This window comes from Eucalyptus grandis, chromosome 11 (assembly GCF_016545825.1).
Source record: "Eucalyptus grandis isolate ANBG69807.140 chromosome 11, ASM1654582v1, whole genome shotgun sequence".
NCBI lineage: Eukaryota > Viridiplantae > Streptophyta > Magnoliopsida > Myrtales > Myrtaceae > Eucalyptus > Eucalyptus grandis.
The window spans coordinates 41,002,863-41,068,897 of NC_052622.1; the positions used below are offsets into that span (position 1 = coordinate 41,002,863).

The 66,035-nt window shown below is 40.3% G+C and overlaps 6 protein-coding genes across 12 annotated transcripts; 2 read left to right on the forward strand and 4 right to left on the reverse strand.

The window, feature by feature from the left end:
- Nucleotides 1-3,961: 3,961 nt before the first annotated feature.
- On the reverse strand, nt 3,962-9,882 carry LOC104426472 (dol-P-Glc:Glc(2)Man(9)GlcNAc(2)-PP-Dol alpha-1,2-glucosyltransferase). Of its 5 annotated transcripts, XM_039304877.1 has the most exons (10): nt 9,678-9,881; nt 9,464-9,552; nt 8,502-8,835; nt 7,459-7,726; nt 7,222-7,359; nt 6,906-7,110; nt 6,543-6,685; nt 5,008-6,430; nt 4,794-4,863; nt 3,962-4,130 (listed from the first exon to the last, which is right to left on the reverse strand). In XM_039304877.1, the coding sequence occupies exons 1-8, from the start codon at nt 9,765-9,767 to the stop codon at nt 6,171-6,173; spliced, it is 1,527 nt and encodes a 508-aa protein (XP_039160811.1). In that variant the 5' UTR covers nt 9,768-9,881; the 3' UTR covers nt 3,962-4,130; nt 4,794-4,863; nt 5,008-6,170. The 5 variants fall into 5 exon arrangements, with proteins under 5 accessions (XP_039160811.1, XP_010037838.2, XP_018721061.2 ...); XM_010039536.3 differs by having other exon boundaries at nt 3,962-4,863; XM_018865516.2 differs by lacking the exon at nt 9,678-9,881 and having other exon boundaries at nt 3,962-4,863; nt 8,502-8,794.
- Nucleotides 9,883-11,815: 1,933 nt separating this feature from the next.
- LOC104426475 lies at nt 11,816-20,353 on the forward strand. 3 transcript variants are annotated; one of them, XM_010039541.3, is made up of 9 exons: nt 11,816-12,561; nt 14,230-14,287; nt 14,357-14,474; nt 14,588-14,705; nt 16,773-17,029; nt 17,125-17,234; nt 18,274-18,429; nt 18,536-18,676; nt 19,759-20,353. In XM_010039541.3, exons 1-5 carry the CDS (start codon nt 11,977-11,979, stop codon nt 16,821-16,823), a joined length of 930 nt encoding a protein of 309 aa, XP_010037843.2. In that variant the 5' UTR covers nt 11,816-11,976; the 3' UTR covers nt 16,824-17,029; nt 17,125-17,234; nt 18,274-18,429; nt 18,536-18,676; nt 19,759-20,353. The 3 variants fall into 3 exon arrangements, with proteins under 3 accessions (XP_010037843.2, XP_010037842.2, XP_039160196.1); XM_010039540.3 differs by having other exon boundaries at nt 16,773-17,234; XM_039304262.1 differs by having other exon boundaries at nt 16,773-17,234; nt 18,540-18,676.
- On the forward strand, nt 18,418-20,418 carry LOC104426473 (uncharacterized protein At3g17950). Its single transcript, XM_018864977.2, has 4 exons — nt 18,418-18,429; nt 18,536-18,676; nt 19,759-20,157; nt 20,401-20,418. The coding sequence occupies exons 1-4, from the start codon at nt 18,418-18,420 to the stop codon at nt 20,416-20,418; spliced, it is 570 nt and encodes a 189-aa protein (XP_018720522.1).
- Nucleotides 20,419-33,788: 13,370 nt separating this feature from the next.
- LOC104426476 (dof zinc finger protein DOF2.4) lies at nt 33,789-35,680 on the reverse strand. Its single transcript, XM_010039542.3, has 2 exons — nt 35,420-35,680; nt 33,789-35,265 (listed from the first exon to the last, which is right to left on the reverse strand). The coding sequence occupies exons 1-2, from the start codon at nt 35,468-35,470 to the stop codon at nt 34,225-34,227; spliced, it is 1,092 nt and encodes a 363-aa protein (XP_010037844.1). The 5' UTR covers nt 35,471-35,680; the 3' UTR covers nt 33,789-34,224.
- A 3,652-nt stretch (nt 35,681-39,332) lies between these two features.
- Nucleotides 39,333-39,893, reverse strand: LOC104427899 (RING-H2 finger protein ATL52). Its single transcript, XM_010040910.2, has one exon. It carries the CDS (start codon nt 39,891-39,893, stop codon nt 39,333-39,335), a length of 561 nt encoding a protein of 186 aa, XP_010039212.2.
- A 2,233-nt stretch (nt 39,894-42,126) lies between these two features.
- On the reverse strand, nt 42,127-44,989 carry LOC120289944. Its single transcript, XM_039305347.1, has 4 exons — nt 44,425-44,989; nt 43,434-44,183; nt 42,448-42,647; nt 42,127-42,342 (listed from the first exon to the last, which is right to left on the reverse strand). Exons 1-4 carry the CDS (start codon nt 44,987-44,989, stop codon nt 42,127-42,129), a joined length of 1,731 nt encoding a protein of 576 aa, XP_039161281.1.
- Between the last annotated feature and the right edge of the window lie 21,046 nt (nt 44,990-66,035).

A 66,035-nucleotide genomic window follows, 5' to 3' on the forward strand; every position in this document is an offset into this window, starting at 1 on the left:
TAGGGCTTCCACACCACGTTCATCACGCATTGTTAAAGAGATTATTGTGTTTTGCTGAGTGACCATTGAATGAAAAAGTCAAACTGGATTTTAATAAATTTGAATGAGGATCAAACTGGGTACCGCTAAGTGCCAGCGCTCACCGCATCCCCTTTCTTTTCGTTTAGTTTTGGCCCTTTTTTTTCCCTTGATTCACATTGAAAGAGGCCGTTTGTTTAAATGAAAACTATTTTCAAAATATGAAAAACTAATCAATCTACAAAGACATTTCTATGAGTTTAAAATAAGTTTGATTGGGGAAAAATAACTTCCCCTTTGTCATTTTCTTTAAATTACCAAATAAATGAAAACTATTTCTCCTAGAAAATGATTTTCTTGAAAAAAAAAATGAAAGTCGATGCCTTACTGCTTTATGCAAAGAAGAAGAAGAAAGCCCAGAGCTTTCATGTAGTGATCTTACGGAATAGTTCAAGTTTTTAGGAGACACTGAGGGCGTCTATGCTATTTTATTTTACGTTTGCATTTGAGCATAGAACAGAAATGGCAAAGACAAGCCGGATGAAAGTGAAGGCGGCCAGTTTCTGTGTAAGCAAAAATGATGGTGTTCTAGACAATGACATTCGAGGAAGATCCGATCCACTATGCGATGGGAATCCAACAAGAGTGTGGACAGGATATGATTTTCACAACGATAGGCTCCATTATCAAGGGGAAAAGCCCTCATGAATCATATGAAAACAGTCAATATTGGTGCATATCGAGCGTGACAAAAAGGCAGAAAATTTTAAGTGTGAAATCCATGTTGTAGCAAGGGGAACAACATGGATAAGCATAGTCTAAAATTACCCAAAATAGTCCTAAAGCAATTGCGATTGTGTCAAGTTAGTGCTCAATTTTTTATACTTGTGCCAATTCAATTTCTTCGACCAATTTTGGCTGGTTAAATTTTTTTTATCGATTTTGACGGCTGGCTAGAGTAAGAAGGAAAGGAAAGACAAAACAAAAAAGTTAAAAAAAAAAAAAAAAAAAAAAAAATATATTAAAAAAAGTCGAAAAAAAGTAAAATTTAAAAATTGCCATACTAGCGTCATTTGAATGGCTTGCCTAAATTGACCAAATAAACTAAATTGACATAAATGCAAAATATTTAAGACTATTTTGATAATTTTGCTGTCATATGCTTGAAAGAGGTGCACAGATGCAACTAATCCACCGAAAATGAGTGATAGGATTGGCCGGAAATAGCAAGCATCAAATCAATCTCAAACCATGGCATCCAACCTCGTTACTTACTATGTGCAAACGAACTATGGACAGCTATATCTTGCAGGAACGTCATGCAGGAGAAGGCATTGATCCATCAGCACAGGCTTGAGCGCTGTCTTGTTTGCCAACGTTGTCTTCCGAGAAAGAAATAAACTTAACCAACTCCAACTTGTTCAGGTGGAAATTTTTACCCAAGAAAATCGAAGTAGATCATGCACATTTGACAAGAAATAAACGTCGTGCTCTACAAGGCGTGTATAAGTAAAAAAAAAAAAAATCAATGAGAGGCGTGTACCAGATGACCAGGAAATGTTGAATCTGGAAATCATTCTAGTCATGTTACACATGCTTCATCAGAAAGTTTAGATTTTACAATTGAAATTTTTATAGAAAAATATGCAATAATTAAAAAACTAAGACTTTTCTGTACACCCTGGCAGCAACCGCATAAAAGGCAGCGGAGCCATCATCACCTAGCATGTTTGAACTTTAAGAGGAAGATACATAACGTTGGTAATACGGTCATCTCACTTTTCTCCGTAACTATTGGGCCATCTGAATCTAACAATCTGAAAAGGGGAAAAGAACCACGAGCAACAGAAGTCCTACTGAAACATTTTGAACCACTAATCTGAAGCAGCAGTTGTCTGTCAGAGAACTGTACTAACCATACGACAAAAAGAAGGCTGTAATAGTCACAAAACCAATAGTGTCTCTTGACCTGTTTAGAATGATCCGAAACTTCACTTGACAAAGTCAGATTCTTATGGCCAGATAGGTGTGCGAGAAATACTAGATTGTGCTTGTAATAAATGTTATGTGCACCATTCTCGACTTAACTAATTTGCATGGTTTAAGATTGCATTTTCTCAAGCATGACTTGAAACAACAATGAGATAGAAAGACCTCTCGGGTCATTCCTGCTGATATCTTTCCCGATACAACAAAGGATGACTTTCATAAATCAAAACCAAACGATAACATAACGACCAAGTGAGAAAAAAAAGAAGAAGAAAAAAGCAAGCTAGACATATACGTGTGATATCTAAGGCAGAATTGACGTAGTTTAAGAACCAATGGGATTCCACTGAATGACCTTTTCCAAATCAAGGCGCATTACATGAGGTCAATACTTAACAAAAGGGGTTCACCATGTTTCGTCAGTTCACTATGCTTCATCCCTTCTTCTACATCGTGAATTTCAACTTACATAACTGTTCTTCTGAATTATGAAATCTTATTGAATGTTCAATTCACATATGCATGAACACTAAAATATCTGAAAGGTAATTGCGGTCATTTATGGCAAAGTTTCTCTTCATTTTTTTCAGAATAAACTGCAATCTTGTTCGTTGTAACCATGCCGTGAGACAGAAATAGGGGACAGAATTAAACACATAACTAGCCAAAATTAATCCCCTTAAAGAACCAAAGATCAACTTCTACGTACTCACCTAACCATCCAATGCACGCGAAGAGAAGCTACTCCACAGTATGCGTGACTAGGGGACTAATCAAATGCTTCAAGTAACATAGGGGAAAATTTTAATCCGCTTTGGAAAAGTTCAGGGAAAAAACAGAGACCTGGAATGGAGAGCCCTTTCCTTTGCAGGGAGAGTGACACTTATGTCATCTGCCCTACAATCAATTCCCACCCACATATTTTCCACTGACTCGAAACCCTAAAAAACTGTAAGAGATGGATGGAATCATGAGAAAATTCTGGTGGGGAAATAAGCAAAGATCAAAATCACAATCTTAACCTAAGGGCTTGGGTTAGTTATAGCTCATGCCAACCAAAGAACTATGGGGATCTTGGTATCAGGAAAGTGGATGATGTCAATAAAGCTTTCATATCAAAACTAGTTTGGAAAGTAGCGATGGATGAGGAAAAACCATCGGCCAGTTTGTTCTGACAAAACTACTGTCAGTGATACTCATTTTTGCATGTTGAACAATGGCCAACGACTCCGAAATATGGAAGGACATCATTCAATTAGTGGAGGAATTTGCTTTAGGGTTGAAGATGGGATAAACATAAACATTAGACAGACACCTGGGCACCAAACTTAGAGGGATTCCGAGTCCAACCAAAAATTGGTCTCCCTCCTAGACCTCGAAAGGTGAATGATATAATATGAGAAGGGGAAGAAGGATGGAATGTGGAGCTATTATCACATAATTAAAGCAGAAGTATCCTGAGAATCCCCTTAAGTTGCACTAAACTTGAAAATACAGTAATTTGGCTACCGAAACATAGATGGAGATTACACTAATGAATCTGGAATTGTAACAGCTACTTCTCACTGGTTTGGACAGGTTAGTGGTGTGCAAACAAAACATGTGGAAACTAATTGGGAAAATCAAATCTCAAGAAAGGTTGCAGATGCAATAGCCGGAGTTCTACCATTGCCAGAAAAGTTTCACTTTGGTCAACAAGCAAACACAAACTAAAGTCTCCTCTGTAATGTTCTCTCTGAAAGCAGCAAATGTGTACTTTTTTATTGTCATGTGGCTAGACAGGTATGGTTGTTAAGGCATTAGAACTGATAACCTTCAAAATTGACAAACAATGGAATGGGTCGAGACAATTCTAGGTCCAAGTAAGATTGGTCTAGCTTATGATGAGATAGAGAGCCTTATAAAATCTCTGGACTCCTAATTATAGATTATTTGTGAATGTGGAGGAATCTCGCAAACATGGAAAGGCTGCTTTTAGATTAGATAAATGCATTTAAGGACAAGAACAACCTCAACAAAATTCCATATTGGATATTTCACAGAGAAGTACACTAAATGCTCAATCGCACTTGCAGGAAATGACATCAAGAAGGATTTTACTTGGAGCAGACCACCCCGAGGAACTGCATTTATACAAGAAACATGTTCAGTGTCAGCAATAGAAAGAGATCATTTTAGAGAGGTGCTGATGTTGGTTGGATCTTGGAGATAAACTCACAACAGAACAAGAAGAAGCATGGACAACAAAAATTAAATCTCTACTCGCAAGATCAGGAAGCTGGCAACACATCATTTTAGAGGGAGATAACCTAAATGCAATCAAAGTATATCTTCTTCAGAGTCTCCTTGGTCAATGGAAGCCATCATAAATGATGTTAAGACATTGTGACAGAGAAGTCCTCCGTAACAGCAAGTTGGAATCCAAGCTCAGCAAACATGACAGCCCATGAACTAGCTAGAAGGAACCTTACTTTAAATATTAAAAATGCCCAATCCTCCTTTCGTTCTTCCAGTTAAAGCCACTGATACTCTCACTTTTGGTTTTGTAATTTCGGGACAGCTCTTGTGATTATCTTGTACACTCCTCTCTTTTCTATATAATATTGCTTAGTTGACTAGTGAAAGAAACAAAAATATCGTGATTCTGTATCCATAGCCTAAAACAAAATTTTCATAACCAAAGCATCCGAGGCAATACACCAACACCCAAACTTTAACCCTAAGTTTAAGAAAAAACTTATTTCTCAACGATTTAAAGAAATAATCAAATATGATCAAAAGAGAACCTCAATGTGGATGAGCCAACTTTGGAGCCAGATCTGAAAAACTTCCAGGAATGGTACGTGCACAAACACACTGCAACCCAAGCAAAGCACACACAGTTTCAGCTGAGGCTCAAACCCAGATCAGTTTCTCTTTTTTGGCACATCCACTTAAAGTAACACATAATTCATGAAATGAAATTATGCAGAGCTTGGACAAATTGCCTGTGCTTTTTACCCCAGCATCATGAACAAGATCAAGTTGACTAAAGCCTGCCACATTGAGATCATCAGCCAGTGATCAAGCCCTGGGGCCCTTGGAGTTGGAGTAGAGGAGAGTTGGAAGACAGCGACGGCGATGGGGGCACCAGGTCTCTCTTGGTCCACCCCCTCTACCGCATCAAAGGGCAAAGCAGGGTAGTGTTGGCCATCATTTGCCACCCCACTTGGCAGCAAAGTTGAACTGCTCGATCTTGACACATACTAAACATCCAAAGTCAACGACACAGTAGTAGAGATGGAGACATTGAGTATCCATCAATTTAGATAATGTTAATCATCACGATTTCTTTTTTCATTTTCCTTAGAAAATTGATATGCATTGTGTATTGGCAAAGATAATAATATACTTTCATCTGAAGAAACTATCAAGAAAAAATTAAAGGAATTCAAAGTTATAAATTATAATCTATAATTTCATTTCAAACTATAATTAGATTTTGACTAGCAATTTTTACCTTTTGCCTTTCTTAGAAATTTAGACTCATGCACACTTTATCCCTTAACTTGCAACACGTGAAACTTTCACAACACACAAATTTTACATGTATTAGCCAATCCACGACACTCTAACGTTAAATTATATTTTGATCATCAATTGGTAAAACCTTAAGCCACTTTCACTTATCAGCAAAGCACAAGTAATGAAAGTCCTGACTTGTCCCAGGGAAACACAGGATCAAAAGGGAAGAGCTAACAAGCAGCTCTCTTTCAGTTCAAGGCACCCTACATGTTGCCAAGATATACACAAAAAGGTTCGGTCTAACAAATATTAAAAATGTAAATGTGATTGTAACTGACAATACATTTCGAGTCCACGCACGTAGTTAAAAACCAGAAGACAATACACTGGGCGAAAAAAGTGCTGTGCTTAGTGCTTGGCGCTCATTTGAAAGTTAAAAGTAGAACAGGGGTTCGCTCATCATCGGCTGCGGTAAATAAGGTCGTGCAATACGCCATTTGAGGAATATAGTCATCATTTCCATTTGAAGCAATTCATGGACGCCCCCACAACATAATGGGCTGAGAAGATTCTTGCATCAGTTTTTGGTGCAAGGACAAGCCTAAATATCTATAATCAAGAGGTGCACCCATACTGTAGACCTTTTCTATTTCTAGAGGCTACCATATAAATCTCTGAATCCCAGGCTCATGATCCCAATGGAACGGTCGAAATAAAAACATTGACATTGTGAAAATATTTGTCACTACATAGAGGAAGCCCATCAGGAACCAATTTTGATTATCAGTAACATTAGAATGCAGCATCAAAAGATAGAACGGCACAGTGTAATATCTGAACTCGATCAATGGAGCAGGAACAAGAACTGCGGCGGTAGCTAGAAAATAAGCTACAATCCAGATCCTTTTTTGAGACCTTCCTGCCATTAAAAAAAATAAAAACCACCTTTTGCTTCACTATATGAGTTCAGATAAAGTTGAGTCAAAAGAGATGTGTACTGATCAAAACTAGCATGTTGGCAGTGGACTCACCCAAAACACTGAAAATTGAAAGCCATGAGTATGTGTAAAGCGGAACCAGAAGATATTTCATGGACCAGTGTGCATTGATGACCTTCCGCCATAGATAGAACGGATAGTGCCGATTATCAGCAAGGAGGTAGGGATGGGCCATGCTGCATGGTCAAATTTCCAGAGTGATGAATCAGGGGTAAGAACCAAATGCAGATGCAAACTTTCACAGATTTGTTTCTAAATTGTGAGATGAATTGCCAATTGTGAAATCATATAGTTCTCTATATTGAAACATTTATGCATGTCCATTAGCAAAAGTTACTTGTTTTTTACTTCAAGCACAGTTAATTTTTAATAAGCACAATGGTTAACTAATCTGACCTGAAAAAATGAACTGAGAGGAAACTGGCACAAATAGCCAAAAGAACTTGAAGAAAACTTAGAGGTCTATTTCTCCACAAAGACTCGAAGATTCTTGTAGCTTGACCCCACGAGAAATGCACAGGAGCCATGGCAAGTGTAGAAACCAGACCAAAGTACATTACCTGTGCAAAATGAGGAGAAACAGCGTGTGCATCTTTCGCACCTATAGCATAAGGATGTAAGGTGAGAACTAAACCCAAAACAACCTAAAACAGGAACGAAAAACAGGAGAGACAGAGACAGTCATATAAAGAATAATGAAAATGAATTTTACCAAGCACTATGCCTCCGTTCCACCTGATGAATGCAATAAAGGCCATGAGGATCATGACAAAGGGTACAAATTGCACTGAAATGTCCCACTTCATATGCCAAGAAGTTAACAAAATGGCCTTAATCTCATCTAGCAAACCTGATAAAAACGGAAGAAGAAAAAACAGTTCAACTAATGTGCATAGTCTTTCATGAGCTGATGTGCATCAGCAGATTGATAACAATTGTTTCAGGAAACCTGGCATCTCAGATGAAAGGATATTTGCAGTAGGTCTAACAATTTCATCAGTATCCACTGCACCATTGTTCTTTCGCCTTCTCAAATTTGAGCTGATATTACTATTCTTCTGAATTGGCTGACTTGGGTCATTGATTGAACCATCAATATCAGCTACTTTTACATGACACTTTCCAGAAAGAAGAGTAACGTCTATAATTCCAGCACAGGCAGCAAAAAGCATCCATACAATATTTGTTTGCCTTACAATTACAGACAAGGCACCTAGCTGCAAAAGACATTTATGAGAAAAGTTACTCAAAACTAGACAAATGACTAAATATCATTAAACTTCACTTCCGTATTAATCACTAGAGAGTACTTTTAATCATCAAGACTGAAGGAGTCAGTTCAATGCAATATTTTTTTCCTTCAAACTCATGACAAAGAACTCTATTCATCTCAATATGGATTGAAATGATTCAATAATGTCATCCAAAATCGCAAAAGAAAGTAAGATGTAAAATCTTCCAGCGCCTAGAAACAACTAAATACATAAGAAATCTACTTAATGACAAAAGCACAAAAAGAATGCATATAGAAATATAGAAAGGAGTTGGTAGATCAATTAAAGAATGAATACATCATCCGAACAAATGAAATTCTTCACAGATAAATATGATAGACGGCATGCAATAATTCTGCATCCTGCACATATATAATTGGGACCAGAAATAGGCAAATATGATTGGACAACATGACGAGATTGATTAAAAAAAAAGGTCGACCTTCTAGGCATCATTCAAGAAATATTCAAACTAGAAATATTTATTTTTCTAGAACTAGACTCTTCTTCAACTTTATGTCTCCATCTGATCTCTAGATGACTGAAGCTCGTCCAGCACATACAATTAGTTCATCAATTCTATCAATCTTTTCATTTTGCTCTTCTCCACACTCTACACTTCCTTCTGACACTCAAACCATTTCCAACAAGAGCCTTACTGCAATGTGAAAATTAAAAGTATCTTACTGAAAAGCTTAGCTAAGGAAAGCATACTCACTAGTGCACTTATCCAGTATCTCTTCTTCAAGCAAGCGAGATACATGGCCAGAACCATAGTAAGGGATGCAGCATCAGTGTAATACAGGAAAGTGAAGAACCATTGTAGAGGATACAATGCTAAAACCACTGCACATGCTGTAGCATTCCTATCGTTGACCCTGGGTCTCAATAGTGTCATTATCTCGTATACAAGAACACTGCATATCACGGCCAAGACACCATTCACGGAACGAAGAATTGCTGGTGAGCAAATATCCAGAAAAGATGAGATTGCTCGAGTAAAGATCATCCCTGGGTACAAAATCCCAACATAGGCAAGTGAGAGATAGTACCTGAAAAAAAAATTACCAGTCAACTTCTATAACTCAATCTCTCCCCTAAAACAGTACCTAAGTAATAATTCGATGGTTTTTTCCCCTTGGCTGCAATCTTGTCAAAAGTGAGAAAATGGCAAACATTGCAGGCCTTGGCAAACTACACCAAAATCAAGCACCGCAAAACTTATTGCCCTTCTCCTATAGAAGGGGGAAAAGAAAAGAAAAACTGATCACAACATACAATTACTCGAAAAGGACCAGAATTGGCTCGATGAGAACTCCATTGAGTTAGTCAATTCATGATTTGGTTTCAGTCACGAGGTTTACATAAAGAAAAGGTAAACGCGCTCTCCTTGCAGCCCCTCAAATATCTGCATACATCTAACAAAGTCTTCTCTTCACTTCCAATTGCCTCGCAATACAGCTTTGAGCTCAATAATCGTCATAAACGTTAATAAAAGAGAACCCTCTTCCATGCACGACCGGTACGAAATGCTGTCCATCCTAATTCCTACACCCAGTCCACTACCGATCAAATCTAGCACAACCATCATCCTTGTCTCTTGATAAAGCAGAGAACTTTAAAAAAGAAAAAAGAAAAGACAGTAAGATGCCTAAAAGGGAAGTGAACAAGAGCAAATACAAGCCAGGAGGGGTGGTGATCATGGGATCCCAACTTCTGAAATCGCCTCTGCAGTACTGCTGCGCCTGAGGAACATGAAAGATCTCGTCCTGCACGCCAATTCGGACAACAAGCGAGAGCCATCAGCAGAAAGATTCGACCCACAAAGAGATTGCCCCCAACTCCGAAGAATCGGAAGAAAGTTTTCTCCATCACCACTCCCCAATCCACTCACCATGTAAGGCTCGGGAACGACGCGGTTCACGAGCACGGACACGGGCACGACCCATAAGGTCACGATCGCCGCGACCGCGACTCTGCCCATCGATCTCGCTCCACCTCGGCCCTCGCGGAATCGGACAATGCCGGACGACCGAACTGAACCAAAACACGGCAAACCTTTTCGCTACTTCTTCCGCGTCGGACCGTTCCGCGCTCTGCAGAGCAGCAAAGATGGAGAGGATGTCGGGTCGAGAAGAGCTCCGACCCGAGTCCATTCGATTGGGCCGGTCTGGACGGGCCGAGCTCACGCCCCGTGGCGTTTAGCGGGAATAAGAACGAAATGGAGATATTATATTTGATTTTGCCGAAATTACATGGGGAATAAAATTAGAAATGATAGAAGTATCAAAATTAGAAATGATAGAAGTATCTCCACTATGACCTGGAGGGAGGTCCCTGTCCTCTCCTAGCATACTAGGCGGATAAACCCCGATGAAAGGACATAAAATAAAAGGTCCTGAGCATGACCTAAAACTGTTAAGTCAAATCTTACAGAAATACCCTGCTTGTAAGACGCGACTTAAAAACCATACGAAATAGTCCAAAAGTGGGAAGACAAAGGAGGAATTCCTAGAGTTACCTTCTGCGTCTATAAAATTGATCCTGGATAAAGGTAGCTTCTACGCCTCGATAAATATAGTGGCTAGGCTAATAGCCCGTAAGACTAGGTCCTAAGCATGACCTTAAACTGCTTCACCTTGAGTAGGGCATCCCAAGGTGCCTTATCCCCTATAGGTGGATAAGGAAAAAAGGGATAATGCCCCCACTCTAGCCACGGCACCTCTGGCGCCGGAATCCCACATGGAGGGAGGCCATTGTCATCTCCTAACTTACTAGGCTGATAAACCCCCGATGAAAGGATCGTGAGGCTGCTCCCTCCCGGGTGGCTGGCTGACGGGCCGAGCTCACGCCCCGTGGCATTTAGTGGGAATAAGAACGAAATGGAGATATTATATTTGATTTTGCCGAAATTACATGGGGAATAAAATTAGAAATGATAGAAGTATCTCCACTATGCTCTTTGCTGTTGTGGTCGAATAATAAAAAAACCTAGTCTCCACCGTCACCGGAAGTGGCCGTGGTCGTGGGGGGAGGGTCAGAGGTCAGGCTCAAAGGGGGAGAGCACGAAAAAAAAAAAAAGTGTCAGTCAAGATTTGGTCGAATTTGAATCGAGTGTTGTGAGGACAAGAAATGAGTGGACACGTGCCGTGATCTCAAAATAAGGTACCAAATAAATGCACGGTTAGGGACATTAGATGTGTGTTTGCAAAAGTCCTTCAAGATCGTAGTAATTGCCATCTGTGAATTTTTTAGGGAATATTATTAAATTGGTCATAAACATATTACACGGACACTAATTCGATTATTCTAAACTTTTGAAAATTATCAATGTTATCTTAAACTTTTATTCATAAATTCCAATGTAGTTCTTTAGCCAATTGCCACCATGAAATTGGAATCACTGAGGATGTCATTTCAAGTAAAGTTATTCATGCTAATATACCACGTTAGACGCATAGTAATAGTAAAACGATATGTTAGTAATTCTCGTCATTATTGATTGAAAAGGGCTACAATTGTTTTTTTATAAATAGTTGTAGAATTCCATTAACAAAATTAAAATATTTATAATTGAATCGATATTCATATAATAATTTTAAAATTGATCTGGCAATTATCTCAAGTCTTCTACATCTCCAATGGGGCTAGAGACCTTATGCTGAAAGTCGGAGAGGTCCCTCACGGTCACCCTTTGCATCTCTTGGTTTTACTAAAATTTTGATTTTATTATCGTGACGTGGGATACGGTCTCTTTGCAGATTTTTTTTAGCTGGAAGATTGCAAGCACTTTCGTTTAATCCAAGTGCATTAACTTCGAAATACACATTTCAAGGACTTGATTGCACATCATTGGCAGAAGTCAACGCCAGGGTGGTCATTGCAAAAGGTGAAGCATTAGGGGCAGAATTGCTATAACCCCAAAATTCAGGGGGGCGTGGTGTAATTCTTCTAACAAGAACGGGGGTCGTACCTCCGAGAACAGATACGACGCCGTTTCTTCAAAACCAGTTCAAATTCGGAACGGCGCGACTTCTCGCACGTCCTCCGCCTCCCTCCCGAGCCAAAAGGCCATCGCCGGAACGAGAGCGGCGATCGATGCCGGACACCGACGATCTCTTCTCGAAACCCTAGCCTGCCTTCACCATCCCATCTTCTCCTCCTTCTCCTTCGCCTCCATTGCGATCTCCGTGATGACCTCGCATGTCGCTCCTTGCTCCATCGACGACAAGGACCTCGACGACGCCGCGCTGTGGGCGTTGATGGACTCCGCCGCCGCCTCCTCCCTCTCCTCCAAGCCTCGCAAGCTGCTCCCGACCAAGCACTCCGCTCACCAATCCCCGACTCCCGTCTCCTACCACTCTCCTCCGGCCCTCGCCTTCCCCGCCAAGTGCGGCAAGCGAGCTCACCACTCGCCGCGCGCGGACTCGGATTCCGGGTTCCTCAGGGACGGGGAGGTCGTGCAGGAGCCGGTGGACAGCGGTTACAGGCCGCCGCAGCCGCCGCCGCCGCCGCCGCCGCAGAAGGTCGCCAGGTATTGCGGCTACGAAGCGAGCGAGACCAGTCCCCTGCCGCTGGTGCGGAGCGTGCAGCGGACGCCGACGGCGCAGGCTCGTCCGTCGCCGGAGGCGTACTTGTCGCCGGAGATCTCGAGGTCGGCAATGAGCTCGCCGGGGTACTATGTGCAGAGCGAGGAGAAGGAGGCCATGAGGCACTGCTTGAACGGGAAGTTTCCTACGGTTTCGCTGTTCAAGGAGTATCAGAATGCTGCCATGGCGGTATGTTTGATGCATTTAGCTTCGGATTCCGATTTTATTGTGCTCTGTACCGTAGGAAACGTGCATGTGCAAAGTGTTTGCGTTATTATGCGATAGGAATTTAATTAACTGAATACTCCCGTGAACTCGCGTGTTCCTTCATGCTAGCTGTCCTGTTGCTTTGGATTCTATGAATAACTATCACCGTCATGTTTTGCAGTTTTGGGATGAGAACTGTATTCTGGGTAGTAGAAGTAGTAGAAGATTATACATTCACGAAATACTGAGGACGTGTTCATTCTTCGTATGCTCTGTTACTAGATAATAAGTTAATAACCTGGACGAGAAATAAGTAGAGTTTGGAGAAAACTTTCCATTAAGGACAATTGTCATGGAGGTGCTGCAGCGGCCATGGTCCAACAACAGCTGCCACTGCTGGGTTGCTGGCAGTGATCATTTTATTCCGTTTTTCTGTTTTTTTTTCCCCAAAGAGCTTGATTTTGTCTTGCCAAATTTATTTTCTTTAGTAGTCTAGTCTTATTCAATGCAAACCAAACACTCACTGCGTCAGTATATGCCTGTACAGGATCTTGGATTCTGTCATTTCCTAGACAAGGTGTTAGGTAAAATCGGGTGGTTTTTTTACGATATCCTATCTGGAAGTACAGTATACCGTATGTGTTGTCTAAGTAAGTAAAGCAATTTTAGTGAGGGAAGAGGTTAGGACGAACCAACCGTAAAATTGGAGACCAATAGATACCAAAGATTCAGCAGCTTTGGGAAACAATATACTGAAGGATGGAAAACTTGATGGGAATGTACCTCACAGGACACGAGTAGGAGATATGGATGGAGAGGTACATCTGGCAAATTTTGAGATTGCAAATATCAGTTAAGCTTGAGGATGAAATTTTATTGGATAGCAGTGAGGCTGGCGATGCTTTACATTGCACTTAGCAGGAAAAGGCTTTCCTAATATTGATTTTAATGGTGGTGTTGTCGTCGTTGCTGCTGTCCAGCTAAAACCCATGCATCATTACCTCTTAGAAGATTCTGGCCTTATGTTTGTACTTTTGTTATACGCAGGAAATAGTATCTAGAGAGGAAGAAAACTATTTTCTATTACTTATAGAAAGAGTCCAGTATTGTTTGGCCCAAGCATAGGAACTATGCTGCAGAAAGGTGCATTGTGGTCATGATGAAATGATAAAGATTTTTCAAAGGAAAAAAAGTCATCGAATTTCTCTAGAAGATAAATATTGATTAAAATTGAGAGAATTACCAGTTGATGAGAAAGTACCTAGTCGGAATTTATGAAAAAGGCTGTATAGGTTGCTCAAAGCATTTCTTTTCCAGCATCTTCCCATTAGCCATCATGAGTAAGGCTAGTTGTTTTCTTTTTTCTCCTTTAGGGTCCACCTTCTAAAGCATGATGCCTAAACTGGCCAACTTGCAGAGTTTAAATATAGTCACTGTCTTCACTTTTATTAGGTTTCTTAGATGCATCACAGAAAGATGAGATGATGAATGAGTACTTAGCTCAGGGTGCACATGCATACAATCTCCCCTTCATCTGTGATCCAAGGATGTCGGCTGTTGCTTCTTGACTGCTCGATCTGTGTTATTTTTGCAAGTAAACAGGTCTGCCTTCACTTTTTAACACACGATTCTTTTTGTTTAACTGGACAGATTCTGGAGAAGACTGACTACACAATGATTTCTGGCAACCCATTTATAAAGAAGTCAGGTACTTTTATCACATATTATAGTTTTAAGATGGTATGGTAGATGTGACGAGAAGCATTTCGTGTTACAGGTTGGAGAAAAATATCATTCTACTTCAATCTTTCTTATGAAATCAGAGATAAGACGATTGAATTTGACGAGAACAGGAATGTACAGCGTGCTGAATTTGTCATCCGAGCATACATGCAGTATGTTCTGTCTTTTGGCTTCTGTCATGAATGCATGATTTAGTCAACTATTTAAGGCTACTTCACTACTCTTACAAATCTCACCTGCCGTTACATATGATCCTTTTGACTAGGGGTGGTCGGTTTTCTGATGGATGGGGCTCATGTGAGCGGCGAGAGAAGAGATTTTCAAAACCAAATCATGATATTCCTAGCACAGCCGAAACTAGAGCCAAAAATAGAGCCTCCCAGGTAATCTCCATCGATGTCCAAACTTCATTGCTTGGCTCGTATTTGCATAATTCAGTAAGATACTTTCAATTGCAAAAGTGGCAAGCTTTTAATGCTCTTTATTGGCAAAAACAATACATGCAAATAGGCAACTATTGGAGCTAATCAACAAGTTATAATTTTACAGCCTTTTGGCATCCATATGTTGTATAAGGAGCTCTCATGATTGACTTGTTTCACAGATTCCCCAACTCGCAGCATTTGTTTCTCTACTTTTGTGATGGGTTGGTTTTTGGGTGGGCCCTTCAGGTATTCGAGTTTTGGCTAGGTTGTTCTGGTTTTAGCCACCGCTGAGTATGTCATCCAAAGCATAAGATCTAGTTACCGATTATGACATCTAGTACTTCTTGTTATAATAACCTCAGCAGTTATTCTAAATTTAAGTATGCATATACTTCAAATCGAGTATGTTATCATGCTGTGGTCAAGCTCATCAATGCTTAGGCTTGATAGACATCATCCTATCCTAATTGAACTTTTATTTTTAGTTCACAATATATAAACTTTATTGTAAAGATAGATATAGAAAAATTATCCATTTATCTAACATATATCAATATGTGAAAAAATAATCAAGCTCCGTTAACATTTAAATTGAGCAAACATAAGTTCTACTCCTTGAAAAACCCTACATTAAATAACAACTGTGATGAAATGAGGATTTTGTCGTCTTAGGCCTGTTTTTGTCTAATCAATGGTGGCCAAAAACTCATTTGGTTGTGTTTGGTTAGACCAAAGATGACAAAAGACATTTCATTGCCTTTGCTTGGATCAAAGGCGACAAAAATTGCTGTGTCTCACCTTCGTGTAATTTCAATCTTACAGAAGGTAACGAAAATAAAAACATTGTCACAACAGCAGTGGATCACTGCTTTTGTTGCAAAAGGACTGGTTTGGTCTATTTTAGTGCTATAAAACACAGGTTTTGTCGCGTTTGTTAGGAGCAATGGTGATGAAATGATAGTTCTGTCGCCTTTGTTGAGTTGTTGATCTTATAAAAGGAGAGAATAAAACTTTGTCATTGTTGCTCAGACCAAATGTGATGAGATTCAATTTCGTTGCCATACAAATAATCTATGGCGATGAATCACCACTTTTGTCACCAAAGGACTGGTCTCGTCTACTCTAACGTGATGAAAATAACGAGTTTCTTCAAGCTTGGTGGGAGCCGTGGGGACGAAATGTGTTAGTTTGTCGCATTTGATGAGTTCTCAGTCTTATGAAAGGCGAAAAAAAAATAGGACTGTCTTGCTCTTTCACAACACACAGGCGATGGAATGCATAATTTGTCTCCATTGTTCTGTCCTAGTGAGATGAATTCTTAGTTTTATTGCTGAAGTTTGGATTTGGTTAGCTTGGACACAATGAAACTACTTTATCGTCGTACTAGGGTGGAGCAATGGCAACAAATTTTTTAATTTTGTTGTGGTTTGTCTTGCAATGGTGACAAATTGATTGGCCTACAGTGACTTAGTCCATCTATAGTGATAGAGCTATTTTTGTCGCTAGATAATTTCATTGCCATAGCTCTGTTTTCTCGTTTTGTGGAACAAAGTCTCTTTCAATTCACTGGTAACATTTGAAACAAATTGGGATTGCTCTGACAAAGTTCAATTGGAGGATCTGCAGAATGTCTCTCGGGGGGTTTTCTTTACCTTGGGAGGGGCTAGCGGGAGACTTCGTGCATCCTTTGAGTCAATATTCTCTAAGAAAGGATCTCTTGCTACTGAGGCGGCTCGTATTTTTCTTATATTGTCTTGCCAGTGAAGGAAGTCCTTTAGCTTATTACTGTTCTAAGCAGGAAATGTGAAATATATCGCTTATGTTCACCTGCAAACGCATAACAAAGGGAAAACGGCAAATTTGGTATATGAGATACGCTGCGTCTGCCTCACAAATCTCCAAGAATGTTATGATATGTTAGAACTGATAATTTGGTCTAAGTCACTGGTAGAAAAATTGGTTCTACTCTCTTCAGATGCATGTCCTAGTTTTCCTCCTGAAGATGTCTCATCCTGTATCATGCAGGACTTGCTGGGTATTGGGGAGTATCGTCCTGGCGCAAGCCGTGCTCCGTGAAGAGTAACTCTTCTCTTTCTGGCACAGACTCTTTAGCTCTTACGATTCTCCATGACCTGTGTTGTATGTTTGTGTAACAAAAACGGTTGTTTTTAGCCACCGATAGCAATAATCAATTCTTGGAGTGGGAAGCAGAAGAAATTCGGGAAACCATACAGAATGTCCCGGCATCCCAATCTCTCATTGTTATACCTGAATTTACTCATGTAATTGCTCATTACAGAGTAAACTTGTGACTCGTATTTCCGAAGCTTTTTGCTGACGATCTTATCAGTTTGTTGGATTTCGTGGCCTGATGTAGGCTGGTGACAAACCGAACAGAGACCTGGCCCTTGATTCGGAACTGTGAAACTGTTTCTTCCTTCCTCTTGGAACATTCAACCAGTCCCGCGCGGTATGCAATTCCCAAAGGTATCCATAAATCCAGGAGGTTGATCCCATGGAATGTCCATGTTTGAACTTAATGTAGTATATGAAGATGGTCGCTTGTATGGTTTTTGTTATTGTTGTCATGGTAGAAAAAAAAGAAAAATTAATTGCCATTTATTAAAGGAGCATGTGCGGTTCGTGTGCGGATCCCACCTTCCACGTTATCTTTACAATAGTAATTCTCCCACAATGTTTACTCAATAAAAAAATTTCTTCTGTCCCATTATTCTTTTTATATAAGAAATTGGTGGTGACACGAGTAATAATGACTCAAATTCAATATGAAATTAAGATTTTTATGATAAAATCAAAAGATGATCAGGATGGAGCCCTCAATGTGTCATCCCACCGTTTCAATTCAGCCAAAATTGGTGCATTCAGGTCTTAACGAGGGCCATTCCAGACCGTTTAGCTCTGTCATGTTGTTCTTTCAGGCTAAATAAACACTTCGATTTCGAAAAATGGGGGGTCCAATTTAGAAAGGGAAAGGTCATGAGCAGGAAGCAGCGGTGTAACAGTCCGTGCCCCTTCCCTCGGTGGGGCCATTTCGTACCTTTTTTCCCTCCCTCCCTCTCTCTCTGGCTCTCGATTCACGTACGAAACTTTTAAAAAAATCCAACCTCTCTCTCTTCTCCTCTTCTCTTCACTCCACTCCCACCAGCTGAATTCATGGATGCAGAGGACCAACCCATCTGTCAGATATAACTTAGACTCCTCTTCTCTTCGCTCCACTCCACCACCTGAATTCATAGTTGCAGTGGCCCAACCCAACCGTAAGCCAGATGTCCTTCTCTGCACCTTCTCTCTCTCATGGTTTTTAAAATTGTCAAAGTAAACTCGGCCTGGACTCGCCCATGTGAAAGCAATGTTTCTTTTTCTCGATGCACGTCAGGCTCGTTAGAGAGGATATACCGTTTACATTGCTGCTCCGCCTTTCGTTTTGTTTATTGGGTCCGAGGGGTTGCCATTTTAATCACCCCTTTTAGAAATCATCCTCACTGGACGCACATCGCTTTTGCAGCAGCTATTGGGGGGTGGGTTCTTAAAAAGCAGAGAAAGAACACGGTCGCTCCTCTGGCCCTGATGACTTTACCATCCTTGCCTCCCTCTTAGAATGCAGCAGTCCCCGAAGCTCTCTTCTTGAAGTGGGGGGATAGACAGACTCATGGCTCAGCAGGTCGTTTCTTTACTCGCCTCCTGTAAATGGGAAGTTTCGCTTCGCATGCAGTATTTCCTGTTTCCTGGTTTTTGACTGCCGCGTGTTTGATGAAATGCGTGTTCAGGAAGGCGGGTGGCCTCTGGGGCTGCAACCATTGAATGCCAGAGTTGGGGTTGTGAGGAATCGCGGGTGCTCCGGATCAGCCTCGTTCAGCACGCTCCTCACCGGTTCTCCCAGTGACACTTCTTCAGATCCTGATACAGAAGTGAGTTGCGTGTATATTATATGGGAGTGCGTCGGATATGTTGAAGCTTAGTTTCCTGTTATTTCGTCTAGAATCACTTGTGAGTTAAATATTAATTTCCTGTTAAAAGACGGCCTTGAGATACTTACTGTGCAATTCGTGGATGTGCGAGTTACATGGCTGGAAATAAGTATATCTCGCATCAAGTACTTCACTAGGCGGTGATCAATTCTTTTGCCACTTGAGTTTGTACCATGATCTCGGTAGAAATGAATAGCCTGGCCAGCATCAAAGTCAAAATTTGCTCTGAATCCATCATAGGAAAGATGCTCTGTCGGCCTGTCAAAACCACTTTTGTCCACCACTGAAATTGATCATTTCTTTAGATTGCTCATAAAATTTAGTGGCCTATGAATTGCCCTCATGATTGTCATTGATCATGCTTCAGAGACTTTCTTGCTTATCTCATCTTTAGCTATATTTGGTTGACAAGGAGTGTCGTATACTAATGTTAGTAGATGTTTGTTGGGGAAACTGTTTTGGTCATGTTGTGTTGTTAGCTTTCAGTCTGAGATTGGAAACGAACATGTCCCTTTCTCATCCTTTCGGTGAAGAGCAAGTCAATGTCCTAATGTCGTAGGTTAGCGAGTGTCGAGGAATTGGAGAAACACCGATGAACTTCATTTCTTTGTCTGTAAGAGGAATCCACGGCTGAATACACTGAAACCTTTTCGAATTTCATCTGTTGGTTTTCATTTGACCCGGAACCTTTTCTCATCAACTAATATAACTAGTATTAACTAGTTTTCACTCCATCCCAGCTCCTTCTGCCCATGTGAATGGTCAACTAGATGGTTCAGTTCTTGAGGATGTTGTGTAAAATGGCCTTATACTAGGAGTCCAGTTTATCTTTTAAACATTCAATGAAGCATTGCAATACTCTAGATGATACCTGATACTTGGCATGTGTAAGTACTGTACAGTTGTTCTATTTTCGTTTTTGTCCTGATGGGACTGTTATGCATCGTGCATGTGTAATTGCTTATTTTGTATCCTAGCTTCTCCATGCTTTTATTTGAGATCTTTTATGCTATCAATTTCAGTCAACCGGGTCCTTCCATGACAAAAGCATCACACTCGGGAGCCTAATTGGTGCTTCTAGCATTCTAGAACTTCCAAGACGGTCAGCAAGGATGAGAATTGCTGAAAGTTCTAGAGACAGAAGGAGTTACAAATCCAAATCCTGGTTCTTCTCTCTCTGCTCGAAGCTCAACACAGACGCTGTGACCATCAATGGTGCTCAATCCCTCGGTTACTTTCTAGAAGCAGAAAGAAGGGCCGCCGGTGGTTACAGGAGAAATAGCAACCTGACACTTTGCCGGCCCAGTTACCTCAAGCAAGATCTTCCTGCTTCAGATTCAAGAGCGCTGTGTGTTGGTGGACAAGTGGCTACTAACTTGGCCATTCCCACAGGTGCAGACAGGAAGAGGAAACCGCGAAAGGTACAGGTAGATGATTTGAATGCTTATGGAGTTCCCTTATTCTTTTCATGTTTGAGAGGACAAATCATTGGATGATGGCTTGAGATAGCATCTTTATCTATTGGTAACAAACTAATGGTTGCTTTGAGTATTTGGGACTCGCTGATAAAAAATTGAATTGCATCTTTTTGAAGTCGATTTCATCAGTCACTGTTCACTGAGCCTGATTCTTAATGAAACTGTACCAATCATTTTACTTCTCAGGTTTATCATGGTCCATAGCTTTCATTTGAAACCGTGTATTTCCATGTTCTGTCTCCAGATATGAAAGATTAGATTGAGACATAATTAGAAGCCGGGTTCACAATCATTGCATCGAATTTCTTCCATACTCAGGAAGGGCTTTGGAAATGAAAGTGTATTTTAGGGTTTGGTCGTTTGAAGGAAAATGGTTTCCGGTAAATTGTTTTCCGACTTTTTGATATCTGAATAATGGAAAATTAATCAATTTATGAAAAATATTTTACATGGAATAAAACAACAAGTTTAGATTTGGGAAAGACGACTTCCCCTTTCGACAAGGTGGAAATCACTTTCCATAAATCACTAAATAAATTAAAAATCAATTGTTTTCCATGAAAACGATTTGTATTCCCCCTTTCTACTAGGTGGAAATCACTTTCCAATGAATCACTAAATAAATTAAAATCAATCGTTTTCAACGATTTGTATGCAAGATATTTTTCTTTATTGTGAATTTTCCTCAAATTAAATGTAGGGAAAACTTCATATTAAAGGAAATTGCTTTATGAGAAATCCTTGTCTAGGAAAACGTTGTTCTCTTTTCATGTTTGGGAGATCATTTTTCTTAACTTTAAGCATGTATAATATTTTTTGACCGTAAATGATTTTTCATTGACTAATTATATTCAACAAACTAAATGGATGAAGTTTCAGAAAACTAATTTTGCGGAAAACTCTTATACTTAAACAAACACACCCTAATTTGATCGAAAGAACTAGGTAATTCCTAGAATGAATGTGCAAAGGCTCAAATGAAATTGGAGAATGCTATTTTTATGGCGAAAACATAGATGAGATGTAAACATTACTGCATGACATAGGTCCTCTACGGATGTAATAGTTACTCCACAAAGAGGAAGATATGTTCACAGAACAAATAGAATATGCCAATCAAGAAGCTGAACCTTATCATAAGTATCTTCGTCACATTTGGTTCGGAACATCTCGAATTGGCGGGCTGGGCCGGGCCCTTAATGAAGGCCTAATTTGGTTATCAAAAAGTTTAGATGAACACAGAAACATAGTGAAGATTATCTCTCCAATTGCTTTCGAAACTGAAAAATGTTACCAATTCGTAACATGCTGCTCCCAATTTTCAACTCGAGCATCTCCAACGAATAATTCTAATAAAAGACAAGTTATGTACAGGTGTGAGGATACTATGTCTCAAATTCAGATACGGCCTTCAGTTTGGTCTGGAGTTCTGTTCTCTAACATTGTCAAGTTCCTGATTTTTCATGTGAGCCAGAGAAAAATATCTGGCTTTTGGGCTATGAGGATTTATTTACAAGTGAGATCTGGACCTTACACGATCTATGCGACTTATGGATTGGGAATAATTTCGTTGTCGATGAGACTTGACATTTGGGATCCGGACAAGAATGGATCCGGTTAGGGCATACAACGTGTGAATCGCCTTCAGAATCATTTTTCCAATGTGCCACGTTGTAGGATTTGTCAAGAGAGATTCTCCACACGGTATGCGATGTTCATGTCAAAACTAGCTAGAAGAATCTGAAACGTTTACTGATATAACCCGTACAAAAAAATCAGATGAGATATTTTATAGGTAGTTTTACTTTAGTTGACCATCACAATCATAAGGATAGAGAAAAGGTCCCACCGAAAAACACAAGCTTCCGCGTTGTTTCTGTGCCGTGATTGATTTTCCCACCGCACTATTCATAGAAACATGCAAGAAAAGACACTAGAATTGATCGTTTAAGTGGCATCACTTTTTAAAGCGGGCCTAGTCGAGTGTCTCTGGTAATTCAACTTCATTAAAACGCGGCTATCGAAAGACCCATTGCATCCACTTCCCAAAGGAACTTCATTGGTATTAGAATACGCAAAATCCAGCCTAATCAGTCAACTTAAGGTACTTCAATCGCAGCACAAGAGTTTTCTCCCGGAGATTCTACTGCATTTCAATCTTCTTCACTTTCATGAGAGATTCAATACCCCTTTTTTTCCAAACGCTCTGACCACATTTCCATGTAATACCATTATTGTCATGTCATCACATCATGGTGTTTTACAGTTTCACCGTAGTGTCATTACATATTTTGTCGTGTTATATCACTTTGCCAAGTTGCAATGTCACTTTGCGAACATTATGTGCCCCACCCGTGTTATTACACGCCACCTCGTCCCATATTTCACCACATCCGTAATGAAATAAACCGCAATCATGCATTGGCCGAGATTAACTTTTTGGCTGAGCCCCCGGCCCTACATGACTCATGCAAGAACGCGCTTAATCTGTCTTATTGGTCAATCAACCCAAAGATTACCGAAAGATCAACCTTTCTTCAAACTGTAATCGGTCAACAATATCGGAACAAGCTTAACATCGACATCCTTGTTGGTGATTAGTCATTCGAAGTAGTCATGACGCGGTGCATATAATCAATTAAAATATTAGGATGAAAGTAAGGAAAACGAGTGGAAAAATTATCATGAAAGTTCTGAACTTATTGCACTTATATTAATTTAGCCTAAATCTTTCAATTATACCAATTGAATCATAAACCTTTTGATGATTTGCTAATATAAACTATTTGGTCAATTTTGGTTAGAAATTATTGATTGACATTGACATTGTATCTTACGTGACACGATAGACGACTAGTGCTGATGTGTATAATTTTTATTATTTTTTTCTTTCCTTTCTTTCTTTCTTTTTTCTTTACAAAGTTAGGCCAATGAAACCGCTGAAAGACCCTTGCCTAGTATGGGGCGAGGGCCATGACACCCTCATTGGCCACAGTTGAGGGACCCGCAAGCCTTGCTGACCAACGAGCGAGGGTCGCAACTCTCTTCTATATTTGGGCGTGGGCTTGGGGGGTGAAGGCATGGAGACCCATGCTTAGACCTCACCTATGGCCGACAAGGGTCAGCTGAGATCGATCAACAGTTGGGGAGAAAACAAAGAAAATAAAAAAAATAACAAAAAATTCATTTAAATAATAAAAATGCAAAAATTGTCCACATTAACACTAGTCATTCTTTGTAAGACGGTCGGCATCCATGTTAGAGATTTCGTATCGAAATTAGTCGGATTAATGATATTAACAAATCATTAAAATGTTTAAAATTCAATCGAGACAATCGAAGGGTTTAGAATTCACGAGCAAATTCAAGATTTAAGTGATCTGTGATGTCACTGCCGATAAATCACGTCCTTCGGATTGATCCAATCTTTCACCTTCTGCTAATAATAAGTGGGCGGCAAAGAGGGATAGAGAGAGAGAAAAAGGGAGAGAGCGAGAGATTCCGAGGGGGCTGTTCATGGACATCCACGTTCCTCCACACGTGCGCTCTAAATCAATCATGGACATCTTGGATTCCCCTTCCCACCCGCGCGCACATTCCTCTTACGTAACCCTCCGCCCCCACCGCCGGGCCCCACGGCGGAGCAGGCCTGCCTGTGCCTGTCTGTCTACGTGCATGCGATCTCTCGTTTCCTTCGCGCTCTCAAAAAGGGGGAAAAGTCGCCTGCTCCCCCTCCCCATCCTCCGCTCCAAAACGACGTGGTTTCGGGTCATCGAAGAGGAAAAAGAGGAATTGGATTGGAGTTGGACCCCCACTTTTTTTTTTCTCCTCTTCCTTCCTCCTTTTGTTTTTGAAACTCGAAGGACCTTAGCATCTTTGTTACCATCTCTCCTTTACGCTGGATGGGCCTCCCTCCCTCCCCTCTCCTTTTCGCTTTGTCGTCTCGAAAACCTATCAAATCACGCTTAGGCACACTCCCCTTTCCAGGTGAGGAGGGGATGGCATCCAAGGAAGAATACCGCCCCTTTCGGAATCTCCAAATTAGCCATGGAGTCGACCTCCATCCCCTTCCACTTTAATCCGTGACACGACCCCCCTTGTGAGGCTTGGACGCGTCGGTTGTCGTATTCCGCGGTGCTGTGCCCCGTTTAAAAAGTATGATACAAAATCATGGCTCTTTTTCCCATAACGTGATCCACTTTTGAAATAAAGATTTGTCTTATATATATTACATATTTATGTAAATGTCAGCGATATACACTGTATGACTATAATTGAACTCGTTTCCTATGAGTTGAGCTCTTTCCAGGGAAACGAATGCCTAGTACATGCATAGACATCGACTATATGAGGAGAAATAGATTAATGGGATAATAATTATGTACGTGACATGGAAAGATGAGTAATAACATCACATGGCATGCACAAGAGGATGCGGCACATGCATCATGACGTGGTGATATTAGATAATGATCTAGTAGATACACAATCGCATGATGGCATGGCATACGATCGCAATCGCATATGACGAGGAGTCCATCATGTGGCTTGTGAATGGTAACATGGCATGTGAATGGTGACATAGCATATGACATGGCCATTTGCGCATGATGTGGCATGGTGACCGTCAACAACATATGCACGTGGAAATCTAGGAAAAAGCCGGTTGAGTAAACCTTTGTCCAGCCTTGCTAGTGCTCATTTACACCCTATCAACCACGATTAAAGCTACTATCAAATGTAAGATTCGGAGAATTCGATTTTCAAATTTGTGAAGAAAGCATAGTTTACAAAGCATGAGGCTCTTGCCTCGAACCTAACTTTTGGGATCGCCGTCTTTATGCTAGCCAGTGCCCCGCGAAAAACCCTACCTTACATAACTACAAGATCGAGGGTCAAAACGGTGCTAAGGATGGTAAGCATCATCATGATGGCTTGCTCTATTTCAAAGTTTCGAAAAGCATTTCGGCTGCTTAAAGGTTTTGCTAGGGCGTACCAGTTATTTGTTTAAGCGGCATAATGATCACAACGTAGAAAATAGGGAAATCACCTAGATTGTCGAAGAGCTTTTATAACTACAAAAGAAAGCCAAAGCACAACAAGGGAGACCCTAGTGTTAGAGTTCGATTGCTACAAGGAAGCAAAATCACAAAGGAAGAGAGGCAAGAAGCTCACCATGCTGAAAAGGCGAGATGAAGGCCCCTTCTTCATTGGCGAGATAAAATTGAGATGGCCAAGGCTGCTCCAAAGTGTCATTCACAGAAACAATTGGGTATTTAGACATGATAGAAGTTTTGGGCTGGTCACTATAAGGAGATAGTAAGGGCCTGTTTGGTTGTGTTTCTTTTTTTTGTTTTTAAACACTTTTTTCTGTTTTTTTTTCTTTTTTTGTTCTTTTTGTTCCTGGAACAAAAAAGAAACAAATAAATAAGAAACACAAAATTTGTGTTTCTTATTTCAAACACATTTGAGAAACACATTTTATTTTCTTCTTCTTTTTCTTCTTATTTTCTTCTTCTTTTTCCTCGCCGTGGCTCGGCGAGGCTCGCCGGCCCCCGCCGTCCCCCTCGCCGTCCCCCGGCGAGGCCGAGGCTCGCCGTAGGCCGGGCGAGGGTCGGCCTCGCCTTGGCCGGGCGAGCTCGCCCGGATCCGGTGAGGCCGAGCTCGCCCGGCGGCCGGCGAGCCTCACCTCGCCGAGCCTCGCCGGCTGCCGGGCGAGCTCGGCCTCACCGGATTTGGGCGAGCTCGCCCGTCGGCGAGGCCAACCTCGCGGTGGCCGAGCGATCTCGCCGCGCCGGATCGGCCAGCTCGCCCGCGGTCGGCGAGCCTCGGCCTCGCCGGATTTGGGCGAGTCGGCGTCGCCCCAGCGGTGGCGCCCGCGCCTCGCCGGCCGCTAGGCGAGGCCGACCCTCGCCCGGCCACGGCGAGCCTCGCCGTGGTTGGGTGAGGCCGCCGGCCCTCGTTGGCCGGTCGCCGGCCCTCGTCGGCCAGTCGCCGGCCATGGCCGAGGCCGGCGACCGGCCAAAAGAAGAAAAAAGAAAAAAGAAAAAAAGGAAAAAAAGAAAAAAATAAAAGAAATAAAAAAATTATACAAATTTACCAAACGTGTTTCTGTTTATTTTTATTTCCGGAACAAGTTTACCAAACGCGTTTTTGTTCAAAAATTGTTCCCAGAATGAAACACTTTTTTTTTTTTCATTCCCTGAACAATTTTTAAACAGAAACGCAAACAAACGCACCCTAACTGTTCCATGTAGAATTGACCTTACATGAACAAGCCTGGGCGAGCAAAGTTAGGGTAGCTAGGCTTACCAAAGGAATTACTTGTCTAAGCCTGCCAAAATATCGCTCTTCGAGCCAATCAGCCCTCACAAGCCGCTAGGCCAATGATCACTCTGATCGGTACAAATTGATGTAGTGTAAAAGCTTGCGATTTCTAGTTCTAGGAAATGCAATGAATTTGACATATTTCCTAGTGATGTATGAAAAGTTTATGAATTGACATCCATATAATAGGTGTAGGATTCTTTTGGTAAATTTTCCCTAACTCATCAAATGCTTCATGGCTTCTACAATTCAATCACCAGAACATTTCTAGAATTATTTCGTGTGTGAGTCTTCGTTCTTCAATTCCACATGCCGTTCCTAGCTTGGTTTGCATGTGAGAGGCGATGATGAAGTATCCCACGTTACTTGTCAATGACACTATGGGTTTTCATCAGGGTTTATATTCATATAATCTCTCTCCATATAAACACTTAAATTTTTGGGATAGACATTCTTAGATATACTGTTATTTAATCTAAAAGACAGTGTTCTTCATCCAATCATCTGTACGACGTCAAGTACAAAATCAACAACAAAAAATCTTCCTTGTTTCTCAGGTAACTCTTTGAAGATCAATGTCTCTAGGGGTGAGCATGGTCCGGGTTGGGCCGGTCCACCCCTAACCCTAGGACCAACCCGCATGGTGCTAGTCCTCAATTTTTGAGACCGATGACTGACCCTATTAAGCTTGGGACCGATGACCATACCGACCCAATCGATTGAGTCCGGTTCCAATGTCAACCCGGGACCAACTGATAATTTTTTATTTTATTTTTTGTACTCCTTAAAAAAGCGATTCAGAATTGAATTGACCTGATGGGTTCGGTTCAGTTTCAAAGTCAACCCAAGACTAACCAATAATTTTTTATTTCTTTTTTTGTACTCCTTGAAAGGGCAACCGAGGACCATACCAACCCAATGGATTCGATGATAAGCGAGGTCAGCTAAGAAATGCAAGCATTGAGGGTCAAGTGGGGTGAGCGTCAAACAAAATGAGCATTGAATATCGAGCGGGGAGTAACAAGCCAAGCGAGCATCAAGTGGCGAGCGGCACGAGTGACCCAAAGCGAGCAAGGGGAGTGTCAAGTGGCAAGCGGAGAAGTTGTTTCTTTCTATTTTGGCAAATTGAAAACTAAGATGACAAACAATACAAAAAAGAACGAATATTAGAGGAGGATGCCATAATGAGTTGTTTATACCTTTTTGGACGCTGTGAGGACTATTCACAAAAACATTTTTCTTATTCGTAAATTATAACTGTTGACACCATAAAAGACATTAAAAATCTAAGTTATTAAAGAATAATGTAAAATTACTTGCACTCCTCATTAAAGAGCTATTTAATATTGTTGACGTCATTTATTTTAAGGTTTTCTCTATATAAAAAATTATAAATAATATATTAGATATATATATTTAGGGTTGATTCAGATTGAATCGACCCAGTATCCTTGGGAACCAGACTAGGACCAACAAGGTTGGGTCGGTCCAGGGTCAATCCAAGGTTAACTCTAGACTGATGCTTACCCCTAAATGTCTCTATTTTGTAATTGATTTTAACCTTAATTTGATCCAAGAGTACCTCTAATTTCTCTTATAATTGCATGACATTACATGCTCTAGATGGGCCTAACTTGGCTCATCAAGCCTACCCACTTAAAGATATTATATATGGATATATTTTTATGACCCGTCAGTTACAAGTTATAAACATCACTCGCATGCAAATTTAACTACAATTAAAAGTGCATTATACCAACTATTGTAATCCACTAATCATAGGCACGATTGAAGCTTGAAAATTTCCTCTAATTGGGACAGAGGAAACAATAACCCATATACATACAAATTCTCAAGCACAACCCAACAGGATCATTGGCTCCATTTTCTCCTTATCGACCCAAGCCGATCTCATGAGCTGCTCGAGCCATGATCACCTCTACTCGTAAGTAATTGATAGTTTGATTCTTTACTTTTGACTAAAACTAACATCAATTGAATGTCATTAAAGAACGAAAATAGCACTTGAAAACTTTTCAAAACCCTAATATTGAGGTTCAACGGCCAAAAGTTGATTGAGCCATTTTACCTTAAAAATCTACTATTTCGAAGTCCTTTACAACACTTTTGCAATTTTGACTATTAGCATCTTTGTTATTTTCGACCCGTTTGGAATTTCGGTTGCTTTTCTCCGACAGTTATTGGAGCTTTACCACAGCTTTCAGATTATCCTATTTTTGTCCCGTCGGTGCAAGAGTCAAAGACCAACTCGAGCCCAAAAAAAAACAAAAATTTGAAAAAGGGATGAACCGAAACAAACGAAACTGGTCATTTGTGTAAATGGAGGTAGCTTAGGTAAATCAAATATTAGTCTATATAATTTTTTTCAAGTTTATACATAAGTCTTTCGTGAGAGAGTGACAAAATTATGTATATTTCACGTCCCATAATTCACGTGACAAGGAATTTAATTGATGAAGTAAAAAAAAATTTCCCTTGAAACATCGAAACATCATTTTCCTTACTCGTAGGCAGGCAAAGAGGGCGACCAATGCTAGCTACCCTCTTTTGAAGTTGTCCTAAAAAATCACGCGCTCATTATAGAATGTTGGAGTTTAGTGATAGCTACTCCTTATATTTGCGAAATGAAAGTCCAAGACTAACAACTCGTCATTGCAATCCTTTCAAGATGGAGCGGTCAAAAAGATGTTTCTATATACAAGCTATGTCGCGATAATATTGCAAAAGTTATTGAGAGATTCGTTCAGGACGAGAAATAAACTCGGCGACAAATAGGCGGACCTCGATGGTTATGCCAATCACGTCGGTGGTAGATTTAAACGCGGCTGCACTGTATAAACGTCCCGTCGTCAACGAGAAACGATTTGATTTTACAGGGACCTTAGGAGCAAAAAGGAAAAGCTGCAGAAGAAAACAGAGAGAGAGAGTGAGCGACAGAGAGAGAGAGAGAGGGGGCACGAACATCCATGGTCTGACAACAGCATGAAAGAAATGGAAGTCAGTAAGAAAGACGAAACTGATGTTTGCTTGGAAGTTTGAGCCGTTGTTTCGAGCGTTGCTGTTCGTACCATCTTCTTTTTATTTCTTTATTATTGTCGTTCCTAATGTTTTGTGGAATGCACCCAAATATGTAAGTCGACGATTTCGGGATCACATAAGCAGAATTCGAGCGAGAGAGAGAGAGAGAGAGAGAGAGAGAGAAGAGAGCTTTTACACATGGCGGTTTTGAATGCTTTAGATGATTCGCTCAGGGGTAAGCAAGGCAGGTCGCCTCGGTTCTTGCAAAAGGTGAAATCCAGACACAAAGATTCCTTCCCTTTCATGATGACGAATCCCCTTCTTTGAATCATGGTGTTATCATAATCCTCTTGCCGCTGGCTATGGCATGACGATTTCTAGGGTTAAAGGTCCTCGGTCTTTCATGGTGTGGTGCCACCTCCACATGTCTTCACAGTTCAATCCAAAAGTAAAAGATCACAACCGTTTAGGCTAAGATCTGCTGCATTTCAATTATAAGACAAAAAGAGCATAATGGCACCGTGCCCACAAGGGATTGTAGATTTTTTTTGTTTTTTGGTCGAAGGGATTGTAGATTCACGCCGTGGATTTTTATCGGCTTTGTTGTCGGTGTTAACATGAACGTAATTTATAAGTGCCATATGTGAGGATCTCGATTGAGGAATTACCTTTAAGCTCGCACATCACACATAGTTCAATGGTTGTGTGTGTTTTGTTTATGTCTTCAATGAACCTAATAAATTTTCTTTTGTTTTATTGATTTAGAAATGTAGCAAGTGAAAATTTCTTTTGTCGTGAGTTGTTTCAAAAAACTCTTAGATTGCCATGATATGTGCAAATGTTTCGTCTCGATAGCATTGCTTACTAGATTGATTATGGACAAATAAATGTAGTATTTATAGCTAATCGATTTTATTGATATTCATATTTACGATATCTACTTTTAAGCTTTGGTCATTTGTTGCTATAATGATGACAAGGGTGGAAGGTACAATCGGCACATACCATCCTCTGTTGAATGTTTAGTTTGAACCATAACTATTTTAGTCCATTCGTAGTTATACAAGCTTATCACTGCAATTAGTATGTATCGAAAGTGAAGCAATCTCTCCACGTGAAGTGACAAATGTCTGAATCATAAACTTTGACCATCTTATCAATTCAAGTGTGTGAAGTGTCAGGACAAGAATACAAATTGCACCTTACAATCAATAGCAAAAAGTATGAAAGTCCTACAATAATAATTTCAAGACAAATTCTCGATAGTGAAATGCACCTAACAATGGATAAATATGAGATTATTGGGGTTTTGCAAGCGACTTTTTTTGTCAAGTATTACCATAACTCCATGCATGGTCTAGTTTAGATGAAAAGTTCCAAACTAAGTTCACTTCTTTCGCTCGATTAAAAGGGGCGGTCTAGGGTCGAATTATAAAAACTATAGTGAGTCATTTCATCATAAAACGATATAAAGTGATTATGTCACTTGAGAATTTGACTCAATGCCTCACGCTTTTTGGAGATTGACATGGCGTTGAACACATTTGAACATTAAACGCGCATCTAGAGATGTTCCCACCAAATCAGAACTTGCACTACACGTACAAATCGCTGATTTCACGTTAATGATGAAGTTAAGTTGGGGGGAAAATTTGCTTTCGGGAGGTAGGGTCGTTCCAACGAGAGTCCAAAGCGATGATTTGGTCCAAAAACTGACAAAAGAGAGGGGCTTGTTTCCTTGTGAGTCGTGAAGGGCACGCGGATTCACGCGCGTCAAAGTTGCCGAAAGTGGCGGGGCGGGGCGGGGGTTCCAGACATCCCACCTGCGACACCATCTCTCTCTTTGACTCTTGTCTCTCGGGTCCGCCTCCGACCGTGTTGGAGATTAATTGATGGTGACGATCTAAATTTTGAATATTTGATACGTATTTGGTTAACTCAGATCCACATAAGCATCTTCTGTCATGCTAAGTTTGTTACCTATATGTAATTCATGTGTCGCAATCCAAATTGCTTGTGATTAATTAGAGACGTGAGTTCGAATTACGATATACATACGTTAGATGGATTTTTATTTAGTGGGATTCATGCATATTTTCGATATGAATTACATTCAATGATTCCTCACAGAATCTTGCATAGTCTCAGAGCGGGAGGTCCTCACCTTCAAGATCATTTCAGTTCTCGTGTTGAAATATTTAGATTAAATAATGTATTTATCGAAATAGCAGTACAAAGATTCTAAGATAGTCGGCAATGGACCCCGCAAAATCTTTCATCTTTAACCGAAATAAGTGTGGAAACAACGCTCTCTTTTTTGTATTTTTCCATTGGAAGTCAGTGAAAGAGTTTGGAGGAGTTTTTGTGAGTAGTAGGGCTTTGAGTGGTACAAAATCTTTTAGCGTCTTTTGAGGCTCTTGTCCCACCAAACCCAAAATCACGTAATTTACGCTTCATCTCTCTCTCTCTCTCTCTCTCTCTCTAAGGTTTAGTCTCACTCTCGTCTGACCGACCACCCAAGAACAGTCAGTAAATCCTCACATCTTCTTTGTTTATTGCTTAAGTACCTTCTTTACATGATTCCAAAATCATTCCTCTGTGTATGCGACCGAAAACCCTCCTCTTCTCCTCGAAAACCCCCAAAGATTTCCATGAGAAGATCTCCTCCGGATTTCTAGAAACAAATAGGATAGCCATGTTGTGTTATATTGAAAGGGGAAAGGGTCGTTGGTGGTGTTAGATTATTAATTTTCAATAAGAGCTTACCGAGAGAAAACGAGGCAAATTAGGTGGCATCGACCTACGATATACATATTTTAATATTTCTTGTGTGTAAGTTGCAGCTTACATATCAGACACATTGTAGATGTGCCGTAACCATAGTGATAACTTTCAGATAGGAAAACAAGCAGAATAATGGGAATTATAGATGGAATATCTATGAATATAAGTTGTGTCGGGCAATCAAATTCACATTTGTGCGATGATATTATGTTACACAAATCATATTCTAAAAAGTTCGAGAGAAATGTTTGGGCACGGTGATGTGTTTAAAATGGTGATGAGGTTATGACGCAAATCGCTCGAGATTCATTCAAACTAAACGAAAAGGTTTAAAATGTATTTATTAATTGAATGACATTTAATGAGCATTATTAATTATACAACATGCAAATTGATATAAAATAATTAAAAAAAAATCATTACGTCCATTTAATATATGAAAAAGTTCTAAGTGACCTCACATGAAGGGTGACACATATGTACACATGAAACTACTTCCAAAACTGAAATCTTCTATGTCGATAATCAAACGATGGCAATTTAAAGTGTTTTCACTCTGTTATCAGATAGCAAGAAAATTTTCTAGTGTAACTAGGGCTACATTAACTAAAATGGCATCGGATCATCGATCGCTTGATTTTGTTCGACGGTGAATGAGCCATTACATACAAAAATTTAGCATAGAAGTAATATATCTAGGGGCTTGCCATATATCACTCCCCAGGATATTGTATTGTATGGGAATTGAACCTGAGACCTTACAGTTATTGTCTTCGGCCTTTGTATCAAAAGCACACTTCCTAAAATAATTTCAGGAATCTCATTATCATCACTATTTAGAAATCAATCTTTCTTCTGACGGCGTAGGCACGGCGTATTTTAATCTTTTAAACAAGTGTCTTTGTCCAAGCCTCATTCGTTGTCTAAAATGGTGTTCAAGTTCGTCACGAGGAACATCATCTGAGCTTATCGATGCAAGGATAATTGCAATTCTATCGAGTTCCTCAGCGCAATCTACTTTCCAAAGTAGGTTACAGACTATCAACAGAACGCATATATTCCATATCAAAGACGTGTCATAATCTGAGTAGAGTAAACCGATGCAATTTCGTATTCTAGATTAGCAAGAACTCGTGCTTTCTTCATTGGCATGATCAAATGGATAAGAAGTGTTCTTTCTTCCCTTTTGTGGCCACAAGGTAAAAGGGATTAAACTACATCAACTAGCACGCCTTCGAGTTGAATAAAATACGTCAATGATGGAGCGAAGTAACCGAAAGATAACGATTCCGTACCGGCGGAATTGTTATTACAGAAGAGAGACCTTCTAAGCATAATCGCATTCCGCCCCCAGATATTCAGTAATATAATAAGCGAACGTATGTGACCTACGTGATGGGATTGATAAGCTTAGACTGAAAATATCCACATAAAGCAGTGAAGAAAACTTGTATTACATTACTTTTCGGCTCCCAATGCCTCGTCTTGTACATCACCTTAAGCATAAGAACACTAACAAGACATGGATATAGTCGCAGCTTGCCGGTTCGTCTCTTTCGCATGTCATACATGTCATACAGAGCGACTATCTAAATGCAAGCAAAGAAAAAACCACAGGAATAGAGAAAAAAAGAAAACAGATACAATTCTAGGGTTTTCTTCAGAGAGGAACATAACGCTCACCCTTGAAAATCTCAGTAACTCCTGAACTAGTAGACCGATTATGGGCAACTTATAGCTGCGAACAAGATGAGTATTGGAGCATCGCTGGTGAAGTTGAAGCTACACTAACAAAAAGAACTGAAGCTTCAAAGCAAGGAAGGTTTTCTGGACAAAGCTAAGGCTTCGAAGGCATGATCTCTATAAAGCACTGCTTGTGGAAGAAGAGCTAAAACCCGAAAGATCGGTCCATGCGCTACCACCACCACCACCAACACCACCGCCACCACTACCACCACCAACACTCCAGAACTGGTCATTAGCCCCTGAATTCCCCATCAACTGCCTTGACAAGTTCAACTGATCTTGGTTGATATTTTCCACCTTCACTGAGCTCGTGTGAGAAGCCCCAGAGTTCATGAACAGATTTGGCCTGACCTGATGATGGCCCGCGAGACCTGACGGCTCAACGCCACTCGTGGAAGCATCCATTGAGTACAGATTGGCGTGCTTGTCCAAGCTACTCATGAAGGGGAACTGCTGTGTGACCTGATGCAGACGCCACTGGTGCTCGAGGCTTCCCATCGATAAGAGCGAGCTGTTACCACCCAATTGGAAGCTCAAATTCCCAGCGTCCCCAACCATAGAACCGGGAATCCCACCATAGTTCAACCCCATCTCTCCCGAATTACCCAGTTCACCTAGGTTGTTCAAGCTGCTTGGAGACATGTAGCGGAGGCCCGGTATTTGCGCTGTTGCCCGGTTCAGTATGTCACCGGCGAGACCGCTGCTGCCTCTTGAGGTGATGCTGCTCACGGAGCCGCCGCTGGCTTGTTGGTCGCTGCTGCCACTTGTGATGGGAGATTTGGAGCTGCTTCCTTTGCTCCTCTTGTTCCGCCTGCAGCCTCCTCCAACGGGAACGTTCCTTAACGCTCCCCCTCGCGTCCAGTACCTTCTGCAGGTCTTGCAGAAGTGCCTTGGTTGAGAGAGGCTGTAGTTGTTGAAGTAGCAAAACTTCGTGTTGGCGGAATCGCATCGCGGGCACTTGAGCGCTGCCTCTGGCATGGGTATGTTGGCTAGCCGGGCCCGCTCAACCATCGAGCCCGGACGGATCGAGCCGCCAGGGTTGCCTCCAGCTCCTCCATGAGGTTGTGGAGGAGGAGGCGGTGGCGGCGGAGGAGCAGGTGGGAGCTGATTGTTGAGACCACTATTTCCAGCTTGATGATGGTGATGATTTTGTTGCTGTGAAAAGTGTGGAATAAAAGCAAGAAATCAAATATCTGTGGTATATTCAAACAAGGCATTAACAAAAGTAACACATGAGAATATTTATCTTTTGAAAAAATTTAGCTTTTTCTTGCAAAGCAAATACACCATGTTTGAAGAAAACCCTCACCTGTTGCCAGTTGGATGGATCAAGATAAGCTGGAAGGGATGAGAAAACCATGGTTGCTTTGTTGTTCTTTGATCCCTCTTTTGTAAAGCTTGATGGATTGGCTTTGAAGAAATATGTAGTGGAGAATCACATCAACACAGCAGAGAGAGAAAGCGAGAGAGGAAGGGGAAGAGAAAGAGAGAGAGAGAGAGAGAGTTGCAGAGAGCTGTGGAGAGAAAAGGAAAGAGGAAGTGGAATGAAGGAGCAAAAATAAAGGAGGGTCCTTTTAGTTATTTATATATTAACTCCTTGTTGTTCCATCTTGCTCTGCTCCTTTTTGTTCTTTGCTTTTTTATGGTTTTGTTTTTGAAAAGAAAGAGAGAGAGAGAGAGAGAGAGGGGGGGGTGATATGTATTCCTTAACCTACAAGAATTCTGTGGTGTTAAGCATTGTATTGAGAGAGAAAGAGGAGGGAGAGAGAGAGATTAGTGGCTCACATCATGCATGGAAAAAAGATGTGTGTTTATGCTCTGAGATGGAGAGAGTGCAGCTCAGCCTTCATTTATTTATTTGAGCAGACACTTCGAGTGATAATAATAGTCAAATCTCCACACACAGGAGCCGCGTTTTCGAATAACTAATTCAATTTATGCTCGAGAACTTCCTACAACCTTTATGCATGAAATTCAGGGGGGAAAATCCGAAGATTTTTTTATAATTCGTGCCCAACTGAAATCATATGGGAAAAACACAAAAACATATATCTGAGTTTTCCCTTCGATAACAAAAATATTAAGGTTGCTACCTCATCCGCAACCCCACTCAAATGACTCAAATATGATCCCTTGTTTTAAGGGTTCTAAAAACCCCAGCCTTAGGGCACCCAAAAGACTGCCTGCTCCGTCTTGAACCCTAGCCCTCCGCTGGCGGTGCACCTCCCTTGTGCGAGAGAATTTGAGGGAACTAGGGAATATGACGGGCAAAGGGACAACTATTGGGTCGGGCGGCTTCGCCGTGATGTCAAAGGATGCTAGGCAACTATCCAGAGACCGCCGCGGCGGCGGTCAGGTTGTAGTTAAGGTTCAGACGTGGGCGATGCTTGAGTTAGGGCAGTGTCATTTATGGAAAAAAAAAAAAAAAAAAAAAAAAAACTTGTAAAGGGGTGCAATTTCGCCGAGACAAAGTGGAAAACTCGTACGTTTAAAAGTAGAGGTAGGTTTTTGACATAGACGGGAAGATTCGCGTATGTCTTTGATATTTTCTAATCATTATTTCTATATAATTTCGTGCAATTAAAAAATCTCTACACATGAAGGTTTTACTCAGAATGGAAAACTATATTTGTCTTGCTCATGACCCCTGGTGCTAAGAAAAAGATCTTGGCATACCTGTCTCCAATTTTTTTTCTTCTACCTACCAAAAAAGAAGTATCAACTTCTCTTCTTTTAATGCTTTCGATATGATTAAGAGTTCTCGGCCCTACAAAATACTTCCAAGAAGGTTCTGAAAAATTCCCTTGTGGCCGTACTTTTTTGAAATATGATGGCGGATGAAAACATTGAGAATCGAGAAAAAAGGGAGATTGCTCAAAGTGCAGTGTGACGATTAATTGGGGGGGGAGTTTAAATGCAATTATGGGGTCTACTTAGAAGCACAAATTATAAATAGTCAAATGAGGACTTTTGACCCCCGGGGGACCACCCTAAAGAACGGACGCATAACTTTGAGGACCGAGACACTAGCGAGCGACGCGCAGTAACGATGCAACTTTAGGTGCATCGCAAAAATTGAAGGACGCAAAATTGGAAAAAGTGTTATGGTTCCATCACGTGATTGCTTTATGTTCTTTGAAGAGCATGTAAGCTTTTATGATGAAAGTTATGGTTTTTATTCCCGGCTATACGAACAACTTGCTATACGGCTCGGTAGTACGCTCTTTGGATGAACAATTTTGCGACGGACATGGCTACACCTGATGATGCGATCGTTTAGCCTCATAATATGTGACAGCTTGTCTTTGGTCAGTGTCCTTCTTACGCACAATGCCTTGCCATTCGTTAATTTTGCTTCATTCAATTGTCATCGTATAAAGTAATGGTAATGTCACAGCAGTTCCAATTACTTATTCTTCCAAAAGCTCTAGATCCACTTCGATCCGAAATCCTTGGATCATATCGATGTAAGTATCAATTTCCGAAGACAGATATAAGAGGCTCTAAGTCGGTACACTTACTGAGATTTTTGTTTGTTTGTTTGTCTGTTTTCTTCTCCTTATTTCACTTATTCGCTAAAAAGCAAGAGTGATATATTAAAATGTCTTGCGTTTATTTCGAGTTCACTTCATCTCTCGGTAGCTCTTTATTTACCAAATTAATTGAGCTACTGATATAATAAATTGAGAAGAGAATGTGTTGGGTCGATTTTCTTCCTCCTTCATTAATTACCTTCACTGTAATTATGGAGGGCTACTGCTCAGACAATTACCTTCACTGTCATGAACACAATTTTTATTTTTATTTTTGTTTTGGGAAACAAAAGAAAAAAATAGAAACGCATTTATTTGCGTTTTAGTTCCAAATCTATTTTTTTGTTTCTGGGAACAAATTTGGAATAGAAACAATAAACAATAAAAACTTGTTTCTTATTTTTGGAACACTTCTGAGAAATAATTTTTTTCTTCTTCTTTTTTCTTTGGCCAGTCGCCTTGGCCATGTTGAGGGCCGGCGACCTCGCCAGAGTGTCACTGGCCCCCAGCAAGGCTCGGCCTCGCCGGGGCCGACGAGCCTCGTCGGCCGATCGCCGGCCATGGCCTCGGCCGGTGACCGGCCAAAAGGAAGAAAAAAAGAAAAAAAGGAAAAAGGAAAAAATAAAATAAAATAAAAATATTAAAAAATTAAAAGAAACAAAAAAATTATACAAATTTATCAAACGTGTTGTTCTCCACCTGCTTCCGGCATGACTGTCTGTATTGGCTTGTTCTCTGCAACTTCCATTTGCGTGATTGATCATTAGGTTCGACAGAATACTCAAAATCAAGAGCGATGCATTGAATGTGGACTTGAATCCCGTCCCCTGATAAATTGTTTACATTTTTGGATTGTATCTTCGTCTCTGATACTAGGTATGACAATTCTTCACTAGTGTAAATATCGCTATCGACCCTAGAGACTACCAACTAGCTCGCTGGCTTCGGCGGGGTTCTACTTCTCTTCTTGTTCGTAATGAATGATAGTCGGTATCGGGCTCAGCCAGTCCGGGGCCGATCACTGCATTGGGCGGGCCTGGAATCCGTCTCGTGCTGGGCCAGGCAAACGATTCTCCTCGTGCCGTCAAAGCGGGGCGAATGGTTCATGGCAAAGACCAAATACGTTGGCTATACAATGGGGCTGTGTGAACTGCTTGCCTACTTTGAAGTGGAAATTGAGTCGTTAAATCCACGCGTGCGATCGTTGACCATCGAATCGGGGAAGCGAAATTGGCTGAGGCTCGCATCTAGATCTACATCTAAAGTCGAGGGAAAAAGGCAACTCGTATCGACTTAGTCAATTCTATATCTTAAAGAATTCGCCGATCTTTCGAACACAACGGACCTAACCAATCATGACATAGTAATCCAAGTGGGAGCCTGAGATTTACAATAGAAATGCATGAACGGTTTAATTAGTTTAGATCAAGGTCGGTAATATTTTATATTTATTTGCCATCCTATTGACCATATCGATGTCTCAATTTGAATATTTACGTAATTACCATTTTTTGATCCGACGTAGTTCAATTGAATGCACTTCGTTACTTCAGTGAACTGCAAATACAATTCTGTTTCGTGTTACCAATGATCTCAATCTTCATGTGCAGCCACCATTTTCTTCCACACTTCACCAACCGACGAGGTAACTTTTGTCTTTCAAATCCCTCTCATTCAAAAAACTTGGAACTAAACCTCGTTGTTACTACCCCGGGCCGGATCCAAATCCCCGGAAACCTCCTCTCTGTGTTGCTCCGTCGCCGGAACGCCGCCGAATTCCGCCATAGCGAACGCGACATCCGCCGGAGGACCTGCCTTGGCTCGGCACAGCGGGCAACTGGCATGCGAGTAGAGCCACGCGTCGACGCAAGCCGCGTGGAAGTAGTGCATGCACTCGGGCAGCACCCGAACCGACACCCCGTCGTCGAACTCGGAAAGGCACACGGCGCACGTGTCTTCCTCTCCCGAGCCCTCCTTGTCGTCACGGATCATGGCCAGGTCCAGCTCCACCAGGGCAAGGCCCGGCCCGGCCCGTCTTGGCCTCCGAGCCCGATGGTCACTCTCTTGATCATGCTCGTCGGAATTACTACTGAGCTGAGCCTGATGGGGTGCTGCGTTGCGGTTGGGGAGGCCGACGACGATGCAGTGGTAGGTCGCAACCACGATGGCTCCGACCATGATCCCAAGGAGGCCGATGATCAGCGGATCGATCTCAAAACTCCGGTCGTGGTGGCGATGCTCTCCGTCCATGGCAGAAATCCGAATTGTGTGTATAATGTGTTCTGGGAGCAGAGAGAATTCACTTGCTAGAGATCAAAAGGAGATTCGTAATATATTTAATCGAATCAATATAGGTTTCTATAAAAGGGTACTAAGCCTTTCAAGACAAAGGAAAGTTCTTCCAACGTCATCGATTTTTTGGTGATTTTGCTAAACGTGCACGAAACGTTTGGGCATTGTGGGAAAACGACCCGTTCGTTTTTTTCCCGGAGGAAGGATTTTGCAATTAACATGTGGACATATGTGCTAAGATTGATTTTAAAGAGTTACGTCGGTGAAATGAAATGATACAATTTTTCGTCTATTTCCGTTATCTATCGCAATTCTATCGCATCAGTTTATGGATCAGTTTTAAAAATACTAGAACTTGGTTGCGTCATTTTAGAAATTATTTTTTTAGTTCTCTGGTATTTCTGATTACAGGAAATGTTTGTGAGGTTATGTCAATAATATCTATTAGCAATCGGAATTCCGAGGTAGAGACACGATAGTCTTCTTTAGTGCTTCTCAAGGTTTGTGAATGGACAAATGAAATGACCACGTGCAGCTCTATTAGTGTTAATAAATTGCTAATCAATGATTTGGAATGCTTTAGATTACTCTAATCTAAATGTGGGTTTTCCTCCATGATCTTCTCATTGAGAAAAACGAAATCCCCATATCTCAGTGATGTTCAGTTGCATACATTATGGTCACCATTGTCTCCTACTATCAAATTTGAGGATTTCGATTTGTCTAACGTTTGGACCAATTTTTACCTTTTAATTGTTAGCTTTTTCTCCCCAAATATTGGCGGACTTTTAGTAAATGTGGACTATTTGAAACCTTTAATATATATCGATATGTACAAAAGCATATACATAGTTTCTTATGATTAACATATTAACTTGATGGGTCCTTATTTTAAAGTGTTAGTCCTCGTATGCCTCACACCCCCAAGTTAAATCGGTATATTTCTCTTCCCTAGAACTAGGGAATACCAACAATAGTCACATCAAAGAGAAGTTGAACGTAGCAACTTCTTACGTCAAGTCATCCTCACATCAGATTCTCCATGGAGGGTTGTTGAATATGTAAAAAGAAAAAAAGCACATTTATTCTTTAAATAATTTAAAACAAAAGAACCAACATTATCACCAATATTTTGAGTGATATTGGGGATCATAGATTGATCTTTAAATAATTAGATTATATTCAACATTGGATAAGAGTTTATTGCAACTATTCAACATATATATCGACTTTGTAAATTAATTATAGAATTCATTGTACAATATTTCGGCATCAATTTTTCTTACTTTTGAGTAACATTGGTATAATAAGACTGGTTTACAAAATCAGTACGCTAAATGGTGTTCAATAAGTAAATCATATTGAACACCAAATAAGATCTTTTTTTTTTTTTTTTGCCCTATCTTTCAACGAGTGTCTACAAAATACTTAATATACAAATTTTGTGAATTGGGATTGAGATACTCAGTTTTATTACTAAACCTTCATGTCAATACTCTTCTGTAGGTAATTTGGCATTTTAATTTAGGGAAGTATTCTCTCAAGTAGCCAAACTCCAACGAGAGATTTGGAAGGGCCTGATGCAAATCGGTAATACTTTGGAAAGCATAATCTTTTTTTTTTCTTTTTGGTCAGAAATGCCAATTTTCATTACTAACTTGAAGATGAAAGGTTACAAAAGGATCGGATATCCAAACATAAAATCAACCAAAAGGAAATGGGGAGGGATTAACAATCCAATTCATCGGGAGAGAGCCGACTTGATAAGTTTTGCGACCCAGTCGGCCGCTTTATTATAATCTCTCAATTCAAAATGTATGTCGATTCCTTCTAGCTGGCCCAGCAAAAATATGCAATTGTATAATGGAGCGAGAGGCCCATGGTGCTTCCGACCGACCCAAAATACAATCAACCGCTGATGAGCTATCAGATGATAGCACCGTGTACAAATCAATTGGAAGTACATCTTCGGTTTATTTTTCCTCTTCAGTTTCTACCAAAGCAGAGCTTCCCATATGGTTAGGGTTTTGGCAATGAACGCGAAAGGGGTAAAGGTCCATTTGGCGGATTTGTCCATGAGAACTCCTTCTCTATTTTTGCATATTCCTGTTGCCGATTCCTCCATATTTTTTTTTTTGATCTGTAAACCATCATCATTTTATTTACTACTTCATATGATGAAACAAAACACTCAGAGCATCAAAGCATAGTAGATCAAATAAGACAGGGGGGGATTATAAATCCAGTCTGGGGGTAGAGAGTTGTTTCGGCATGCCTTCGCGATCCAGTCCGCAAGGCGGTTTAAGTTTTTGCTATAGTGGGCCAACGTCAGGCCCGGAAGGTGAAGTAATTTTGCCTGGGCCCGGCTCCCGGTCGGATTCAGTTCCCAACTCAACTCTGTTGAAGTCTTCAAAGCGTGTACAAGAGATAAGCAGTCAGAGTGTACTTGAGGAGAGAGAAAGTTCCGGGTCTCGATGAAATTTAGGGTTTCGACGATCGCGATCGTCTCTACCTGGAGAGCCGAAGTCGCAGCGACTGGCTTCGCGAAACCATCAACGATGAGGCCTCGGTGATCTCTGCATACACATGGTATGGCCGCGCGATGTCGAGGAGGCTCTGTCATCTCAGTGGGAGGTTCTGTCGTATCGGTGTTTGCTGTGTTCCTTTCCAAATCTGGGTCGAAAGCTGCATCCACATTAATACGAATCGTTCCTGGAGGAGGTGGAAGCCAAGAGTCAGATAAGTGTTCGATTTTCTTCTTGTTGTTCTTTTCGCCATTTACAAATCTATAGCTTTCTATAAATGCTTCTGCTCTGGCTATGATTGATTTTGGTCTCGGAATCTGCTGATTGAAGATGAATCGATTTCGTTCCTTCCAGATGTTCCATAATACCTCAGCAATTAGGTTGAATTTACCCGAGGTTACTGAAGACTGTTGTATGTCGCATCCATTCTTCAAATCGAGAGAGGCCGACTGGGAATCAGATATGCAAGGGGCCGAACTCCGGACCTTTACGAGTCCATGGGCGAGAGAAGGAAGGTGTGCTCCGGCGTTTACGCTTCTTTTTTGCGAGAGGGACACAAGGGAGAAGGTACGATTTTACGGTGGTGCAAGTTTTCCTTTGTAGCTAGGGCATTGTTACATGCATTCCAGAGAAAAATTCTTGTTCTGGGTGGGATTGTGGACTGCCATATATTTTTCCATAGATTAGGACTGGCCTGGTAAGATGATGTTGCTTGATTGTCCTGTGTGATAACAGATGCTTTCCTAAACATGAAATAGCCACTCTTTACTGAGTACTCTCCTGTTTTTGTGTGCATCCATACCAGCTTGTCATTCTCGTCGAGTAAGCCAATGGGTGTGGCTAGAATTTCCTGCACTCTCCTTTCATCGAACATAGAATGTATTAAGGGTTCATTCCATGTACCTGTGTCTGAATATATGAGTTCTGCGACTTTTTCTGGTTCATGTTGTGATCTTTGGGCCTTCTATTATACCACTCTTTAGCCATCTCGCTGTTCTAATTGGAGTGTTTTTGCCATTGCCAATCCTATGCATGACTTGAGGAGCAACCGAGTCCCTTGCCATGATGATACTCTGCCATCCCCACGAAGGCCTTGACCCTTTGCCTGCAGTCCAGAAATCTCTCTGTGAGTAATATAGCCCTTTCCATAATCTGGTTAACAAAGAGTCTGGATTTTGAATTATGCGCCACATCTGCTTTGCTAGCAGTGCTTTATTAACAGTCTGTAGATCTTTAAATCCCAATCCCCCTTCGCCTTTCCCTGTTTTCAACAAATCCCACTTCTTCCAGTGGATTGCAGTATTTTTCTCGTTGCTTTTCCACCAAAAAGAGGCAACCTTCTTCTCTATTGCTTTACAGATTGATATGGGAATTTTGTATATAGACATCGCGTACTGAGGGATAGCTTGTACTACTGCTTTTATGAGAATTTCCTTTCCAGCTTTTGATAACAGTTTTTCCTTCCAGCTGCTCAACTTGGAGTTTACCCGAGCTAGGATCCAAGCGAACATGTCATTCTTGGAGTGTCCCCAGTCTGAAGGTATGCCCAGATATTTCCCTGTCTTTGCGATTTCTGGAACCCTAAGAGCAGATGCCATATTTCTTCTTAGATCTGTAGGACATCCTTTACTAAAGTAGATGCCTGATTTGTTGAGGTTAATTGCCTGGCCTGAAGCAAAGCAGTACTGATTAAGTATATCAGCAAGGTTTTGACATTCCATAACTGTTCCATGCAGGAAAAAGATTGAATCATCCGCAAATAGCAAATGGGACAGAGTAGGGCATTGATAGTTCAATCTGATCCCAGTGAGCGTACCCTCCTGCATAGCTTTCTTCATCAGAATCGACAACACATTGGCTACGATGATGAAAAGGTAAGGTGAGAGTGGGTCTCCTTGGCGCGAGCCGCGGGTTGGTTTGAAAAAGGTAACGGTTCTCCATTGAGGTTTATCTTTGAAGGATACTTGTGCTCACACATTGCATTATCCATGTTATCCATTTGTCACAGAAGCCCATTTTTGTTAGGCATGCCTTAAGAAAATCCCACTCAATGCGATCATAAGCCTTTTGCATGTCTAGTTTTAAGACTGCTTGAAATTTCTTCCTCTTGTTGCTAGTTCGGAGTCTGTGGAGCACTTCCTGTACTATCAATATGTTGTCCTGAATCTGCCTGCCTCCCACAAAAGCGCTCTGTTCCTCTGCGATGATATGGGGTAGGATAGGTTTGAGTCTGTTTGTAAGGACTTTAGAGATTATTTTGTATAGGAAGTTGCAGAGACTGATAGGGCGATATTGCTCTAGTTTTTCTGGCTGTGGGACTTTGGGTATCAGTGTGATTTGTGTTCTGTTTAGTGCAGGATCTAGATGGCCTGTGGTGAATAAGAGCTGCAGTGCTTGATGGATGTCTTTGGAGACAACTGGCCAATGTTCTCTATAAAATATTCCGTGGAACCCATCAGGACCGGGTGCCTTAAAAGCTCCAAGCTGCTGCATAGCTATGGTAACTTCCTCCTCAGTGAAATTCTCCATTAAGGTATGGTTCATCTGGTCATCCACTAAAGTAGGGATGTGTTGTAAGATAGGTTGCCAGTTACGGTCTCCCACCGATGTGTATAAGTTTTTGAAAAACTGTTCTGTCATCCCCTTTACCTGCTGTTCCCCTCTTACCCATTCACCACTCTCATTTTTCAGCGTTCTTATCTGATTTCTACATCTCCTCTGAATTGTCGTTGCATGAAAGAAACGAGTGTTTTTGTCGCCCCACTTAATCCAACTTAATCTCGATCGCATGCCCCAATACATCTCTTCTTGTCTCCATAGTTAGTCGATTTCTTTAGTTATTTCTTTCTCCCGAGATGTCTCTTCATGTGTTTGTTTGCTGTTCATCAGGTTCTGGAGTTCTCCTTTGAGCAGGGTGATTCTCTTCTTTGCATGGCCGAATTTGCTCTTGCTCCACTGCATTAACCTCTGTTGTACTTGCTGCAATTTTTCCACCAGATTAAGGTCCTGTGCAGCAGGGTCATTCCAAGTATCTGTGATAATGTTTTTGCTTTCTGTTTCATCAGACCAGTAAGCTTCATATCTGAACTGCTTTCGCTTTCTTCTTTTTGGTTGATCTAGAGATATCAGGATAGGACAGTGATCCAAGCCTATTGCTGGGAGTGCAGTGCAGTCTGCCTCAGGGTAAGTAATTCTCCATTGATGTGAGCATAATGCCCTGTCAAGTCTCTCTTTAACCAAGTTCTCTCCCTCCCGTTTATTTGACCAGGTGAAAGAGCATCCCTTGCAATCCAGGTCCATCAGGGAGCATTGATTAACAAAATCTCTGAAGGCTGTTAGCCGGTAAGTTTCTACCCTGTACTTCCTCTCTTTCTCCCAGTGGTTCAGTATTTCATTGAAATCTCCCAGGCAAAGCCATGGTATCCGGTAATATATACTCGCTGAGTAGATTCTTTCCCATAACTGAATTCTTTCTCTGAATACATTGGGTGCATGGAGAAATATGATTTTCATTTTCTGGTCTCGATCTGTCAGGTGGCACTGGGTAAAGATCGCTGTGGCCGAGGAGGATTCAATTGATACCTGCAGTTGATCATCCCAGAATAAAGCTAAGCCCCCTGCTGTACCTTCGGGATTAACGATGTAGCTGTTCTGGAAGTTAAGTCTTCTTTTTATTTTAAGCACTTTCTGCTCTGAGTTTTTTGTCTCCATAATGAAAACAAGGTTGGGCCGTTCTTGAGTCACAGTGACTCGTAATGCCTGGATTGTCAGGGGATTGCCCAGCCCCTGACAATTCCAGCTTAAGAGTTTCATGGGTACTTTGGTGGCTTATTAGGGCTAGCCACCAAAGCCCATTGTTCTGACTTTTCTGCCACCCTAATAGGTGTTTCCACAAGCTGGATACGATTCTTCTGCATCTTTGAGATGATGGTTGTGCTCCATATGGACAGAACCTTTTTGCTTTTTTTGCATTAGCCACCTTTACACTCTTTCCTTTCTGTTTTGCGGGGGGGTCCTCTTCAGGTCTCCTGTAGCTTCCTTCATTTGTTCTTCATGGATTGTCAGGATAGATTCCTCATCAATACAGCTATTTCCCCTTTTCTGGAGACATTTCGGGTCTAGCATGATTAAGTCCCGAGAAGAGGAGGGTGTGTAGGTGACATGATCTCTTGACTGGGTGTTGTAGACATGTGTTTGCTGGGATGTTGCTGAACTAATCTGCTCTGTGTCAGGTGTAGGAGATAGTGGGGTTTCCAGCACCACATCCACTTCTTCAGGGGGGAGTTCTTTCTGCCCATAAAAGATTTTGCCATAGGGACTGAGATCCCTCACATCAGCCCGCAGCCAATCACCATACATGGTCGGTAAGTTTTGCTCCATCCCTGACTCCTTACATGGTAGCTCAGCACACTCTGTAGTATAATGTCCAATTCTGCCACAGGAATAGCAGTAGTGGGGTAGTCTTTCGTATTTAAATTCAACCCAGAGCTTTTTATTATCTAGATTCACTATCACGCCAGTCTTCAGAGGTTGTTTCAACAATAGTGTCACTTTGGCTTTACCCATCTTATATGTGCTATTTCCTTTTTCCTCCAGTTTTACTTCCACAACTGCTCCTATTTTTGAAGCAATTTCCTCGATCACATCATAGGTAACTCTCCCATATGGTAGTCCAATGAATCTTACCCAGAAATCACAGTGATTATAATCATAACGAGAACTCGGGTGTATCGGGTTCGCACTTTGCCTAAGTATTAGGAGATGACTGGAGAAAGACCAGGGCCCCGACTGGAGTATTCTCTGTGCATCGGCTTCCGAATGGAAGGAGAAAGAGAAGAACCCAAGTTCTAATGTGGCACAGGCGAAGTTTTCTGTCTTCCACGCTTTTCGTATCTTCTCGATTTATCCTATCACATCCATGTTTTGCAAACAATTGGGTCACAGAAATTGCTTCGTCTATCATTAAACTTAGATTATGTCTTCTTGCTTAGAAAATTAGGGTGTGTCAAGCCTTCCAAGCGAGCCAAACAACTTTTGCAAATAGGGGTTTGGATTGTGAACTGGTTCTCGTGGTAAGGTTCTGCCATGTCCATTTGTCCATTTGATTGCTATTTTCTTGGGATATGGCAACTTCGATTCTATGGCTTGACTAGATTTCCTTTGTCTAGGGACATAAGATAAAGATGTGCTTTGTAGATTCGAGAGCTTGGCTGTAAAAGTGACACTTTGGTTCAGGTAAAATCTTCCTCTTGTATAAATTTTCCTTCATTGGCAAAGTATTGTTGCATGAACTTCATACTAGAAACCTCACTCACTTTGGGGTAGCTTTTAAGTTTCCAAATTTCAGTCTATAGTCTCTTAGGAGGCTGGTATGACGTAGAGGGTTGATTTACCATTTGAAATCTTTCTGAGTTTTGAAGCTTGTTATATCCACTTTTCACCGTATAAGAACTTGAGTTATTTGTTGTCCATAGTATCTTATCCAGTCTAGGTGTTAGGCATAAAGTTAGCTAATATTTCATTAATAATTCTTTCCTCGAAAGTCTCTTGTAATAACTAAATATCCCATCCTCCATCATTATGATTTATTAATTATGCTATCAACTAAGGGTCATTTCTATTAGCTAGACTTTCTATCTTGCGTGAGAGCATCCATCCATCCTCTCTGATTATGATCATATTGCCATCACCAACGTCCCATTTAATATCTAGCCAAATTGTATCTCTTGTTATTAATAAGCTTTGCCACCCCCAAGAGGGTTGGGGGCCTTTGTTTGCTATCCAGAAATCTCCTTTGGGAAAGTAAATACCTTTCAATAGTCTACTCCATATGGCTTTCGAGTCTTGAATGAATCTCCAAACATGTTTTTCCAACTAGGTCTCTTAAGCTTAGCCCCTTACAATTTTTCATAGTTTTCAAGGACATTTGGACCCTTTAGTGCCAAAAGTTGGCACAAAGTGACACTTAAGTGTCAAAAGTTGCGAAAGTGACACTTAAATGCCAAAATCGAAGAAAAATGGATCACTTAAGTGTCAATCCGGCCAAAATCCAACCAAAATACTGATGTAGCGATTTTCCAGCGAAGCAAGTGCAAAACGGTGTCGTTTTGGTGCTGACGTGGTAAAAAATTAATACAAAAATTAATTAAATGAAATTTAAAACTAAATTTATTTAGAACATTTAAAAATAAAAATACAAAAAATTCGGCAAAAGAACGCTTCAAGTGTCATAACTTTGGCCAAAGGGACACTTAAGTGCCATAACTTACGAAAGGTACACTTAAGTGCCAAATTCGAAAAAAAACGGATCACTTGAGTGCCACTCCGGCCAAAACGCCAACGTGGCATTTTTCCGGCGAAGCGCGTCCAAAACGACGCCGTTTTGCACGCTGACGTGGCCAAAACGGCGTCGTTTTGGCCTGACGTGGCAAAAGAAAATTAAAAAAATTAATTTTAAAATTAAATTTAGTTAAAATATTTAAAAATAATAATTTTAAAATTAAATTTATTTAAAATATTTTAAAAATAATAATTTAAAAAACTTTAAAAACATTTAAAAATTTAAAAAAAAAAGGAATGGGGGAGGCGGGCCGAGGGATCGGCCCTCGCCGCCGCCGCCCCCGCCGCCGGAAGGGCCGGTGACGGCGGGGGAGGGTCGGCCGGGGTCGCGGGCCCGGCCGGGCCAGCGACCCGGCCGACCGGCGGCGAGGGCTCACGAGGGTTGCAGCCCTCGCCCCGGATCCGGCGCCCCGGTCGGCGGCCCTCGCCCGGCCGGGCCAAGGGCCGCCGACCCTCGCCGGATCTGGGCGAGGGCCGTGCGCCCCCAGATCTAGCGGCGAGGGCTCGCGGCCCTCGCCGGCCGACCGCCGCGAGCCCTCGCCCGGATCTAGCGGCGAGGTCGCGGCCCTCGCCCGATCCCGGCGGCGAGGGCTCGCGAGCCCTCGCCGCCGCCTCGCCGGCCCTCGCCGAGGCCCGCGACCCCGCCGACCCTCCCCCGCCGTCGCCGCTCTTCCCGGCGGCGGCCGAGGGCCGATCCTCGGCCCGCCTCCCGTTCCCTTCCCTTTTTTTTTTTTTTTTAATTTTTTTAAAGTTTTTAAAGTTTTTAAAATTTTTAAATATTATTTTTTAAAATATTTTAACTAAATTTAATTTTTAATTTTATTTAATTATTTAATTATTTATTTTGTTCCACGTCAGCCAAAACGACGCCGTTTTGGCCATGTCAACGTGCAAAACGGCGCCGTTTGGCCACGCTTCACCGGAAAAAGCCACGTTGGCGTTTTTTTGGCCGGATTGGCACTCAAGTGATCCATTTTACTCCGATTTTGGCACTTAAGTGTACCTTTCGTAAGTTATGACGCTTAAGTGTCCATTTGGGCAAAGTTAAGGTATTTGAGGGGTCCGCACGTCCAAAAAATTCAAAGTAATACTAATGTAAGATATTTGCTAAGTTATGAGCCTCGATAATTGTACCATCCATGAAAAATATAGCATCATTTGTGAATAGGAGATCTGATAGTGTAGGGCAATATGGATTCAATTAGATGCCTTTATACTTCCATTTGTTATAGCTTTCAATATCAAGGAGGATAGGACATTAGTCATAAAAATAAAGAGATGGGGGATAGTGGGTCCCCTTGCCTAATCTCTCTTGTTGGTCTAAAATAATCACAAGACTCCCCATTTACTCCAACACTAAATGATACCAAGGAGATGCATTGTTTAACCAATAAAACTCATTTCTCACAAAAGCCTATTTTCAACATTCATTCACATAGGAAATCCCATTTCTTCCTATCATAGGCTTTTTTTCATATGAAGTTTGAGGACCGCCTAAAATTTTCGCTTTCATTTTGTCACTCTAGGCTGATGTAGAACTTCTTGAACAATGAAAATATTATCTTGTATTTGTTGACCCCAAAATAGGCATTTTGCTCTTGAGATATAATTTCTAGGAGTTAGGGTTTTGGTTTATTGGCCATAACTTTTTCAATGATTTTATAATTAAAATTACACAAGCTAATATGCATATACTGAGTAATACTTTATGGATTAGAAATTTTAGGGATGAGAGTGATATGAGTTCTATTAATTTCATGATCAAGGATACCTTGGCTTAAGAAGTTATCTACCATTTTGAATATCCTCATGAATTTCCAACCAATTGCTTTGATAGAATAATCCGCTAAGTCTGTTCAGTCCCAGTAACTTTGTTGCGCCCATTTAAAAGCCGTTACTTTCACTTCTTCCCTTTTAACATGCGCAACTAAAGCCTCATTCATTGCATTTGCAATCACTCGAGAACATTGGTCTAAAACTTGTTAATATTCTCTACTCCCCATCGTATATATAGTCTAGTAGAAATTCATGATATGCTACTTAAGGATCGAAGGGTTTCTACTCCAATTATGATCATCAATTTGTAGCATAGAGATTTTGTTACATTGTCTTCTTTGTATTGTGGTTGTATGAAAGTATTTCTTACTTTGGTCCCCCCATTTTATCCAATTAATCCTAGATTTGGTGGCCCAATACATTACTTTTTATCTCCATAGGCCTTCAATTTACTTAACAATTTGGCGATATTCCTTCTGATTCGGAGTCCCCTCTACCCTATTTGTCAACTCTTCCCTCTAGAGATTAAATTTAACTAGATAGGTTTGTGAATTTTTTTGTTGCTCCACCTCGTCAGTTCATCAACTACCTTTTTGGTTTTGCTAACAATATCTAATAAGTTACCTTTCTCAACCCTCCAAGCTCTTTGAACCACTTCTTTGCACTCTGAATCCTATGTTTAGAAAGCTTCAAATCTGAAAATCTTCTCTCTTTTTTTTCACCCCAACTGAATTTGAAGTTAGAAAAGTTGAACTATGATCAGATCTAATTGCAAGTACTGCTTAAGCCTCTGCATCTGGGAGTAAGACTCTTCAATCTAGATTACAAAGAGCCCTATGAAGTGTCTTTTTAACAAGCTTTGCACCTTCTCGATTGTTAGTCTATGTATAGGCACATCCCTTGCTCTCTATATCCATCAATGAGTATGAGTTCACAAATTCCCGAAACATGACCATCCTATACCAATTCGCTTAATGTTTTCTAATCTTTTCCCACCGATATAAGACTTCATTGAACTCTCTAATATATGTCCATAGGAGACTATTTAAGACACGAATAAAATACAAGGTTTGCCATAACTTTAACCTCTCTTGATAATTAGTAGTTGTGTAAAGAAATGATATCTTCATAATGACTCCATTGTTAAGGTCCTTACATATAACATCAATGAGCTCTTTGGTATCAAATTCTACACCCACCTAAACCCCCTCATCTCACATAAGTATAAATCCACCCCCAATTCCAATTAGTTTAATTATGTCTGCATCTTTAAATTAAGATGTTTTTTTACTCGATCGACAACAGTTTCTTTTTTCTTGGTTTTCATAAGGAAGACCAAGTTGGGTCTTTCTCAAGCCACTTAGGCTTGAAGATACTAGATTATCAAGGGAGTGCACAATCCTTGACAATTCCAATTCAACAACTTCATATAGACCCAAGTGGCTTATTAGGGCTAGCCATCAAAACCCGTTCATTGACCCCTTTCCACACTTGGAATGGGGTGTCCAATAGATTCTCCTCATTCAGCAAGTTCACTTATAGTCCTCGCTTCTCATATGGAGTAAAACATTTATGTTTTTTAGTAATCGATATTTTATTTCCTATCTTTTTTTTTTTTTTTTTTTTTTTTTTTTTATATACGTCCCTGCACATCTACAGCATTCTATCAAAGAAAGAGATAGTAATTGAGTTTGTTGTACTCTTTTTTCGTTTTTTTTTTTTTTTGTGAAAGTAAGAAAGTCTTTTTTCGTTGTTTAGGGCCACATATTCCGACATTTTTTCATTATGCATTATCTCATTTGTTGCTGAGAGTTATAAGTAACCGGAGTCTATTTAGCTTTATTTGATCCTTTTGCAGATTCACATCTTCAGAAGAAGTTGTGTTTCTAGTATGACTTTCTTTTCCTCAAGGTTTAGATCTATTTTCCCAAAAAATGTCTTCCAACATGGACTATAATCTTTCACTTCAACCTTTAGCCATGAAACATATCTATCGGGTTTGTCCTGAACTAATCCGGTCTCCTCATGAGGGAATTTTGGGCAAAAGTTGGCATAATGTCTAATACAATCACATAAATAATAAAAATGAGGCAACCTCTCATACTTGAAATCAATCCATCATTTTCTACCTCCCAGCTCAATTGTAGTTATTATCTCTGGGGGGCATTTCAAGTTCAGTCGAACTTTAATTTTACCAATTTTACGCGAGCTATTTTTTCTTGCTTCAACTCTAACCTCCTCTACTTTGCCCAACTTTGAGACTATATTTCGCACAGCATTTTTCATAACCTAAGCTCGAGGAAGACTCGAAATATGCACCGAGAAAGCATATTTTCAAACTCATAATAATATTTGGGGACATTAGGATCTCCTTCCTCTTGTACAAGGAGATTGTTGGCAAAAGACCAAGGATCAATTTCTAGCACTCAATTCTTCTCCTCAACCAAGTTAAATATAAAGAGAAAATAGCCAGGTTCAATAATCTCGCATTTCACTGATTCTAACTTCCATGCTGTGACATAGTGAATTTTTCAACCCTATAAGTATAAACGGACCGTTGTGGGCTTAGACTATGAAAACAGGCCAAATAAAAAGCCTAATGGGTCGTAAGGAAAGCGCGAGCTTAAGGAGTTAACGGGCCATGTTAAGATAACAAGCATGAGCCCGATAGGCCAAAAGATGAGCTGTGGATTTAGGCCTGGCCTAGGACAAGTCAAGAATTTGGTCTGTTAAAGTTATAAATTAAGCCTAATAGGCAGTGAAATGAGCTTAGTGAGCCAAAGATGTGTATTTAGGCGCAAGAACTTTAATTTTTTCGATTAAGATTATAGATTAGTTGTGTACGAGATTTAATCAAGATCCCGTTAAAATTATAAGTGGCTATAACTTTATAAATGAATACAAACTATCACACCCTGACTCTCTCCGGACGCGCAACACCCCTTGTCTCTCTTAGGTCATTTGACTACAACGTCTCAAGAATCGTCATTGACCCATTCACATTATCGATTATATACGCAAGTGGAAGTATAAACAAATCACCCAACCAACAAAAAATGATTTTTTTTAAAACCACAATCATATATATACATATGCATCATGAAGTCATCACATCATACAAACCATATACACATAGCTTGAACACACAAGCCCAAGCATAACTCGCTCTGCCACGTCAGATCAGCGTAAAAGCGCGGCCATGACCTTCTCCAAAAAAGTTTTCGAGATAGACCTAGTACCTCTGGTACTGCAAGGGCAACTCTAAAAAGTAATACTAACTCCACTACCACCTAATTTGCTAAGGGCTCCATGATCCAAGACTCCAGTTCAACGATCATATCGAGGTCAATCTCTGAATCAAACACAGCCCCATCGAGTACATCCACCTCCACAACATCCTAACTAATACCCCATGATCCTTTTGCACCTGGAGGTTTATCAAAACCATGAATGGGGCCGTGGAAGTCGTCCCCAATCCAAAAATACTATCTCACAAAGCGGTGAGCCACCAAATTAGGGAATCCCTCATCAATCCAAATAGTCATGATGTAACGCGTATAACATGCATCAATCACCTCAATCAGATAATCAGTCACTTCTTGGCTATACTCAACAGGAAGTCGAACTTGATCTAACGAAAATGCTTAGACATTCTTAGGGCTTGTAAACATTTAACAAACAACAGTGAGATAAAATTTAATGAGTAAACTTCTTAATCCTCACATAAAAAAACCATTCACCTCGGACCCATCCTAAGTTTGCAAGTTATTTGTTGATGGCAGACCAATAGCAAAGCTCTTGCTTTGCCTTAATTAATGACATACATAGTTATTTTAATCCCTCAAAGCTATCAATAAACACATAGACATTTCTTATAACAATTCATATATCATATGAGGCAAAAATGAGAACGTGCAACATCTCAAAAGCATACACCAATGTCATGCAACAATCCAAACGTATCCATATCTCAATCTCATGCATGTTTCACACATATGTGCCCAGATTATTTCGATCGCTCAGGGCCATGGTCAACCCGAAGGTCGGCGGTCTTTTGGCATAACCGAGCATCATCTTACCCCATCAAGCATGACAACATCCCACATAAACATATCAAGACGGCATTTCACTAAGGAGTTTTGTTCCGAAATCCATCCACAAACGGTATCCCGTTGACTTAGAGACATCTAAACTTAATCGGGTATTATCCGGCATAAACGCATCAAGATGAATCCATCACCCTGCGTAAACACATCAAGGTATTTAGGTGAACACACAAAGTACATCATTACTCAAGTTCATTGTTGATGCCTAAATTTTGGCGACCTGGCTATTCATTTATTGTATAGAAAATTAAGGACTGAACTTTAGCCCCTAAATAAAAATATCAAATCGCATTACATATAGTAATTATGAGCATATTTCAATTAATTGCATATTTGTCAAACCGGTGGTGAAGCTTGAATGTGTGGTCATGGACTTAGTTAGTTAGATGGACTAAGCTCATGGTAATGAAAATTCAATTGAACTAGTCATTCATATAAGCCCGTCATTGTTTTTAATGGCCATAATTATGCATGCCAAGTTTGGAAAAGTTGGTCAAAGTTTGAAGCGACAAAGCCTTATATTATCCAAGATTATTTTTTTTGCCAAATAAAATAAGTATGATTCTTGGAGATATTTGTATTTGCCCAGCTACCTCATAGGCAAATCGGCGAGGGATGATTCTATTGATTATGGGAAGGATGCGAAAAGAGGAGAGGCTCAAATGTGGGCGAGAAAGAAGAGATTTGGCTGAGCTAGTGGATACAAAGTGGACAAAAAGAAAAGATGTTCTTAAACGAAAAAAGGAAAGTTGGAAGAGATGAAATCAATTACATCTTTGACCGTGTCCTGTTGAAGTAAGAAATAATACACATTGCTTTAAAATATGAAAGAGGATCTCGTCTCTTTCTTGAAGGTCTTCAGCTGCCCTACATATAAAAATCATGAATTATTATGAGAGGGTGGTCGGCAACTTCCCACACATAATACACACACGAGAAGAATAGAGAGATAGAGAGGGAAGGTCTCAACCTACCCTTGGCAGAGACCTTGTCGAACACTACCCGAGTCTCGACGCGAGTCACCCTCCCAACAACGTTGCTACTGATCCACCGCAACGAGCTGCTCTTTGTACGGTGCCATCGTCACGCCTGCTGCTTCCCTTTTGAGACGTGAGTCCCGACGCATTGGATCACGGAGCTGCAACACCGAGTTGTTGCTTTCCCCGTGCCATTGTCGTGTTGCCGTAAATCACATCGAGTCGTGCCCGGTCTATCATCAACGTTTTATCCCTGGAGTTCACCTTCTGCACGCTTACTGCTCGTGAATTTTGTTCGTCAACTCGAAGGACCTTGTTGACTAGATGCTGTTGATCTTGCTACCAAACAAGTCAACATGTCTCCAACCAGTTTTCTTCTTTTGGAAAAATTTCGAATCGGCTCAAGCTTTGATGTGAGGCGCCCTAAGACATGCCGAGTTTGTCGCCATCGACAACCTAGTTTGTAAATTGTTGTGCCGCCACCACTCATCACGTGCCACTGTTGCCATTCACTATCGATGAGCCGATTGTGATACCGGTCCAATTGCGCAAAGTCCAAATTTGGAAGCCAATATTCGGATTAGGTAAAAATTTTGTCTAATTTGATTTCCGAATATTCCGTTTCTTTATTTAAAATATCTCAATGCACATGATCGAAGTTCATGATATATAGTCCTATCTGTAATCTCGAATAGCCTTCTAAATTGGGAAATCTTCCTAATTTCAAAATGTGCATATGATTGACAGCCCAATTTCATACCCAAAATATGACTCGTAATCACACGAAAAAATCGCCAATTTGATCTCACACTTGAGATATAATTCGTGATTTCGTTAAAAATTGGCAAATTCTATCTCATGTGCGAAATATGATTCGTCAATTTATTAGATGGACATCTCTGATTTGTTGTTGTGTTGTTTGAATCGATTTTGTTTTTGTCAAAGAAAAGCCAAAAAAAAAAAAACAAATATATTTGAGTTAGATTAGGTTCATGTTAGAATATCACTTGTTTTAGGGTAGTTTGTATGTTTAAGATTAGGATATTTATTTATTTCGATTTTTAAATAAAAAATACGAAAAACATTAATTTAGGATATTAGATTCTCTTTTCATTAATTTAAATTGAACATTTAATTATTGGAAAATTTAATTTTGAATTTTATAAAAAAAAAAAAATAAAACCTAGGATTAGGGCATTCTTTGCACATCATCTAGTTATTGCATATTAGGATAAGATTGCATGCTTAATTTAATTCTATATAATATTTTAATTAATTATAAATTTAGATAATTTTTCCTAGATAGATTGCGTTTTAGGTTAGAGATTACCAAATTAAGATAACATTCTAGTTTAAATTAGGATTTGGCCTAATTTGATTCCTAATATAAGTTGGACGATATCTTAACAATTTTCGCTATTTTCTAATTTCGTATTTTACATAAAATACAAAAAAAAAACCCCACTGTCTTAAAATAAATTAGTTTATTTCTGTAGGATAGATTGCATGCTTATTAAGAAAACCCAAAAAATACTATACTTTTGTCATATAGTTTAGGTCATATTGCTATGTCACATTGCGTCATGTTAGATTAGTAACATGTATTACATAAAGCATGATTCTCATTAAACAAGTGAAAATAAAAATTAAGTGATTGCGTGTTAATTAGAAATTATATCTAGGATTATTGATGTGAATTCTAATCTAACATTACAAATGTTTTCATTGCTATGAGGTAAGTCTTATAATTTATTTATTGCTTTTTTTGGGTATTAAATTGGTGGTTTGCACACCCGCATGATTACCTTACATGTTAGGAAAGTAAATTAAACTTAATTTAAGTTGCCTGCAAAACATTTTTTCGAAATAAAAGAGAAAGGTACCGAAAGAGTATTAAAGAAATTTAACGTAATCAAGTCCCCAAACTCACAATCTCTGGTTTGCAGGAATAAAGTAAATCTCTCATTACTTTATTTGTATTTCTAATCGACCCACTGAAAATTGATTAGTGGCTTATCCTAATTGAAAAAATCATTTACATGTTAAGAACTTGAACTTAAGTCGTGAATTGGTATGGGCTTGGAAAAGCCCGAGTTAAGTTTATACTTAGTAATCCATTAGCCAAATTCTAGATGGTTGACCCAAGATTAGATCGCGACACTCATTTCTTATCTTTCATATTAATCAATGCAAGAGTATATGATGCTCATACGACAAACAACAATGTGTGTCACATACAATCACATCATGCTTACACTTCATATCATTTCTCATCATTACATGACCATTAGAACTCAATCATGAAGGACACTTCTTAAAGTTAAGACAAGTCATTGTGTAAAGGTCTAAGTTATTACAGTAAAACTATCTCGATAACTTATTTTATATCAACCTATTAGATTACAATCACTTATCACCCATAAATATAACACATCATAATAACTTATCATGCATTGATATATCATATAATAATAATTTATAACGTATCACCTATTACAACATAAAAACTCGTCACATTAACATAACATGGTATAACAACTCATCATATGCCACAACAAGATAACCTATCACGTAACTACTTACCATATATCCATAACTTATTGAATAATAGAAGGTCTTATCATGATAACCTAACGCAAACATGATAACCTATCGATAAAATATGATAACTTACTGGCAAAATTCGATAACCTATCACAATAACCTATCGGTAAAACATGATAACCTATCGCGACAACCTATTAGTAAAACATGATAATATATCACTTAAACCTATTTATCACATCATCAAAGTATCATTTAACCTTAATCTAGTCATATTCTATGTTCTAACTATAATAACAACCCTGATTAAGGTTATAAAGCCAGTCACACCCAAATTCAATCTTGAAGCGTTGGCAAAGGAGTAGCAAAGTTGGATAGCACGCGACGGCTACTAAACACGCTTCGAATAGCTCACAGTGAGGGCTAGATGGCAGCTAGGCAGTGGCACAACGATTGATCGATCCCCGGGCTCAGCAGTAGTCCAAACCGTGGGCAAGGAAGGGAGAGTTGATGTGAAGGGCTGAATAGCTCCTCATTGTCTCCAAAAATCCATTGTAGTCACAAGAATGTTGGTATGGAATGGCAATTCAATGGCGGCGTGAATGTGGTGGACAGTGGTCGTGAGGTTAGAAGAGGAAAAATGAGGGAATGGCTTTGCGAGGAGATGAAGATGGAGGAGATGTGATAGTCGGCCAACACAAGGACAGAGAGAAGGAGAGTGAAAGCAAAAATGAGAAAATGAGAGAAGAAAAGAAAGAGAGAGGGAGAGAAGTGTCGTCGGTTTCAAGGGAGAAAAGAAAAGGGAATGAGGAGAAAATCTTGCAAATTAATGCACGGTACCTACAATTCCACAAAATCCTCTCAACCTAGGATTTTGCTTGGAGATGATGGCTTATGATGATATAAAATCCAAGACCATTAATGAGGAGATTTGACCACATTGTTGAATAGGCTTAGGCTAGGTTAGGCTAGACCCAGACTAGGTTTTCCTCTTCAATCTTTCTCCTTACTTGTAGCCGCCCCCTCCTTTGGCTAATTCCACCTTTGCCCTTTGGTCTTTAGCATCGAAGAGGAAAGGAGATTTGGGCACTATTCATGCACATGGAAAGGGTAATTAATGCAAGATTTTGTAAAGATTAAGGTAGGCTTAGAGGTCGTGGCCCTCACGGGCTACCCATCTCTTTGGGCAAGAACCCATTGGGCCACCAAACATGGGCGTAAGCCCAGTGGGTCCCTGCCCGTGGCCTATTTTCAATTTTTTTTTTTTTAATTTTTGCATTTCACTAAAGAAAATTTGCGTTTTCGCTTTAAAGTGACATTTCCTACGTTTTTGTGGTCTATCGATCCCCATTATATTTTCGTCCGAAGATTAGTCGCCAATGGAATTCCATTCTGAAAATTGGGATCGGATCGAGGGTGTCACACTAACTTTAGTATTTTTCACGCGATTATTCTTTGTTTATGATCGTAAACTAACATTGAGACATTAACTCGTTGATTTGGCTCATGTGAACTCATAAACCCTTAAAGTTATGAAAGGACCCAAACTTGGTGAGTTCAGAATGAAGAAGCGAAAGGCATTAGAAATAAGTAAACTAATTACGACAAGTATTAGGACTTAATCCCAACCTCTCCTCAAGTGCCAAATGTCGACCATGAAGGAGAATGCATGCAAAAAAAAAAACCATAACCCTCATCTTCTCATGGTTTTTGTAGCCCGAAATCCACCTAGAGACACCATAATTGATCTTTCCCTAATGATTACTTTTCATTGGGATTTAAAACAAGACTCCACACCCACATCTAAACTTTCTCAACATTCACACCTCCTTCAAAACTGACCTATTTCTCTTTCTCCATTTCATCTTCCTTTCTTTCTCTCTTTCGCAACTTGACTAGAACCGAAGCCCATCAACTTTAGTGGCTTCTTATTCTTCAAGCGTAAGCTTGAGGCAGATTCTTAGAGGAGAACGACCCATGAGTGATGCCGAACCACAAAGTAAGAGAATGGTGGGGTGCTAAACTCGATTTTATCCGTCAATTGTTGAGAGAATATATGGAGCAACCTAGATAGTAATTGATTAGACTTGATGCTTCTGTTTTAGACTTGAACAGACTAGTTGAGAGTTTGAATGAAGTTTTGAGCCTTTGCATGTGAGAATCGAGGTCAAACAGACGAAGAATTGAGCATGAGGAAGCTATGGATGTCAAGAAAATTGAGTAGGAAGACTAAGCTGCATATTGGTTTTGGGTAGCCGTGAGGCGAGTTTGGTTTGAGTTTGACTGTTGGCTCATTACATAAATCCTACGAGCAGTTGAGACCTTTTTAGGTTTTGAAGGTATGGTGTCGAGGTCTTAAAAGAGGCCGTAGACCAAATCAATGGCCTACGGTAACAGTATATAGAGTCCAGAACTCAAAAATGGTCTGTTTGGGAGAGAAAGATGTAATAGAAGCTAGTTTAGGTGTCATTTGGGTTAAAATGTGTTGTTGTAGGAACAAAATAGTTCCCTTAAGTGTGCGTTGAAGAATTTAGGCTACGACGTATCATTTAAGAGTGTTTTCTTGTATAAACAAGCTGGTACAAACGCATTTCCCATAGGAAAGCAAGCTAATTAGTGAGAAATAGAATGATCTTAGAATATTCCTGGAATTTTATGCACTTTTTGAGACTTAATTGGAACTTATACCCTTTATGAAAGTTGTGGAGCATGTTCTTATGGATAACATATCAAAATTTGAGAATAAATGGTTGAGTTTTTGATAGTCAGTAGGTGCTCAATCCGAAAAACTACTACAAAATTTAGGGGTTGATACAGCAAGTTGCTGCTTCTTATATGACGAGAAATGGGCTTAAGTTCCTTGCATCTCTTCTACAACATATTAAAGTTTCATAATTTTTGACAAAGTTAGATGCACTTTTTGCTTTCATATTTAAAACTGCTCGTATCAATCCTTGTTCTATATTGATCTAAGAATTATATACTTGATGGTAACCCTCTTGTTCATTTTTCTAGTAGCTTTTGGGAAGTCTAATGGTCTTTCATTCTTGGTTAGTTGATGCATAAACATGTCTCTTCCACATTCGAAGTATGACTATTTGAGTGGTTGCAACGTGTGTCTCCTAAGTGTAATGAACGCAATATGTTTGAGACGATGTGTGTGAGCATCGATATCTGCTTTGAAGTCATTGTACACACTTGAATAGATATGCATACTATTGTGATGTTGTGACTCAAAGTTGTAATGCATGAAATGTGTGAAATAAAATGAGTTTAAGAGATTTTCATTGGTTTTGCGATACCGGTGATGCCCCGAGGAGTGGGATGCCCATGCTGTGTGATCTTGAATGCCTTGATTGTAAAATACCGGGATGCCTCGAAGGACAATGCCCCTGTTGTGTGATTATGGAATGTCTTAGTTGTGTGATACTAGGATGCCTCAAAGTGAGATGCCCATGATAGTGATATTGTGGAAGTCCAAATGTGACATTTCAGAAGTGACTTGATTAGGCCGACTTGTGATCTGGTGGGAAACTTATCGATGGTGGATTTGATATACACATACAAAATAATTCCACTTGGAGCATGAATTTGCCTATTGTTATTGCATCACATTTTGGCTTTGGTTAGTAGCATAAAACGTGAGTGCATATAATGAGTGCTTTGTATGTGGTGGTTAAGCATGTGTCTTATAGTTTTCTATTTAATAATCCATGTGACGGTTTTGCCTAAGTTCGTATGCGTCTTGCATTCTTTGCGACTGCAAATTATCTAGTTTAGGATCCTATTATTTATTTACAGGGCATTGCTCATTCCCTTCTCTTTTTTAGATTGTTAGTATGGACGTACCACCAATTGCACAATACAGAGTGATAGCCTACATAGATGTTTCCTTCCATGACGTGTATAACCCCACTATCGAGCTAACCTACACGCGCTACGAAGCTACACTCTGGATGGATGACGAACGAGTAGATTGGATTCCAATGAGGTTTGAGGCATGGTTTATAGGATATGAAGGGGAGCTATTTGGCCCTTTTTGCTTTGATGCTGGAGGACCTGGAGTTGGGGCAAGTGGTGCTTAGGCACTAAGTTCATGGTGAAGTGATGTGGACATCGAGCCATATCGAGGAGAATGTGCTAAGGATCCATTGTCTATTCCTATTGGTTCGATCACTCAAGCACGGGCCAAGCAATTTAGGCAAGCTGTTGGCGTCATGGTTCGTGATTTTTGGCATGGAGATGACCTTAAATCAAATCTTGAAGAATCTTGGAAATCTTGGCACAATTTGATTATTTGGTCACCAAATATTTGACCAAGTCAAATAGGAATATTCTAGAATATGACGCATTAGATTTTTAGGCTTGTGTGACGGCTAGAAAACCTAAATAAAGGATTTGCCAAATTTCTTTTAGGGACAGACAGAGATATTTTATTTTGGGATAAGTGTTCCAAAAGTCCTACAACTTGTCACGAAAATGCATTTCAGTCCTAAAACATGCAAAAAGTGCATTTAAGTCCTAAAACTTGTCAAATTGTTTCAAACGAGTCCTAAAATCGACGCCGTTAGCCTTTTCCGTTAAATATCGACGTGGCATTTTAAATAATTTTTTTATTTTCCACATGAATTTTTTAATTATTTTTAATTATTTTTTAAAATTAGATTTAAAAACTAAAAAGATCAAATTTATTCATTTTATCTTATTTTTACCAAAAATTTTAAAAAAGTTAAAATATTTATTAAAAAAAAAAAAAAAACGGCTCCTCCCCCGCCGCCGCCGGCCTTGGGCGGGGGTGGTCGGGCCTCGCCCGCCCGGGCGACGCCTCGTCGGCCCTCGCTCGGGGCCGAGGCGATCCTCGCCGGCCCCGAGCGAGGGCCGACGAGGCCTCACCCGGGCGGGCGACGGTCGCCGGCCCTCGCCCGGGGCCGGTGAGCCCGGCCACCCTGCCCGGGGCCGGCGACCGTCGCCCGACCCCTCCGGCGACGGGCGGCGGCAGCCGCGGTGGCGGGGAGAAGAGCCGCACTAATTTTTTTTTTTTTTTAATAATTTTAAAAATAAAATTTTTAACTTTTCTTTTTAGTTTTTGTTGAAAATAGGATAAGAATAAATTTAATTTTTTTAGTTTTTAAATCTATTTTTTTTAAAAATGGATAAAAAATAATTAAAAAATACACCTGGAAAATAAAAATTATTTAAAATGCCACGTCAGCATTTTTAACGGAAAAGACTAACAAATACGTCGATTTTAGGACTCATTTGAAACAATTTGACAAGTTTTAGGACTTAAATGCACTTTTTGCAAGTTTTAGACCGAAATGCATTTTCGTGACAAGTTGTAGGACTTCTGGAACACTTTGGTTCGTGATTTTTGGCATGGAGATGACCTTAAATCAAATCTTGAAGAATCTTGAAAATATTGGCACAATTTGGTTATCTGGTCACCAAATATTTGACCAAATCAAATAGGAATATTCTTCTTGTTTAGGAATATTCTAGAATATGACACATTAGATTTTTAGGCTTGTGTGACAGCTAGAAAACCTAAATAAAGGATTCGCCAAATTTCTTTTAGGGACAGACAGAGATATTTTATTTTTGAGGAAAAAGTTGAGAGATTCTCTTCTATTGTTCTTTTGAGGACTTGACCTAATCAAGATTTCCTTGTGACGGTCGATTCGACTTATCGAGTGAGATAGCGAATTCTTTCATTCATGGCGTCAATAACGTTGGTTGGTTGACACGCGTTCGTTAACATGTCACGTTCATACCGAGATTGTCAATCACAGGTTTGATTGGAGGTCGAGATTTGCAATTTGCACCATCTGGGTCTTCGTAGAACGATCCTTCCGCAACAATCCACATCAATTTGGTATCAAAGCTTGTTTCTACAAGGTCTAAAATATGTCGCGCGACGAAAGCGTAAATCAAAGGGAGGTTGACTCCATACGAAGGGATGAAGCGCTCGTGGAAAGCATCCAACAATTGAGGGCCATCGTGGAGGAGCTTAGTGGCCGAATGATGGGAATGACATGAGGGTTGATGGTGACCGAGAGCTACCCCGGGGAAGGTCGCAACATCAGCGAGACACCTATAAAACACGACATAGAAGGCAGCGGCATTATGATGATGATGAGGCCGACATGGAGGATGATCGAGATGCTCGATTTGGAAGGCGGAATGGAGCCCGAGGATTTAGACACCGAAAAGATAATGAACTTAGCAATATCAAGATGAAGATTTCTTCTTTCTAAGGGAAGAATGATCTCGATGCGTATCTAGAATGGGAGAAACGCATGGAGATGGTATTTGATTGCCAATGATATTCCAAGCTCAAAAAGGTAAAAATTGCAGCTGTTGAATTTACTGATTATGCTATAATTTGGTGGGATCAACTTGTGACTAGTAGAAGGCGCAATGGTGAAAGACCAATAGAGACGTGGGATGAGATGAAAGCGGTGATGAGGAGGCGTTTTGTACCAAGTCATTACCACCGAGATTTGTTTCAAAAATTACAAAATCTCACATAAGGCAATAAGAGCGTGGAAGAGTATCACAAGGAGATGGAGATTGCCATGATCCGTGCTAATGTGGTGGAGGATCGTGAGGCCACAATGTCAAGATTTTTGAGTGGTTTGAGCCGAGACATAGCAAGGGTGGTGGAGCTGCAACACTATGTTGAATTGGAGGAATTGGTGGACAAAGCTATCAAAGTTGAGCGGCAATGGAAGTTGGATCGAAATCACAAGAGTGGAGGAGATTCAAATCATAATTGGAGATCCAATTGGAAAAGAGATGAGAAGTCAAATTGAAGAGGAAACAACACCAAAACCAAAACCTCAAAGGAGAAAAAGAGAGATGGTAAAGTTGGAACGAATCTAGCTTCAGGTAAAACCGAAAACCCTAACATTAGAAATCGTGAAATTAAATGTTTTAAGTGTTTGGGCAGGTGTCATATGGCGAATCAATGCCCTAATAGGAGGGTGATGATAATGACTGGACATTGTGTTATTGAGTTCGAAAGTGAAAGGAAAGAAGAGGATGATGAGATGCCACCATTGGAGGATTAGTGATGGAGAAGTGGCTATAAAATGAGACTTATTGGTGGTTAGGCGTTCTCTGAGTGTGCAAGTAAAGGAGGAGGAGCATCACCAACAAAAGAGATAACTTGTTTCATACAAGATGCGTGGTGAATGGTAAGATCTGTAGTATGATAATTGACGGAGGTAATTGTGCGAATGTGGCAAGTTGTACTATGATGGATAAGTTGGGTTTGAAAACGACAAAGCACCCTAGGCCTTATAGACTTCAATGATTAAATAATAGTGGTGAGGTGAAAGTATCGAAGCAAGTTCGAATTCCATTTGAGATAGGGAGATATAAGGACGAAATAGAGTGTGATGTTGTACCTATGCAAGCGGGTCATATCTTGCTTGGAAGACCATGGCAATATGATTGAAAGGTACATCATGATGGGTATACTAATCATTATTCATTGGTGATGAATCAAAAAACTTATACCTTGGTACCAATGACACCTAGTGAGGTGTATCAAGATTAGTTAAAGTTACAACGAGAAGCCAAGAGAGAGAGAAAATGTGAGAAATCCGAGGGCTTGCGTGGTGTGTCTGAGACGCAAGGAAAAGGGGAGGCCGAGAGAAGAATTGTGGTAAAAACCGAGGGAAAAGAAGAGATGAAAGAAAATAGACAAAAGAATTTTTATGCAAAATCGAGTGAGGTGAGGGGAGCTTTAGTTCTAGACCGACCGATGCTTGTACTTTTGTACAAAGAAGTTTTGTTTTCTACTAACGATCTTGACCTAAGTTTGCCTAG

Bases quoted from the DNA above. Each gene is read 5' to 3' on its own strand.
- LOC120289944 (XM_039305347.1), bottom strand. From the start codon at position 44,989: ATGGAGAATTTCACTGAGGAGGAAGTTACCATAGCTATGCAGCAGCTT. The intron at 44,184-44,424 runs GTATCCTTCAAA...TGCATGGAACAG, and splicing joins AATGCAATGTGTGAGCACAA to TTATGGAATGTCAAAACCTT. The intron at 42,343-42,447 runs GTAGAGACGATC...CACGCTTTGAAG, and splicing joins CTGCGACTTCGGCTCTCCAG to ACTTCAACAGAGTTGAGTTG.
- LOC104427899 (XM_010040910.2), bottom strand. From the start codon at position 39,893: ATGGACGGAGAGCATCGCCACCACGACCGGAGTTTTGAGATCGATCCG.
- LOC104426472 (XM_039304877.1), bottom strand. From the start codon at position 9,767: ATGGGCAGAGTCGCGGTCGCGGCGATCGTGACCTTATGGGTCGTGCCC. The intron at 7,727-8,501 runs GTGAGTATGCTT...TGTCTTTTGCAG, and splicing joins GATACTGGATAAGTGCACTA to CTAGGTGCCTTGTCTGTAAT. The intron at 7,111-7,221 runs GTAAAATTCATT...CTTATGCTATAG, and splicing joins GAACGGAGGCATAGTGCTTG to GTGCGAAAGATGCACACGCT.
- LOC104426475 (XM_010039540.3), top strand. From the start codon at position 11,977: ATGACCTCGCATGTCGCTCCTTGCTCCATCGACGACAAGGACCTCGAC. The intron at 12,562-14,229 runs GTATGTTTGATG...TTAACTGGACAG, and splicing joins ATCAGAATGCTGCCATGGCG to ATTCTGGAGAAGACTGACTA. The intron at 14,475-14,587 runs GTATGTTCTGTC...CCTTTTGACTAG, and splicing joins GTCATCCGAGCATACATGCA to GGGTGGTCGGTTTTCTGATG.
- LOC104426476 (XM_010039542.3), bottom strand. From the start codon at position 35,470: ATGGTTTTCTCATCCCTTCCAGCTTATCTTGATCCATCCAACTGGCAA. The intron at 35,266-35,419 runs GTGAGGGTTTTC...CACTTTTCACAG, and splicing joins ATCCATCCAACTGGCAACAG to CAACAAAATCATCACCATCA.
- LOC104426473 (XM_018864977.2), top strand. The intron at 18,677-19,758 runs GTGAGTTGCGTG...TATCAATTTCAG, and splicing joins CTTCAGATCCTGATACAGAA to TCAACCGGGTCCTTCCATGA.